This window comes from Theropithecus gelada, chromosome 1, assembly GCF_003255815.1.
Source record: "Theropithecus gelada isolate Dixy chromosome 1, Tgel_1.0, whole genome shotgun sequence".
NCBI classification, from domain to species: Eukaryota; Metazoa; Chordata; class Mammalia; order Primates; family Cercopithecidae; genus Theropithecus; species Theropithecus gelada.
Window position 1 is genome coordinate 53,958,233 of NC_037668.1, and position 70,159 is coordinate 54,028,391.

At 51.1% G+C, this 70,159-nt stretch overlaps 1 protein-coding gene across 5 annotated transcripts; it reads left to right on the forward strand.

Moving 5' to 3' along the window:
* The first annotated feature begins 583 nt into the window (after positions 1-583).
* RPS6KA1 (ribosomal protein S6 kinase A1) lies at positions 584-46,544 on the forward strand. 5 transcript variants are annotated; one of them, XM_025395310.1, is made up of 23 exons: positions 584-816; positions 8,054-8,098; positions 18,065-18,181; positions 18,387-18,468; positions 22,670-22,750; positions 22,917-22,996; positions 24,857-24,963; positions 25,680-25,717; positions 26,061-26,203; positions 26,617-26,687; positions 26,995-27,083; positions 28,111-28,175; positions 28,450-28,552; positions 30,530-30,660; positions 32,464-32,589; positions 32,784-32,873; positions 33,229-33,387; positions 42,556-42,717; positions 42,955-43,031; positions 43,271-43,388; positions 44,304-44,441; positions 45,594-45,712; positions 45,892-46,544. In XM_025395310.1, the coding sequence occupies exons 1-23, from the start codon at positions 754-756 to the stop codon at positions 46,049-46,051; spliced, it is 2,364 nt and encodes a 787-aa protein (XP_025251095.1). In that variant the 5' UTR covers positions 584-753; the 3' UTR covers positions 46,052-46,544. The 5 variants fall into 5 exon arrangements, with proteins under 5 accessions (XP_025251095.1, XP_025251112.1, XP_025251129.1 ...); XM_025395327.1 differs by having other exon boundaries at positions 45,594-46,544; XM_025395344.1 differs by lacking the exons at positions 584-816; positions 18,065-18,181 and adding an exon at positions 2,161-2,269 and having other exon boundaries at positions 45,594-46,544.
* Positions 46,545-70,159: the final 23,615 nt, after the last annotated feature.

The following is a 70,159-nucleotide window of genomic DNA, read 5'->3' on the forward strand; positions in this document are numbered from 1 at the left end:
AAATCAGTCGATCAAACAATCAATCACTCTATGGTGGCGCTGTGGGTCCTGATTGTGGTAACAACTGCTGATGCCTATCTGGGCCTGGGGCACTGAGATCGCCCGGAGATCCCAGTGTTAGCTTCAGTGCGGGATAGAAATTAGTAGAGGACAGGGGATCTCTAGGGCCTGGTGAGTTGAGGGCCTAAGGCGAGCAGGTCCCAGGCTCCTTCCAAGCCTCAGCCCAGATCAGGCCCAGGAACCCAGTGTGAATGTGTGTGCGGGGGGTGGGGACAGGGTGCTTCCCTCCCCTTGGAAGGAGAAGGAACATCTGGGCTGGGATTCCAAATGAGCTGAGCGGGGGAGAACGGTGGCCCTGGTGTGGTGTGTCCAGGGGAACACCGCTGCGAGGGAAGAAGCCAGCAGGGCCTCTCGGGCTGAGCCAAGAGCGGGCCGGGGGCTTGCGGCGGGGACCCGGCCGGCCCTCGGGGCGCGGCGGGGGCGGGGGTCCGCGCTGGGAATGCCGCGCCGCGGGGGCTGGGGCGGGGCTTCTCCGGCTCCGCCCCCGCGCAGGTAGCCAATGGGCGCGGCGGCGCCGGGTGACGGAGGGAGCCGAAGTGCTAGTGCCGCGGCGGCGGCTGCGGACGGCCCAGCCGGAGCGCGAGGGGCTCGGGGGGGCGCGGCGGTTCGGGTCGCAGAGCCAGGGACCCCTGGACCCGGGAGGCGGCGCAGCCGGCGCCGCCGGAGGAGCGCGGGTGGCCCGGCGGCGGCGCGATGCCGCTCGCCCAGCTCAAGGAGCCCTGGCCGCTCATGGAGCTAGTGCCGCTGGACCCGGAGGTGAGTGAGCTGGGCGGGGGACGGGCGCCCGCGGCCGGCGAGCCCGGATCCTCACAGGGGCGGGGCGGCCCGAAGCGCCGCTGTAGCCCGGCAGGCGCCCGCGAGGGCGCGAGTGCCCTCCGATCTCTTGCCCACTGTCCGGCTCCACCCCCCTATGCCCCGGGTGTTCGTGTGCGAGGGACAGTTCCGCCAAGCGCCGACTACCTCCCCGCCATAGCCAGGAGAGGGGATCCTATGGGGCGCTGAGATCTGGCCGCCTTCACCCCACATCTAGGACCCGTCCCGGCATCTGTCCAGAGCTGTCGGAGCTTCCTCCATTAGTGCAAACGGGGAGATCTTCAGTGCCAGATGTCTGGGATTCTATCAGAGACAGGGGTTATGGGACCCCCCACTTCTCCCAGGGCCTTCCGCCAAGAGCCCTGCATCTGGCTTCATCGCCGCTGAGCCTAGAAGGATTTCCCCTCTTGACCCCTGGCGGTTGTGGAGTGTGGGATGGCACCACCCTTCTGGGACTGGAACTCCTGATTTTCTTTGCCCTGAGGCTAGGGCCAGAGGACACCTGTGTTCCCTACCCTGGGCTGTGGAGAAGAGAGTGGGGAAGAGCCCTTAGACCTTGTGAAGATGATTCCTGGCAGGGCGTGGGGGGACCTTGGTGCCTGCCTCTCTTCTTATGCCCCTTCCGGTAGGAAGGGCTGGGCCCTTGGGGAGTTTGGCTTCTGCCAGCCCAGATTCCCCAGACAACTCAGCTCCTTCTCTCCCAGAAGCAGCTCCTGTCCTCCCTTGAGGACTCTGTAGCTCCAGTCCCTAAGCGTGCAGAAGGCCACCTCTTCCTGTGCCTTTTGACCCCAGGGTCAAGGTCAAGCTCCCGAACGAGCTGGTGGAAAACTTCCTCCTTAACCTCTTGCTGGGAAGGAAGCAGGTGATACTGTCCTTCCCAGGTGATTGTTGCGGGTATGCAGGGAGGGAATGGAGGCCTCATTTGAGCCCAGGATCTGAGATGACTTTCTTCCAGGTTGGGCCTGGAGACCCTGCCTCAGTCCCCTCCTCTGCCCTCTCTTACCTAGGGCAGCCACCAAGTGTCCTGCCTCTCAGGACCACAGCCTAAGATCAGGGTGAGCACCCAGGGTCCCCAGCCCCCAGGGTGTGCTGCCCCTTTAAAGGGATGGCCGACACTGGCTATTGGAGGGTGGGCGCGGCAGGATTAGGTAACCAACCTGAAGGCGCAATTTGGAGTAAATTGCTCTGGGATTCCTGCCATGGGGATTTTACAGGCACTGCTAGGCTGCTCAGAGGTTCTCTCGCTGACTCACCCTCTGAGGTGAGGAACACTGCCCTCTGCAGCCCCTGTACTGCCACCCCCTGCTAGGACTGGGGCACAAGGTCCTGGGGGTGGTGCTCAGAGGTGGATTCCTTTGCCCAGGCACGCCCCGGGACCAGGCCTCCAAAGGGGAAGGTAGGGCTGGGAAAGGCTGGGGAGAGACTATGCTGATAGGGAGGGTGGACACCCAGGAGCTCGATCCTCGGTCTGGGGCACCACTTCCTGCTCCTCTTTAGGGAATCCTGAGGCAGGGGCCAGCTTCCCAAGGGGCCAGATTTAACTGGGAAACTATCTCAGTTTTGAGTTCTGTAACACCTGAGGTCTGTGAGAGGCGAAGACCAGCGGACTTCCTGAGATTCGTAGGACAGGGGGACGCGATTTCCTCAGGAGTTTCGCTCCAGAAACGCTGTGTGATCCTCAGTCAGTCCTCAGCCTGTCTGGGCCTCTGCTTCTCCAGTGGCAAGTGCTAGGTTCTAGCCTCCACTTCCTGGGCCTGAGAGGGTGCAGAGTGTTGAGTACTGTTGTCTGGTCCCCCCTCCCCCACTCCTGGAGGTGCCAGGCGACTGGGTGTTATTGTTTGGGTAACAGGAGCCACAGGGCAGCCACGGTGCAGGTTGGGCTGTTCTCACTGGAGAACAGGGCCTCGCTGTTCTTAGCCCAGGTGACTTGTAAGCGATACAGCCGCCTGACCTGCAGGTACAGGCACCACCGCTGCTGGCAGCTCCTAGCCAGGAAGGAGGCAAGTGAGGGGCTGGTGGGGGGCTTTTCACAGGGACCTAGGATCTGGACTGCTCTGCCCTCCCACAGTGCTGCTGAAAATGGGCTGCTGGGAGGCAGGGCCTGGCCCAGGGTGCAGCCCAGGTGGAGTAATCTATGGGAAGTGTGGGTGAGGATTCTGCCTGAGCTTCGCTTAGCCTTGTTGAAAGCAGTAGTAGCCTTGTCCCCGGGCCCAGTTCTGCCACGTACAGAGCTTTACTATGTGCCACTCATTCTGCCTTACGAATGTCACCCCACTTTAATTCTCACAACAGCTTCTCAAGGTAGGGATTATTACCCCCATTTTCAGATGGGGCAACTGAACTCAGGCTTATGCGTTAATATCAGAGCCAGGATTGCAACCAAGATCTCTCTCTCTTTCACCAAGTGGGAGAGAGGCTCAGGGATGGGGAAGGGCTGGAGCCACACTAGCCCAGGGGGAAGGTGCTCCAAGAGAGGCTCCGGATGTTGGCAGACTCTCCTTATCCTGCAGGGCCCTTGTCCAGTCTTTGCCGAGGGCTGGCAGTGCCAGCCAGCCCTGGCACCTGGCCCCCAGCCTCCAGCAGTGAGCAGGGCTGCCAATGCTGGGCTCAGAACCCAGCTCCTGGGGCTGCTTCCTGCCTGTGGGGCACGTGCTGTCCTTCTCCATCTGCTGCCCAGCTTCTCCAGACGCTGTCCTGGGCCCCTCTTTCCAAGACAGAGCTGCTTGGGTGGGAAGGAAGGATGCCGGTTGGAACCCACTTCTGACATCTTGGAACTGGGGGCAGTGGTCTGGGGCCCTGGGCATCTGCCCTCATGAGCAGTGCTCTCTGAGGAAGAGGGCGGAGGGTAGGTCTCCAACCTCTAAGAGGCCAAAGGACTCCTGAGACAAGGTCCTTCATTCAGTACTCTGCAAGATCAGCACCATTGTCCCCATTCAGTCATTTATTTAGCACTTAGGTGATAAGTACTATTTCAAACAACAAAGTGCAGATGTCAGCAAGGTACACCTGCCCTCATGATACAGATAAGGAAACTGAGACTTTATTTATTTATTTATTTTTTGAGGTAGAGTCTTGCTCCGTTGCCAGGCTGGAGTGCAGTGGTGCGATCTCGGTTCACTGCAACCTCCACCTCCCGGGTTCAAGCGATTCTCCTGCCTCAGCCTCCTGAGTACCTGGGACTACAGGCCCGCGTCACTACACCCAGCTAATTTTTGTATTTTTAGTAGAGTCAGGGTTTCACCATGTTGGCCAGGATGGTCTCCATCTCCTGACCTCGTGATCCGCCTGCCTCAGCCTCCCAAAGTGCTGGAATTGCAGGCATAAGCCAGTGCGCACAGCCGAAACTGAGACTTTAGAAAGTGATATGAGGCCACGCGTGGTAGCTCACGCCTGTAATTCTAGCACTTTGGGAGTCTGAGGCAGGTGGATCACCTGAGGTCAGGAGTTTGAGACCAGCTGGGCCAACATGGCAAAACCCTGCCTCTACTAAAAATACAAAAATTAGCCATGCGTGGTGGTACGGCCTATAATCCCAGCTACTTGGGAGGCTGAGGCAGGAGAATTGCTTGAATCCGAGGGGGTGGAGGTTGCAGTGAGCTGAGATTGCACCACTGCACTCCAGCCTGGGCAAAAGAGCAAAACTGTCTCTAAAAATGAAATAAAAATAAAAAGTGATATGACAGACCCAAGGACGGAATAAGTGGCTGGCAGAGCTAGGATTAGTGGCTGTATCTTTGTGGCTGCATAGCTGTGTTCTTTCAAGGATCCTATGCAGCAGTCAGGCCAGAGGGGCAGATGACCCAGGACCCGGGCTCTGAGTGGGAAGCTGGCACCCCGCAACTCCCCTGACCCCCCTACCAGTCTGTTCCCCAGGGCTGCCTGTTTCCCTACTCTTACAGGTTTGGCGTTTCGTAAGAATGACACCCAAGCCAGAGATATAGGGAGTGGAGGCAGCCAGACTGCCTTGGGGGGGTCCCTAAATCATCCAGGCCACTGCTCAAGAAGCCCATACCTCTGGGTACACCTACCCCTTCGTCCCCTCCCTCAGTAGACTTGCAGACACATGACTTTGGGTTATGGTCACGTGTCTCCCACCTGCCTGCTGAGGGACCTCGGGTGAGTCCCTTAACTCTCTGAGCCTTATCTGAAAAATAGGAGTAATAGGACCTGCTCTGGCCTCCTTGCTCTCTTTGCTGGGTTGAACTTTCATTGGATAAACCACATGCTGGACTCTGGCTGGGTGCCAAGGAGTTGATGATGGACAAGCCATGGCCCCTTCCTGAGTTAACCTGCAGCGTGCTTGGTGCTATGGGGGTAGAGAGGAGGGAGGAAAGAACATGAGGCTGTGTGGACAGGGGTGACATTTGAATTCAGTCCTGATAAAAGACCAGGAGTTTGCCAAAGTGACAAGGCAAGAAAGACTTTCTTGGTAGAGGCAGCCACCACACAAATGCTGGGGATATAAAATAGACTGTTTTCAGGGTCTCCAGTTGTTCAGTTTAGCTCAAAAATACGGCCCAATGATAAGAATGGCTGTTGTTTGTAGGCCAGTTACATGCCAGGTATATATATTTATAGGCATTATTTCATTTACTTCTTGTAGCCACCAATGAAGTATGTTACTTTGATCCTCATTTCACAGATGGGGAAACTGAAGCCCCCATAAATGAACTAACCTTCTAGGGGTCATGCAGGTGGTAGAAGCCAGAATTTGAACCCATAAGGTCAGGTTGCAAAACCTACATTCCTAGTGATTGTGCTGGGCAGTTGAAGATGATGGCCTCGAATTCTTTTTTTTTTTTTTTTTTTTTTTTTTTGAGGCGGAGTCTCACTCTGTAGCCCAGGCTGAAGTGCAGTGGCCGGATCTCAGCTCACTGCAAGCTCCGCCTCCCGGGTTCACGCCATTCTCCGGCCTCAGCCTCCCGAGTAGCTGGGACTACAGGCGCCCGCCACCTCGCCCGGCTATTTTTTTGTATTTCTTAGTAGAGACGGGGTTTCACCGTGTTAGCCAGGATGGTCTCGATCTCCTGACCTCGTGATCCGCCCATCTCGGCCTCCCAAAGTGCTGGGATTACAGGCTTGAGCCACCGCGCCCGGCCGATGGCCTCGAATTCTATGCTAAGGAGCTGGGACTTGAATCTACAGTCCGTGGAGGCCATGGAGGGGTTTGGGGCCTGGTACGTAGCAGATTCTCAGCAAATCTTGACTGAGTGAGTTGAGTGCAGTAGTTGCACTTAATTTTAGGAATAATGAAGGTTTGGAGTGGGGAAGGCCATGGGGCAGGGAGCTGGTGGGTAGGCTGTTCTGATCATCTGCAGGAATTATGTCAAGAGTCTAGAATGCCGGGTGAAGTGGGGCTCAGTCTACAAAAGCATCCCTACCCCAGCCCAGCCTCTGGGCCCTGGCCAACCCATCCCTTCTCCCCAGGCTGCTGAGAGATGACAGTGTGTGTATGGATGTGTGTGTGGAGGGGCCTCTAGAACATTTGGCCCCTGGGGAGAGATTAGGGGCATTAAAGGGGCTCAGGGGGCAGGATGTCCTGGGAGTGGCAATGGGGAGCTCTTCCAGGGGCAGGGAGATTATGTAATGGGTAGAGCACAGCTGTGCCTGCTACTGCCAAGCAGGGCTACAGCTGCCCCATGGAACCAGCTCCTGGCTCCAAAGTCCAGATCCAGAGCTGTTCTAGAGCGGGCCTTCCTAGCCGTTGGGAACCTCCTGTCTGCCTCACCACACTCTCCCTGTTCCAGGAGGGGTGGGGCGATTTCTTCAAGCTTCCAAATACCTAGATAGGATAGGTTACTCACCTCACATCACACAGGAAACAGATGGGCTGGGTTTGACACACCCTAGCGTATTTAATAACCACCTGAGAGTGAAGTCTGGGGGCTGGAAAAGGCAAGACTGACCAGAGAGGGGCTCTGGGCTCTGGGCTGTCATTCAGCTGACCTTTTTTGAGCACCTCCTGGATTTGGGACCAGATTTTTAATCCCCACTCACGAGTTGTGTGACCGTAGGCATCATCACTAGGTACCTTCAGAGCCTCAGTTTCCTTCTCTGCCAAATGGGGCCAGGGCCTCCTTCCCAGGGCTGTCGTGAGGATTAAATGGTGCCACAGGACCCAGGTGCAGTGGCTCATGCCTGTAATCCCAGCACTTTGGGAGGCTGAGGCGGGCGGATCACCTGAGGTCAGGAGTTTGAGACCAGCCTGGACAACATGGTGAAACCCCGTCTTTACTAAAAAAAAATACAAAAATTGTATTTTTAAAGCCAGGCATGGTGGCACATGCCTGTAATCCCAGCTACTTGGGAGGCTGAGGCAGGAGGATCACTTGAACCTGGAGGCAGAGGTTGCAGTGAGCTGAGATTGCACCACTGCACTCCAACCTGAGCAACAGAGCAAAACTGTGTCTAAAAAAAAAAAAAAAAAGAAAATGATGCCACAGGTGCGAGGCACTGAGCCCACTGCCTGCCATGTGGCAGAGGCTTGGAAGAGAGCAGCTGTTAGCACCAAGCCCTCATCTCTGCCCTCCCGGGACTCCCCGTCTATTAGGAAGGGCAGGCCTGTGTGTAAATAGTCTCTGCAGTGTGACAAGTGCTACAGTGAAGGCTGAAGTGGAGGCAGCAGTCATTCTGCCTGGCAAGGTCAGGGGAGGGGTCCTAGAGTGGGGCAGGGCAAGGATAGTAGCCGTCATCTCTTGGTTGCACACTTTCCCAGACTTTGTCTCCTTCTACCCTTGCAGCAACTCTGGGAAGTCAGTGTAACTACCCCACCCCATGTTACAGATGGGGAAACTGAGTCCTCTCACAGTTGACTAGTTTGTACAAAGTTTGTATCTGGTAGAGCTGGAAGCCACACATGACCCTTCCTTTCTCCCTGGGAGGAGGTGACATTTGAACTAAGTCTTCAGAGATGAAGTGTTTGCCAGGCAGACAGCATGAGGGTGAGAATGCTGGCCCCTGGGAATGTTCTGCCTGAGTCATGAGGGGCCATTGCCACAATCCTTGGTCTCTGTGCCCTCACCGTGAAAGTGGAGGTGGAGGGACCCACCCAGGACTCCTGCCCCACCACCATGGCCTCCATGGCTATTGGGAGCAGCTAAGGGTGGGGTGCCCCATGGAGTCTTTCTCCCAAGCGTGTAAGTTCTGACAGTGCTCCCCCAATCTCCTTTCTCTTTTCCAGAATGGACAGACCTCAGGGGAAGAAGCTGGACTTCAGCCATCCAAGGTGAGGACCAGGGCCAGCACCCTGGGCGAGGGGCTGTGGAGGGTCCTGTTTGCATGGCCTTGGAGGAGGTTGAGGGCCCCAGCCTCTAGCCCCTTTGCCCAGCTCAGCTGTCCTTCTCAGGGCCCACCGAATCCTTGTGGCAACCTTGGGCATAGAAATCACTTGTTCCAACCTTCCTATTTTGTAGGTGAGGCAACTGTGGCCCAGAAAGGGTCAGGAGCAGAATCCAGGTCAGGGCTCTGGTTACCTGTTACCCAGGCCAGGATGTACCTGTGGTTTATGTACTCGTGGAATTCATGCTGGCTCTAAGGAGTGATGGGAGGGGCTCAGGCCAGCTGTGCTGCTCCTTGTGGTGGAGCTGTGCTTGTCAAAAGCCTAGAAGTGAGCATCTGGGCACGTGAGCTGAAAAGGGGGTGCTGGTGGCTTCTCAAGGCTAACCAGGCCCATTGTCTGGCATGTGGCACTCATGGCATTTCTTAGGGCTTCCACTTCCAGTCTGGGGCTCATTCCCTCACCCCTGCTATCTCTGCTTCCTCTGGGCCCCTTCCTATAGCTCCCTACCCCCTGTTGCAGGTTTTGTGTGTTGCCAAAAGCACCAGGGACTAGGTGACAGTGTGTGACCTTGGGGAGGTTCCTTGTACACTCTGGGCCTTGGCTTTCTCATCTCTATATTGGAAAAGACCACATCCCCTTCCCAGGGTGGCCGTGAGGTCACAGGAGATGCTGGCTGTGGAGGGTCTTTGGAAGCTGCCTAGGCAGGGACAGAGCATGGACTCTGGTGTTAGAGCAAATCTGGGTTCCAGTCCTGGCTCCATCCCCACCATTTAACCAGAAGCTCTTCTCCCTTCTGAGTCTCAGTTTCCTGAGCTGTAAGTTGGGGAAATAGTGCCTATCTCACAGGAGCAATGTGAAGGACAATGAGGTAGTAACTGCCTGGCACATGGCAGCTTTGGTGCCAGCACCGAAAATGTCCTTGTATATTGCTCAGCTCAGCTTCCTGCCAGTGGCCCCACCTTCCAGACCTAGGTTGTCTTGAGCACCAGACCTGCCATAAGCTTGACCTTTGAGATGGATTCAGAATTAGTCCTGATGTTTACCTTGACTTAGCTTCCTAAGATGAGGTGACTGAGCTGGGTAGGGTAGGGCAGGTGAGGGAAGCAGGCTCCCACCCTCTTCTCTGTGGGTTGCTGTGGCAACCTTGGACCAGCAGAGGCCAGTAAATAGTGTGGACTGGGCCCCTTGGTTTATCTCAGCCCATGTCTGCAGAATCTCCTCCCACAAAGTAGCTACCTCTCGTTGCCTAGTAACAAAATGAAGAAGCTGTAGGTTCCCAGTGAAGAAACAGGGTGTTCAGATCTCAGGGCTGAGGTTCTGGGGGTTGCAGAGGAGCTTGCAGCATTTAGGGACCTGTGCTGAGTACAGCTTCTCACCTCAAGAACTGGAGGGGCTGACTGGGAGACGGTAGGAGCTTGCCCAGGCAGGTAATGTTTTGCTCCCAAGCCTATGACTCTTGCTCTAGAGCAGAAGATCGTGGAGTGGGAAGAGAGACAGGGCTGGAGATGGTTGGGACAGGGAGTCTCGAATGCCACTTAAGGAAGAGAAAGAGTTTAACCTATGCCTAGCATCATACCAGGCGCTTTGCATTTAGTTCTCACTACATCCTTGGAGGTAGACTGTTACTATCCCCATTTTACAGATGAGAAAATTGAGGTTCAACATCACAGCTGGTGGGCAATGAAGACAAGTCTTGTTTGGCTTCAAGGTCATTCCTCATAGTCCAGAGAACCCTGAGTGCTGAAGAGGAGGAGCATTGACTTTCTGTGATCCCAAGTGGGACCAGTCCTGGGCACCTGCTCATCCATCTGTTGCCCCAGCCACCAGTGTCCCTAATGCCCACTTCTGGGCTTAATACACCAGGGGGCGCTCAAACTGTGGTCTGGACCTCATCACTTTGTGCGGTGAAATGAGCTGGCAATGGGACACTTTATCCTAATGAAACATTCGGTGCACCCTGTTGTACACAGGAGGGCCTAAAATGAAGTCAACATCCCCCACCCTCTGGGAGCTCCCAATCTTTGGGCAGAGGGTGGAGACAGGAAAGCCGTGTGGTTTAGGCGCTATGATGGGGCGAGAGCGCAGCTGTGGGCACATAGAACCTCCGCTCTGTGCCAGGCCCCATGTTGGACAGAGACGTATACCACCACCTTCCAGGTGCCCACATTTCTCTCCATAGCATGATGAGATGAGCATGTCCCCGGGAACCCAGCTGATGGCATCTGAGTTCGGGGCTGAGTGTGAACCAGAGACATGGTCATTGCTGTGCATGGCCGAGGAAGAAGAGTTGGGGTGGGCTGTAGGGCACAGGCCATGTTCCCTGCGGAAATGGCATTTGGTTGGGGCTCGAAAGGCAGGATTTGGGCAGCTAGAGAAAGAATTGGGTCTTCCAGGTGGCAAAGAGGCAGGGAAGGGAGTCAGGGATTCTAAGTTCAGAATCCTGCACCTATTTTTTATTTGCCTTGTAACCTTGGGCAAGTCACTTGCCCTGCTGAGGCTCGGGTTCTCTCCTGAAAAATAAAAGGAGAATAAAGCCTATTTCTCAGGGCCACCTGGAAAAGAGAATGTGGTGCATATAAATTAAAGTATCTAACAGGGCTTGTGGCACAATGTTGCTGTTTAATGCTTGTTTATTTTATTCATTTCAGGCAGAAAGCGGGATTCGGGATTTGGGTTTTAGCAGCAATACTGTGGATAGCCATCAGGGTGAGAACTCTGTGGATCCCCTCAGCACCTAGATGCATCTGGTACCCTCAGGCACACCAGAGCTCCATTTGTCCTCCCTCCCTTCCTGGGAGTGGACTGGGCATCCCAGGCCCCCTCCCCCAGCTATCTCCGGAGCTGGACCCCTTTGAAGCGCCTGCAGGTCTATTTTGAGAGCTGAGCGTCTCCCCTCCCCTCCTCTCTTCCTGTTTATGAAACCCTGATCCCTCCCGGATCCCTCCTGCTCCCCTGGCCAGAGCTTAGGCAGGATGTGACTGTGGACTTCAGGGAGGCTTGGGCAGCCTCAGGTGTTGGGAGGAACTTCCCTGGGCCTGGCCAGAGAAGGCCAGCCACTGTCCTAGTACCTGTGTCTGGGCTCTGTCCCTTCAGCCTGCCCAAGGGAGACCCCACAGCAGTAAGACTAAGTAAACCTGGGAGAAGTTTTGTTTCCAACATCCCCTTGTCTCTGTGGCCCCTTTTGCTTCTAGAAACAATCTGAGAGTGGAGCATATTGTTCCAACCTTCATTTTACAGAGGAGGAAACCAAGGTTCATACAGGGAAACAGATTTGCCGGGAGCACTCAGCTAGTGAGTGGCCAGCTCTTCCTGACATCCCACCCTGCCTGCCCCCCTGGCCTTAAGCCCCTTGCTCACACAGGTCTTTCTCTACCTGAAGTGTCTTTTTTTTCCTCCTTTCTGCCTGGCCAACACTTGTTCATCCTCAGGACCCAGCTGGGCTGCCCCTCTGGAAGGTCTTTCTTGACTTCACCCATTGGCAGATAGTCACCACCTTTGGGCACCCACAGCACCTTGATTATGGCTGTCTCAGGATAGTTGTGGTTTTTTGGTTTTGTTTTTGTTTTGAGGCAGGGCCTCCCTGTGTTGCCCAGGCTGGAGTGCAGTAGTGCAACTACAGCTCACTGTAGCCTTGACCGCCTAGGCTCAAGTGATCCTCCTACCTTAGCTACCAGAGTATCTGGGACTACACACGCACGCCACTATGCCCAGCCAGGAGTTCAACACAAGCCTGGGCAATACAGGGAGACCCATCCTCTACAAAAAAAATTTATTTTTTTTTTTGAGACGGAGTTTTGCTTTTGTTGCCCAGGCTGGAGTGCAATGGCACGATCTTGGCTCACTGCAACCTCTGCCTTCCAGGTTCAAGCGATTCTCCTGCCTCAGCCTCCCCAGTAGCTGGGATTACAGGCATGTGCCACCATACCTGGCTAATTTTGTATTTTTAGTAGAGATGGGGTTTCTCCATGTTGGTCAGGCTGGTCTCGAACTCCTGACCTCAGTTGATCCGCCTGCCTCAGTCCCCCAAAGTGCTGGGATTACAGGCATAAGCCACTGCGCCTGGCCCTCTACAAAATATTTTTAAAAAATTAACCAGATGTGGTGGTGCGCACTTGTCCTCCCAGCTTACTCCAGAGGCTAAGGTGGGAGCCTGAGAGGCTGCAGTGAACCATGATTACGCCACTGCACTCCAGCCTGGGCAACAGAGTGAGACTCTGTCTCAAAAAAAAAAAAAAAGATGCTGGACACAGTGGCTCACACCTGTAATCCCAACACTTTGGGAGGCCAAGGCAGGCAGATCGCCTGAGCTTAGGAGTTCGAGACCACCCTGGGCAACATGAAACCCTGTCTCTACTAAAATACAAAAAATGAGCCAGGCATTGTGGAGTGTGCCTGTAGTCCCAGCTACTCGGGAGGCTGAGGCATGAGAATCACTTTGAGCCCAGGAGACGGAGGTTGCAGTGAGCTGAGATCTCACCACGGCACTCCAGCCTGGGCAGCAGAGTGAGACCCCCTCAAAAAAAAAAAAAAAAAAAAAAAGAAAGGCTGCATGTGTAACTGCTCCATCAGTAGGAGGCACACTTATCATCTCTCCATGCCAGGCCTGACCTAGTGTTGGAGGCCAGCTCCCCTTCAAGGCTGCCAGGGAGCTGTGGACCCCTCCTCACCTGCCTGGTGGCATGCTGGGAGATGTGTCTGAGGACATCTGTCCCACCTGAGGGAGGGGGTAGTGCCTGGGAGGGCCCTGCAAATGCTGCCAGCTGGGGAAGGGGCTGTTGGTGTCCGTTAGGGACAGGATTGGCAGGTGGGCTTGGCTACAGCTGGTAGGGTGGGGACCCTGGAGACCAGGAATCAGGCCCGGGGGCTCTGGGCTTCTCTTCCAGCTGCCCTGTAGGAGGAAGTAAATAAAGAGGAAGTCCCTATGCGGGGGATGGGGCAGGGACCAAGGGATGTGGGCTGGTGGCTGTCCTCCCCCCGCCCGCCACCAGAGGCCTCAGGGCCCACACAGCCTTCAGCAAAGGCAGTTCTGAGACTGTTTCCTTCCTGTTGCCCCTTCTGGTACCCTGCTGGCCACAGAGGCTAGTGTGGACTGGGCCCCTTGGTTTATCTCAGTCTGTGTCTGGAGACTGTCCTCCCACAAAGTAGCTACGTCTCTACCTTCTTTCTTTGCATCTGAGAGACCAGGGGTTGGTAGGGAGGGTGAGCTTTGGGGCTCCGAGAACTGCCCCAGCCTCCAAACTGGTCTGAGGAAGGTGGAGAGCAATGAGAGGCTTGGCTGAGGGAGGCGTCTTTCACAATCTCCCAGCAGCCATCCACCCGCAGACTCTGCAAGGACAGGGAAGGGAAGTCTGTGTGTGCGTGGGGGCGTGTGTTTCTGCATAGGGGTTGTCTGTGGACAGCGTTTCCGATCACTGGCCTGAGTGTGTGTGTGTGTGTGTGTGTGTGTGTTCCTGTGCTGTACTGGTGTGAGTGATGAAGTGAGACCACGTAGAAAGGGGCTGGGCCTGGCCAACCCCTGCCCCATAGCTGCCTGCTCCTCCTCTCAGACCTCTGTGAGGTCCTTGGTTGGGCTTTCTGCCCACCTTACCCATCCTGGGGCTTGGGACTGGCAACCATCTTCGGGGCAGCTGAGCAGGGCAGGACCGGGGCCACTGGTGCCTGCTTTCTGGGCTGCCATTGTGGGTGGGCCTAGCCATGGGAAGGGTGCTATGGGGGGTGGGACACAGTATCTAAGCTCTGGGCTGGACAGTCAGACAGTGGCCTTTGCTGACTTTTGCCCCACATTCTTTCAGGTCCCCCCCCTCACGTGGATGTTTGCGGGTGCTGATATGCCCACTGTGTCACCGCCTTATCGCCTTGTGACTTCTGTCTCTGCTCTTGTCTGTCCTCCTTAGAGTCAGAGGACATAGGGAGAAGTGTGCCCCTGGGCCTTCCCTGGGGTCATGGGCTTGGGGTCTGCAGTGTCCCCTCCTCTGCAGAGGAGCCTGACCCATCTTCTGCCCCTCCTCCCTGCAGAGGGGGAAGTGAGAAGGAGGGGGGCCAGAGACCCTGCCTTCTGGGCCAGGAAGGCTAAAAAAAAGCAGAAGTAAGAAGAGTAACGGGGCCCTCTGGCCACCGGCCTGAGCCCCACCATGCAGACCCCGGCAGATTTCCCCAGAGTTGAGAGAGACTTGGTTCCCTGTCCCAGAAAGGTGAGCGGAAGAGTCGCCTGCCTCCAGCAGTGTCTGTCACCGTGACTGGGCAAGGAATGGGTTTGGGGGTGGCTCTGCCCCTGGGGTTTCTGGGTGATTTCCTGCTTCTGTCCCCAGGGAGTGCTCTCAGTCAGAGGCAGACAGATGAGGTAGAGGCTCAGATCTCAGGGTGGGGTGTGCAGGTATTGCTGTGTGTCCTTGGCCCCCCCTCAGTCCCTCTTTGCGCCAGGCTTTCTGCCTGTCCCGCCAGGAGGTTACACTCGGGTCTGATTTGACTGTGGCTTTCTGGTGTTTTTGTGGGGCTGTTCCACCCACTCCTCCATCTGTCAGGGAGGGTTAGGTATCTTCCCCTGAAGACAAGATTGTGTCTCCGAGGGCCAGGACCTATAGTGGGAGGTCCCAGGTGGACTCTGGTACTGAAGGAGAAGGGGGTTTGGGTAGACGGATGGGCAGGACGTGGCTCTGGCTGATTTACCTGCCCACCCTTTCCTGGCATTTGATGCCTGCTGACCCCAGGCCAGGCAGTAAGCAGGGAGGCACCTGGGTCCAAGCTAGCTCTGCCACTGTTTGCTTTGAGCCTCGGTGAGTCACTGTCTTCTGAGCCTCAGCTCCCTGTTCCTGGAATGAGGATACCAGTTTTTAGGATATGATCAGAGTCAAAGACATCAGATTGCACTCAGGAGATAGTCCTCTCAGCCACTATCTGGGCCCTCCTCAGGTCCTGGCATAGGAGGAAAATCCTAGGGAAATGGAAAACCTCAGAGGTGGGTCTGTAAGAAATACCAGAGTCCTCTCCTGAATGGTGAGAGTTTGCAGATTGTATCCCCTAATCTCTTTCCCCACCCCAGGTACAGCAGCAAGAACCCACAGTTCCGCCCTTAACCCCTTCCTGGGGATCCCTGCCCTGCTGCCTGCCTGTGTATCTGCCAGGTGTCAGACCTATCTGCCCTAGGTATTGTCAGTCTGCTTGGGGCTCGTTGACTCTCCTGCTGTCTCTCTTTGCTGCCTTCCTGTGTCTGTGGTTGGGTTCCAGTCTCTCTCTCCACTTGATAAGTGCCTGACTTCACCTGTTGGGCACATGTCACATGTTAGGTGCCTGTTGTTCATGTCCCCTTCTGTCTCTGCCTGTTGGGTTTATGTCTTCATCTGTCTCTGCCTATTGGATACATGTCCCCTTCTGTCTCTGCCTATTGGATACCTGTCCCCTTCTGTCTCTGCCTGTTGGGTTTATGTCCCCTTCTGTCATTGCCTGTTGGGTTCGTGTCACCATCTGTCTCTGCCTGTTGGATACATGTCCCCCTCTGTCATTGCCTGTTGAGGTTTGTTTTTTTTTTTTTCCCAAGGCAGTCTCGCTCTGTTGCCCAGGCTGGAGTGCACTGACGCGATCTTGGCTCACTGCAACCTCTGCCTCCCGGGTTCACGCCATTCTCCAGCCTCATCCTCCCAAGTAGCTGAGACTACAGGCGCCTGCCACCACGCCTAGCTAATTTTTGTATTTTTAGTAGAGACAGGGTTTCACCATGTAGGCCAGGATGATCTCGATCTCCTGACCTCGTGATCCACCTGCCTCGGCCTCCCAAAGTGCTGGGATTACAGGCGTGAGCCACCGTGCCCAGCCTGCCTGTTGGGTTTATGTCCCCTTCTGTCATTGCCTGTTGGGTTGGAATTCTCTTCTGTCCTTGCCTATTGGAGATGTGTTCCTTCTGCCTTTGCCTGTTGGGTTCATGTCCTCATCTGTCTTTACCTATTGGGTACATGTCCCCTTCTGTCTCTGCCTGTTGGGCTTGTGCCCCATCTGTCTCTGCCTGTTGGGTTTGTATCCTTATCTGCCTACACACATTGGGGATGAGTCTCTGTCCACCTCTGTCTGTTAGATATGAGTCCCCTCCTGCTTCCCCTTATTGGGTACACATCTCCATCTGTTTTCTATTGGATATGAATTCCTCCTGCCTCTGCCTGTTGGGTGCGTGTCCTTATCCATCCCTGCCTGTTGGGTATGTGTTCTCTCCTGCTCCTGCCTGTTGGATGCCATTCTTCTTTTTTTTTTTTTTGAGACAGAGTCTCACTCTGTTGCCCAGGCTGGAGTGCGGTGGCGTGATCTCGGCTCACTGCAAGCTCCACCTCCCGGGTTCACACCATTCTCCTGCCTCCGCCTCCTGAGTAGCTGGGACTACAGGCGCCCGCCACCACACCCAGCTAATTTTTTGTATTTTTAGTAGAGACGGGGTTTCATTGTGTTAGCCAGGATGGTCTCGATCTCCTGACCTCATGATCCGCCTGCCTCGGCCTCCCAGAGTGCTAGGATTACAGACATGATGGATGCCATTCTTATCTGTTTCCACCTGTTGGGTGTCTGCTTCTGCCTGTTGAGTGTCTCTCTTCGTCTGCCTCCACATATGAGGCACCTGTCTTTGCCTGTTGGTTACCTGTTTGCTGTTGGGTACCTCTCTGCTGTTGGGTACCTGTCTGCTCAGCAGCTGCACTGGCAGAGGGCTTTCCCTTTGCAGACCCACAGGGAGGATGGGGGAATGGCCAGAGGGCAGCCCTCAGGCACTGAGGAGTGGGGGAGAGAGAGGAAGGGAACGTGGTGAGGGTGTAGGCCTGGTGCTGGGAAACCACAGGCCCTGAGTGATTGGCTCCCCTGGGCCGGGCCCAGCCCCCGCCCTCACCCTGCACATCCGCCTTGGTCCCGGCCACCACCGCGGCAGCCCCGGACTCTGCCTGCTCCTGCCATGGTGCCGTGGCCCTGCTGGGCGGATGGAGCAGGATCCCAAGCCGCCCCGTCTGCGGCTCTGGGCCCTGCTCCCCTGGCTGCCCAGGAAGCAGCGGCCCAGGATCAGCCAGACCTCTCTGCCTGTCCCTGGCCCTGGCTGTGGCCCCCAGCGGGACTCGGTGAGTGTACCCAGATGTCTGGTCCTGGCCTGGCTGTGTCCCTCGCAGCAGGTGCCTGGGAAGCCAGCTTAGTGTAATCTGGCTTTGGGCTGTCCTGGCCCAGGCCTGGCCCTGCGGGGTGACTGGACCCTGCCCAGACTTGCTTCCTGGGTAAGTGAGGAGGTACTTCAGGGCTTCAAGGCAATGGCAGCAGATTAGAGGGAGGGTAGAGTCCTGGAATGGCTAGGACGTGGCAAGGGGCTTCTAGTAGGTTTGTATGAAGGAAGTTTGGGAAGATGAGCCATGCAGTCTCTGGCCTTAATTCTGACCTGCCCCAGGCCAGCACTTACCAAGTTGATGGGGGAGTTTGGGTGACTCTTGGGTCTTTGTGCACGTCAGCCCTGTCCTACTGACCAGAGGGATCCCCTCATCCCATCCTGACCAGGAACGAAGGCCCAGCTCTACCTCCCCATATGAGAACAAACCTACTTCCTATTGTGGCAACCCTAAAGCAGCAGGGGGAGGGAAGCCCCACAGGCAGACCTGGGGCAGGTCTCTGGGTCTCAACCAGAGCCTGAGGTTGACTCAGCCTGGCCATGCCTGGGCATCCCTTTGGGCCTAATCAGGCCAGAGCATCGGGAGCAATAGGAGTGGTGCCTCTTCTGTTTGACCTCCCCAGCCTTTGAGGCCCTTTTGAAATCAATGACCTTGGAGGCTGGCCCTTCAGGGAAGTTGTCTGTTGGGCCTTTAGGTCTCATCTGCTGAGGTCTGGTGGGAATGGCCTTGGGCAGGGGAACTCCTGCTGCCCGGATGGGGCCCACCATGCCCACCAGCTCTGTCCCCCCATCAGGATGAGGGCGTCCTCAAGGAGATCTCCATCACGCACCACGTCAAGGCTGGCTCTGAGAAGGCTGATCCATCCCATTTCGAGCTCCTCAAGGTTCTGGGCCAGGGATCGTTTGGCAAAGTGAGTCATGAGCCCGTGGCTGTGAAGGCAACGCTCGTCATGTTAGAGGTGGGGGTCAAGGGTCACCTAGGGGCCCAAAGGATCAGAGGTCACCTTGGTACCCAGGGAGAACAAAAAGACCAGCTTGGGGCTCAGAGAAGATGGAGGTCAGCCTGGGCGCAGACCTCTCCCATCTTCTGCCCTGCTTCCCTCTCTGCCTTCTCAGGTCTTCCTGGTACGGAAAGTCACCCGGCCTGACAGTGGGCACCTGTATGCTATGAAGGTGCTGAAGAAGGCGACGCTGAAAGGTGAGTAGGGACACCTTCCTGTGCAGAACCCAGGCTGGGCTGAGGGAGGCAGCCCAGACTTCAGGGGCCTTGGGTCTGGCAAGGGAGACAGCTCTGTCTTCAGGAGCACCTAGTTCAAAGGTGGAGAAACAGGCCTATTTCTCAGCCATCTCTCCCCACCCAGTCCCCCTCCCCCTAAGCCAAGTGCCAATGACTGGCTGTGAAGGTCTGGAAGGTGGTAATAGGGTAAATGTAATATGTTTGTCAGGGGGCAGGGCCCTCAGCTACTTAGCTGGTCAAGCAGAGGCGTTCTGACTGTTGATGCTAGCAGAGTCTGAGGGAGACCTCTGTGGCCCCTAACTCAGGGGCCTGAGAGAAGGGCGTGAGTAAAGAGGCAGGGAGCCCAGGGAGGCAGCTGGGCCAGGCGAGAGAGGGTGAGTCCAGGCAGGGCCACAGAGCTGGATGGCAGAGAGGTTCAGAAGGGAACCCTGGGCCAAGGTTAGAGTTCTGGGGACTTACAAAGGATATGAGGATGGTTGGTAGTGGGCTTTGGGTTGAACACTGACCCCGTGGCCTGGGAGCCCGTGTGACCACTGACCTGGCGGAGTTGCAGCCGGGTGCCCTTCCTTGACCAAGTCTCCCTTTAAATAAAAGTCACGGCCGGGCGCGGCGGTTCACACCTGTAATCCCAGCACTGTGGGAGGCCAAGGCGGGTGGATCATTTGAGGTCAGTAGTTCAAGACCTGGCCAACATGTTGATACCCTGTCTCTACTAAAAGTACAAAGAAATGAGCTGGGTGTGGTGGTGCACCCCTGTAATCCCAGTCAGAGCCAAGTCCTAGCTGGGGAGGTCGTGGGGGCAGTAGGAGGCGTCAGCCTTAAGGATGTTATGGGTGGCTTTGGTCTCCTAAGGCCAGCCTGGTGGGGGTGGGAGTCATCCCCCAGGAGGTATGATGGCAGCTTCAGAGGGAGGAGAAAGATGAAAAGCCTGGGTTCCTGCTGTGAAGGGCTTGCAGGCTGGGCGGGAGAGGCTAAGCATACCCGACAGTGCGGTGCAGCCGGTGCTGAGACTGGTGTGCGTGGATATCCGACGGGCTGGGGAGCTGGGAGTGGTGGTGCAGCCTTGCAGAGGGTGAGACCAGAGGCCAAGGGGACACCTAAGAAGCAGTAAGCCTTGAAGGACGAGTGGATTTCTCCAGACCAAAAATGGTCGAGGAAGAGACCCTGGGAAGGAGAAACTGTTTGCCTGACCTAAAGTACAGAGGTGGTTTGAAAATGTAAGGTAGGCTGGGCGCCATGGCTCATACCTGTAATCCTAGCACTTTGGAAGGCTGAGGCGAGTGGATCACTTGAGGTCAGGAGTTTGAGACCAGTCTGGCCAACATGGGAAAACCCCATCTCTACTAAAATACAAAAATTAGCTGGGTTTGCTGGTTTGCACCTATAGTCCCAGCTACTCAGGAGGTTGAGGCACAAGAATCGCTTGAACCCAGGAGGTGGAGGTTGCAGCGAGTAAAGATCGCAGCACCATACTCCAGCCTAGGCGATGAGAGCAAAACTCCATCTCAAAAAAAAAAAAAAAAAAACAAAACAAAGGAAAAAGAAAATGTAAGGTGACCAAAATACTTAACTCTGGTATGGTCCCTGTCGTGTCTAGTGAGGAAAATACAAAAATTAAAATAGAGGAAGGGGCCCACTGATGTGAAAAGTGCTCTGAAGGGAACCAGCTCTGTAGCCCTGTGTGCTGACACAGAAGGCATGTTGGAAGGCAGCTGCAGCTTCTACTTGTAGCAAGGGCCGAGGATTGTGTCCCGAACAAGACTCTGGAAAGACGTGCAGGAGGAGCACATTGGCCAGATCTCCTAAGATAAGCAACTGTGAGCATCAATTCTAGAATGGCAGTGACGATTGAATAGAATTCATACTAGATGGATGGACTAGTGAAGGCTTTGGGACTATGAGGCTGGAGAGGAAACTGCCGATCCAGTACATGGACCAAAAAAGCCTTTAGTTTTGCACTGTGTGTATTGCTCAGACATTTTGTCTGGTCTTAGTAAGCATTCCTTAGCCTTCCACCTCTCCTTTTAATAGAAGTCAAGGCCGGGTGTGGTGGCTCACGCCTGCAATCCCAGCACTTTGGGAGGCCAAGGTGGGTGGATCATTTGAGGTCAGGAGTTCAAGACCAGCCTGGCCAACATGGTGAAACCCTGTCTCTACTAAAAATACAAAAAAAAAATGAGCCGGGTGTGGTGCGCCTGTAATCCCAGCTACTCGGGAGGCTGAGGCACAAGAATTACTTGAATCTGGGAGGCAGAGGTTGCAGTGAGCCAAGATCACACCACTGCACTCCAGCTTGAGTGACAGAGTGAGACCCTGTCTCATAAAAAACAAACAAAAAAACAAAGGCCACATGAGAGGTCTCAGTCAAGGGATAATCAATATTGTAATAAACTTAAGTTGAAACACAGTGCCCAAAATGAACCTAAGCAGCCAAGTCCAAAAGCCTGTTTTTTTTTTTTTTCTTTCCCAAGACAGAGTCTTGGCACATGCCACCAGGCTGGCTACTTTTTTGTATTTTTTACTAGAGATAGGGTTTCACCACGTTGGCCAGGATGGTCTCGACCTCCTGACCTCATAATCCGCCTGCCTTGGCCTCCCAAAGTGCTGGGATTACAGGCGTGAGCCACCACACCTGGCCCTAAAATTTGTATTTTTTTTTTTTTTTTTGAGACGGAATCTCACTCTGTCGCCCAGGCTAGAGTGCAGTGGCGCGATCTCGGCTCACTGCAACCTCCGCCTCCCAGGTTCAAGCCATTCTCCTGCCTCAGCCTCCCGAGTAGCTGGGACTATAGGTGCCACCACCACGCCCGGCTAATTTTTTTTGTATTTTTAGTAGAGACGGGGTTTTACCGTGTTAGCCAGGATGGTCTCGATCTCCTGACCTCGTGATCCGCCCGCCTCGGCCTCCCAAAGTGCTGGGATTACAGGCGTGAAAAATTTGTATTTTTAATGCAGACAGGGTTTCACCATGTTGGCCAGACTAGTCTTGAACTCCTGACCCCAAGTGATCCACCTGCCTTGGCCTCCCAAAGTGCTGGGATTACAGGTATGAGCCACCCCCGGCCCAGAAGCCTGTTCTAATCACACTAGAAAAATCAATAGGCCGGGCGTGGTGGCTCAAGCCTGTAATCCCAGCACTTTGGGAGGCCGAGACGGGCGGATCACGAGGTCAGGAGATCAAGACCATCCTGGCTAACGTGGTGAAACCCCGTCTCTACTAAAAAAAAAATACAAAAAACTAGCCGGGCGAGGTGGCGGTCGCCTGTAGTCCCAGCTACTCGGAAGGCTGAGACAGGAGAATGGCATAAACCCGGGAGGTGGAGCTTGCAGTGAGCTGAGATCCGGCCACTGCACTCCAGCCTGGGTGACAGAGCGAGAGCAAGACTCTGTCTCAAAAAAAAAAAAAAAGAAAAATCAATAAAACATGATACTTGGTGGGCTTCAATAAATTTAGAAGGCAACCTGAAAAAGAGAAGAGTGCTCTGAAGGAGAAGCACTATAGGAATCCAGAAGGCCCTAACTGAGCTTGGCAAATTAAGGAGTGCTTCCTAGAGGAGGTGAGGCCTAAGCTGAGCCAAAGAACCTGCTGAGAATCAGAACTGCCCGACAACTTTTATTCTTTAAAAAAAAAAAAAAACATATATGAAGGGTGCCCGCCTAGACCCATGGATCGGGATTTTAGGCCCAGGGAATCTGCCTCTCTAGCTCCCCAGGTAGCCGTTCTTACCAGCCCCGACTGGAATTTGGGAATTTTTATGCCAGATGGAAAGCAGGGCTGGTGAAGGCGTGCCAGGGGGAGGTGCAGAGGCAAAGTCTGAGGATGTGACAAAACAGAGCACCTGGGGAGCAGGTTGCTCAGACTGGCTGGTTAACAGGCCTTGATGGGGCGTGGTGGGAGAAGGGACCAGAGAGAAGGGCAGGGTGCCAAGGCCCCAGCTGTGGGCACTGCTATGAGGGGTGGGTGCAAGGAGCCAGCCAAGGAGCCAGAAACAGACTGGGAAGGAAGAAACCTGAGGATTGAGTGTCCCCAAAGCCCTGGGTGAGGGGGCCTTGGGAGCTCAGGCCTGGAGGAACAAGTGGAAAAGAGATCCCTTAGCGGGGGCTTGGGAGTGACTGTGTTGAGTGTCTAGACTACTGGTGACTTCCTTTCTCGTCTGGCCAGTACGTGACCGTGTCCGGACCAAGATGGAGAGAGACATCCTGGCTGATGTAAACCACCCATTCGTGGTGAAGCTGCACTATGGTAAAGCTGCAGGCCCTATCTGAGCTCCTACCCTACCCATCTTTCACCCTTGCCTGTGGTCTGTACACTCTCCCACCGCCTGCCTGGTAGGCCAAGGGAGCCAGGGCTGAAGGGGCAGGTCGTAAGGCCCGGGTGACTCTACCATTGCCTTTCTTCCTCTCCCCAGCCTTCCAGACCGAGGGCAAGCTGTATCTCATTCTGGACTTCCTGCGTGGTGGGGACCTCTTCACACGGCTCTCAAAAGAGGTGAGCTGACATCTACTGCCAGAGGGCCCCGGGATGGAGCTGGGGGACAACAAGGTCTCCCATCCCAGGGCCCTGTACAGAATGTGTTTAGATGGCTTGAATCTGGAACCATCCAGGCCTGCCTAGCAGCCCCTGGCCCAGGAAATACCATTCACCCTCGGATGGAGGCCATACGCTGGCAAGGTCTCTGAGAGTTTCTCCCAAGGAAACTCTGGGGAGCTAAGGGTTCCTCTCACCTCCGCACCTGCATTCTTCCAGGGCTGCTCTGAGCAGAGGTGTGAAGATAGGGGAGAAGCCCAAAGTCACCCAGAGAGCCAGGCACTTCAGCAGTCATCTCCCATATGTCATCCAACAGGATTTTGAACCAATATAAAAGGATTTGAGGCTGGGCGCAGTGGCTCACACCTGTAATCCCAGCACTTTGGGAGGCCGAGGCGGGCGGATCAGGAGGTTAGGAGATCGAGACCATCCTGGCCAACATGGTGAAACCCCGTCTCTACTAAAAATACAAAAATTAGCTGGGTATGGTGGAGTGTGCCTGTAATCCCAGCTACTCAGGAAGCAGAGGCACCAGAATCGCTTGAACCCGGGAGGCAGAGGTTACAGTGAACCAAGATCGTGCCACTGCACTCCAGCCTGGCGACAGAGCGAGACTCCGTCTCAAAAAATAAAAAAAAAAAAGATTTGAGCTAGAAAATGGGGTCATTCATACAATTCAGACTTTAAAGAGAATCTAGCCTTTTTTGTTTTTTTTTAATTGTAATTTTTTTTTTTTTTTTTTTTTTTTGAGATGGAGTTTTGCTCTTGTCACCCAAGCTGGAGTGCAATGGCAGGGTCTCAGCTCACTGCAACCTCCGCCTCCCGGATTCAAGCGATTCTCCCGCCTCAGCCTCCCGAGTAGCTGGGATGACAGGTGCATGCCACCATGCCTGGTTAATTTTTGTATTTTTAGTGGAGATGGGGTTTCGCCATGTTGGCCAGGCTGGCCTCGAACTCCTGACCTCAGGTGATCTGCCTGCCTCAGCCTCCCAAAGTGCTGGCTGGGATTATAGGTGTGAGCCACGGCACCCGGCTTAAATTGTTATTTTCCCGAGTAGCTGGGATGACAGGTTCATGCCACCATGCCTGGTTAATTTTTGTATTTTTAGTGGAGATGGGGTTTCTCCATGTTGGCCAGGCTGGTCTCGAACTCCTGACCTCAGGTGATCCGCCTGCCTCAGCCTCCCAAAGTGCTGGCTGGGATTATAGGCATGAGCCACCGTGCTTGGCTTAAATTGTTATTTTAATGTTTGAATAGGAAATACATTTACATGATTCAAAAGAAAAATATTCACGAAGAAGTCTTACTCCCGCCCCAGCCCCCTCTATCCCCACCCATAAACGTTATTATTGCTTTCTTGTTTAACTTTCCCATGTTTCTTTTGCAAACAAATCTGATATATGTTCATTCCTACCCCCACTTCCTTATGTAAAAAGTACTATTCTGTATACACTGTTCTGTACCTTGCTTTTTTCAAGATAGTACATCTTGGAGCTCACTCCATCTTAGAACATGGAGAAACTCCATGTTCTAGTTTATAGCTGCAAAGCACTCCATTATGCAGGGGATACAACTGATTCCAGCCTTCTACTCTTGGACCCTAGGCCTGTTTCCAACCCCTTCTATTTCCGAACGATGCCACAATGAGTGGTTTGCATATTAGTCATTTCATACTTTGTATGACAAGAAGGCTATATGGCCTGGGGTCTCCAAGGGTCCTCCCAGGGTGGCCCTTCAGGACCAGGAAGCTGCTGACTGCCCAGTGCCCCAGCTCTTAAGGAAGAGGAGGGCCTGCTGAAGACCCCTCCTGTGTTTTGCAGGTGATGTTCACGGAGGAGGATGTGAAGTTTTACCTGGCCGAGCTAGCTCTGGGCCTGGATCACCTGCACAGCCTGGGTATCATTTACAGAGACCTCAAGCCTGAGAAGTGAGTGAAGCCTCCAGCCCCACCCCTGCCTCCCCAGGGGAGGCCTCTTCTAGGACAGGGCCATCCTAAGGTGGGTGGGCATGGCTTTCTCCAGGAACGTCCTCCTGTCTTGGGCAATCTGAGGAATGGGTGAGTGGGGTGGGTGGTAGTGCCAGCTGCCCAGTCACTAATGCTACCGCTCCCAAGGGCCAGGTACCTTCCATGCAGGTAATGTTGCCCATCTTTTTTTTCTAATCTAGTGTGACATTGGAGATGCTACCTTTAGAGGTCTTTCCTTGATACAGCCCTGTAGAATTTTCCCTAATATCTAACTACCCTCAAATGATAACTAAGGAGCCAGGGGCAGGTGGTGAGTTGGAATAAGATCTGGGTTTAGCGTTAGGTAGCCTTGTATTCAAATCCTGTCTCCACCTACTAGCTAGACCTACTAGCTTGATGACTGTAGAGCTACTTAACTGCCCTAAGCCTTAGTTTCCCCATTAGCAAAATGGGGCCCTAATAGTACCTGCCTCACACAGTTGCTTCAAGGATTAGCAAAAAAGATAGGCAACATCCCTGCATGGCACTGCTACCACCCTGCAACGCCCACCCTGTCATCAGAGATAACTGGGTGGAGCACCTCCTCTGGGCTGAGCCCAACTCCCACAGCCCTGTGGTGACACCACCACCCCCACGGCCACAGCTGAGGAGCCCTGACCCCTATTCCTCTATTACAGCATCCTTCTGGATGAGGAGGGCCACATCAAACTCACTGGTGAGTGGAGGCCGCCTGCCCCCTTGGGCCCCAGGGGAGGGCAGGGCAAGGTCCTAATAGGTCTCGCTGAGTGCTGGGGCCTCATTCTTCCTGAGAAGCTGTGCCTGTTACTTGGAAGTGTTCGAAAACTCAGGCCTCAGACTTGGAACACCCTCAGTTGGAATCCCAGCCCCTCATTGTGTAACGCAGGGCAGGTCACCTGACCTCTCTGGGCCTTAACTTCCTCCTGAGTGTCATGGGGGTGATGGCTTCTGGCCTCTGGGCATGGGGGTTGGGTGTGCAAAGGGTGGCAGCAAGGAAGGCAGGGTTCCTGAGGTGTGCCCTCCTGCCCTCCTTGCTGTAGACTTTGGCCTGAGCAAGGAGGCCATTGACCACGAGAAGAAGGCCTACTCCTTCTGTGGGACAGTGGAGTACATGGCCCCCGAGGTCGTCAACCGCCAGGGCCACTCCCACAGTGCGGATTGGTGGTCCTATGGGGTGTTGATGGTGAGTGCCCAGACAGGGGTAAAGGATCCAGCCCAAGCCTCTGGCCTCAGTCTCCCCATCTGTACAGTGAGGGGGTTGATCATCTCTAGGGCTCTCCCCGTCTCCTCTCACAGCCAAGCTGGCCTCACTCTATATTCAGCTGTGGTTTTCTTCCTTGGAAGGATCCCAGGCTTGACCCCACCTGGGACACACCTAACCCAGTGCTGGCCTTCTCCCCAGCCTCGCGCCCCCACTGCTGCGCCTGGTGGTCTGGGTTGGCAGAGGCAAGAGGGACGGACGTAATTCTTGCTCCAGGAAGACTTGGATGTATCAGCAAGAATCCTGGGACTAGGGCAGAGGGGCCTGGATGGGAGGAGGCGGGAGGTGTGTGGGAGACAGGGATCAGAGCCTGAATAGACCCTTGTCCTCTGCAGTTTGAGATGCTGACAGGCTCCCTGCCCTTCCAGGGGAAGGACCGGAAGGAAACCATGACATTGATTCTGAAGTAAGCCCCAGCCCTGCCCTGATAACAATGGACTCCTCCAAGCCCCAGCCCCAGTTTGGGGGTCAGAATATTATTACCCTGTCCCTGCCTCAGATTCCCTTTCTAATGAGACGCTCCTCTGGGTTAAACATTATACCTTCCTTTTTCATCCATAGGGGCCTGTGGGTGGGAACCCTGAAGTCTTTGGGAAGTGAATTAGTGGATGGCTTGTCTAGACCGAGCTGAGAACTAAACCTGGACAGGGGCCGGAGGAGATGGGGCCTCTGGGGCGGGGCTCGGCCTTGATGAGTCCCGGGGGCTGTTTCAGGGCGAAGCTAGGCATGCCCCAGTTTCTGAGCACCGAAGCCCAGAGCCTCTTGCGGGCCCTGTTCAAGCGGAATCCTGCCAACCGGCTCGGTAAGCAGCCCCAGCTCAGGGGAGGGGATGTGGCGATGGGGAGCCGGGTACAGCTGCAGCCTAGGCCACAGGGCCACATCTGGGCTGAAAGGGGCCGTTGTGCTTTGTGTGGGCAGACAATGCCGCGGGCCACCCTGCCTTCTGGCTCCATGTGTGGTGTTGTGGAGGGGGGAGCTGACCTGTGTGTAGGGGGAAGGCAGGAACTGAGTCATCCCTACTCCCTCTGGGGACAAGGACAGAGGCCCCTACACAGCTTCTCCGCCAAGGCTGTTGGCACAAGAGAAAGAGCATGAGCTCAGGAGTCAGAAGGCACAGGTCCCAATCCCGGCTCTGTGTCAGGTCCCCACTGCCTGGCACGAAACAGTCCCTGTATAAATATTTGCTAAACGAATGAGGCCACTTATGAACTAAGTAACCCCGGGCAGGTGACTTCACCTCTCTACACCCAAGTTCCTCGTCTCAATGGGAGATGATGATCCCAAGCTTGCTTCAGGGCTCTGTTGATGAAATGAGGTTGCGTGAACATGCCGGCATGTAGTAGGTGTCCAGTGTGTGCTGGCTTCCCTGGCTCCTGGGTTCATCTGGTCCATGACCAGCTGTGTAAGGTCCAGTCCAGGCCCCTGGGGTTGAATGGAGTGACAACCTGTTCTATGGTTGAAAATGTCAATAGGATAAGAGGAACAGAGATGAGGCTTGCATTGGAATGAGGTGGGGCTCTCTGTAGGTCTCAGAGCAAGCTCAGCTTCTGTTCTGACTGTGTGGCCTTGGAGAAGTTGCCTAAAGTCTCTGGGCCTTCCTCCTCCCACTAGTACATTGGAACTTCTTCATCAGAAGCTCCAGAAAGTGGAAAATGCTGAGTAGGTGACAGGCCTTAGGGTGATGGCTGGGTAGATTTGAGGCAGAGTGAGCCCATTTTCCCCTCTGCTCCAGCAGCTGGTCCCAGAGCCCTGTGAGGCTGCTTGGCGGGCAGGGTGGTGTCTGGGGGTTGCGCCACCCAGGCTCAGACCCTTCATTTGGGCTCTTTCAGGCTCTGGCCCTGATGGGGCAGAGGAAATCAAGCGGCATGTCTTCTACTCCACCATTGACTGGAATGTGAGTGTGTCCACCCACGCCAGGGCTCCGGCCATCCTGGCCACAGGAAGGGTGGTGGGAGGGGAGCCTCTGCTAGCAAGGGCCCCAGACGCAGGAGCAGAGGGTCACAGCCTGCCCTTGAGGACAAGGGCTGGCCTCCTGAGGGCAAGCAATTATGCTGTTGTCTGCTGGGCAACATGGCCTATGTTCCAAGCCCAGCACCTCCTCCTGCATGGGGCTCCTGGTGGGCTGTTGAGGGTGCTGTGGTGACCAGGGTGCCCATCCCACTGTGCAGAAGCTATACCGTCGTGAGATCAAGCCACCCTTCAAGCCAGCAGTGGCTCAGCCTGATGACACCTTCTACTTTGACACTGAGTTCACGTCCCGCACACCCAAGGGTGCGTCTCTTATCTGTTTTGTCTGTCTTGGGCTGGTACAGGAGAGAAGCCGGGAGTCGGTGGCAGCTTGCGGGGCAGAGATAGTCAGGGACACTGACAGGCCGAGGTGTGTGGATGGGCAGGCGGGTGAGTTTCTGGCTCCGTGGGACTCTGACTTTCGCCCTGTCTCACTCTGCCTGACTCTCTCACTCTGGGGTTCTGTGGGTCTCTTTGTGTCTGGTGAGAGAGTAGGAGTCGGGGTGTGTGGGTGGTGAAGGCCACAGTAGAAAAGTCGGGACCCCTGCCAGGGGCACCTTCCAGCCCACTGGGAAGACCAAACACATCAGGCTTACCATCACGTCAGGGAGAAGGAATCTGACCCAGCCACACTGTGTGGTGGCTGAGCAGAGGTGACAGTGCCCATAGATCAGGGACAGGCATGGTAATCAGCTTTGGCTGCCCTGACTACCGGGCCTCCGTGTACTTACCTGGAACAAGGGCACAGCCACAAACCCACTCATTTCCTGGGGTTGCTGCAAAGAGCCAGTGAAGGAGCTTCTGGGAAGGAGCTGGGTGAATCCTAACTTTCTGGCCAGATATTGACAGCGGGTGTGGGGTGGAATGTTCTGGGAGGCCTCCTATAAGGGCATGTTTTAGGAGAGGGAGTACTTTTCTTTTTTTTCTTTTCTTTTCTTTTTCCTTTTCTTTTGTTTCTTTTCGAGATGGAGTCTCGCTCTGTTGCCCAGGCTGGAGTGCAGTGGCGCCATATCGGCTCATTGCAACCTCCGCCTCCTGGGTTCAAGCGATTCCCCTGCCTCAGCCTCCTGAGTAGCTGGGATTACAGGCATGTGCCAGCACGCCTGGCTAATTTTTGTTTGTTTGTTTGTTTGTTTGTTTGTTTGAGACGAAGTCTCACTCTGCCGCCCAGGCTGAAGTGCAGTGGCCGGATCTCAGCTCACTGCAAGCTCCGCCTCCTGGGTTTACGCCATTCTCCTGCCTCAGCCTCCCTGGTAGCTGGGACTACAGGCGCCCGCCACCTCGCCCGGCTAGTTTTTTGTATTTTTTTTTTTTAGTAGAGACGGGGTTTCACCGTGTTAGCCAGGATGGTCTCGATCTCCTGACCTCGTGATCCGCCCTTCTTGGCCTCCCAAAGTGCTAGGATTACAGGCTTGAGGCACCGCGCCTGGCCAATTTTTGTATTTTTAGTAGAGACGGGGTTTCACCATGTTGGCCAAGCTGGTCTGGAACTCCTAACCTCAAGTGATCCACGATGGGGTGCTTTTCTCACTGTACTTGCACACCTCTGATGACAGGGACAGCAGTTCTCTAAGCAGTCCGCTGGGCAGTATGACAGGTGCAGCTTTGTAGGAGTCAGGGGCCAGAGAAGCAGCATGAGGCAAGGCTTCTCAGAGGAGGGAGCGAGTGAGCTGAGTCTTGAAGGATAGGCAAGCAATGGATTATCTAGTTAAAGGGAACAGTGTGTGCAAGGGCTCAGAGACCCCTTTAAGGATCTGGGAAGTCCAACGTGGCTCAGCTGTGGTGTGGAGAGAGAGAAGAGGAGGATCACAAGGCCCTCCATTGCCAGACTCAGAAGCTGGGCTTACTCCTGAAGGCAGAGGGGCACCTTTGAAAGGTGCGGGCAGGGTGGCAGATTTGTGGTTGGAACCTTCCCTTTGGCTACTGTGCAGAGATGGACCTGAAGGGGCTGATGTAAGACGGAGAAGCTGGGGAGGGAGCATCCAGGAAGGGATGAACTGTCTTGGCCTGGGATGGAAGTGGATGTGAGAGTCTTTAATGTTCCTCATGCATCAGGACTGGACTGGTCTAAACACATATGAGCAGTCAGGCTAAGGCCTGGGATGGACAGGCCCTCTGCAGGCTCCCGCCATGGCCAGCCCCTGAGGCAGGTCTGAGGCCCTGTGCTCCCCCTTTGCTGGGCTACCTCAGGGTCGAGGGGACCTCCTGAGGTACCCTCACATTCCCCTCCCGCCCCTACAGATTCCCCAGGCATCCCCCCTAGCGCTGGGGCCCATCAGCTGTTCCGGGGCTTCAGCTTCGTGGCCACTGGCCTGATGGAGGACGACGGCAAGCCTCGCGCCCCGCAGGCACCCCTGCACTCAGTGGTACAGGTGAGGGGGGCAGGGGGCTGCTGCTCCGTTATCCTTTTCTAAAGAATGGCTGTGAATACAGGCTCTGAGTTGGACAGAACCGGGTTCATACCCTCGTGCCACTGTGGGACCCGTAGGGTCTCCAACATAAAACAGGGACAGTAAGGCCCACCTCACACTGTGGCCCTGATAATTGGATGATGATATGGCTATACATTTCCCAGCACAGAGCAGGGTCTGGGTACGTGCCAGGGGGTGCCCAGGGTGGTGGTGCAGAGTGACTGTCGTGTCTCTGGCATAAGGGTAGCGAAGAACTTGTATCTCTTCACACTTGTTCCCCATTTGTACACTTCCACTGCCTCATGAAAGTTTCAGGTTGAGAGGCAAGAATGTAGACTGTGGAGCTCATTGCATGGGTTCCAGATTCACAAGATAATGGACGTTGGGGTTTTTTTTGTTTGTTTTTGAGACGTAGTCTTGCTCTGTTGCCCAGGCTGGAGTGCAGTGGCACAATCTCAGCTCATTGCAGCCTCCACCTCCCAGGTTCAAGCAGTTCTCCTGCCTCAGCCTCCCGAATAGCTGGGACTACAGATGTACACCACCACACCCAGCTAATTTTGTTGTTGTTGTATTTTTAGTAGAGACGGGATTTTACCATGTTGGCTAGGTGTCAAACTCCTGACGTCAAGTGATCCACCCACCTCAGCCTCCCAAAGTGCTGAGATTACAGACATGAGCACTCGACCAGATAATGGACTTTAGATGAGATACTTCCCTTCCTGGTGCCTCAGTTTCCTTATCTGTAAATGGGGAAATGATAGAATCTTCCTCCATAGAGCTATTATGAGGATTATTAGAGTTAATACATGTAAAGTTAAAGTGGGCTGGGCACGGTGGCTCATGCCTGTAATCCCAGCACTTTGGGAGGTCGAGGAGGGTGGATTGCTTGAGGCAGGAATTTAAACAGACCCGTCTGGCCAACATGGTGAAACCCCATCTCTAAAACTACAAAAATCTGACGGGCATGTTGGCATGTGCCTATAGTCCCAGCTACTTGGGAGGCTGAGACACGAGAATTGCTTGAACCCGGGAGGCAGAGGTTGCAGTGAGCCGAGAATGCACCACTGCACTCCAGCCTAGCAACAGCGCAAGACTCTATCTCAAAAAATAAATAAATAAAAAATAAAGTTAAGGTGACTATGTAATTTATTTTCCAAACTGGGACATCTTTATCCAGGACAAATATTAAATCAGACTGGATGCAAGGACCGCAGGCGCAAGCCAGGGCTGGCTGCGGGGCATGTAGTCACCTGATGAAAGTGCTTAGAATACTGCCTGGCACGCAGCACATACTAAGCACCATTCAGCATTGCTATGGCTAATGTCCCAGAACCTTGAGACACCCCCTGAGTTGAGCTGTGACACCCCAGAAAGGGGAGGCAAGTCACTCAAAGCCATACTTAGTGGCACAGCTGGAACTCAGCTCAGGGCTCCTGTGTCCCTTCCAGGCCTGCCCAGGCTTTTCAGAACTAAAGTCCTCTCCATGTGTGTTGTGACCCTCTTGCCCACTCCCTACGCTGCCCTCTGACCACAGGCTGCAGTCCAGGCAGGCTGGGAGCCAGCGAGTATGCCCAACATATAGAGTAGAAAACTGAGGCCCAGAGAGGGGCAGGCTGTCACCTGCAGTCACATGGCCAACACTCTACCCCAAGTCTCCTGGCCCTTCCCCGGTGCTGTCTCTACTGAGCCAAGACCTTGAATGCTGGGAGATGACCCTTAGCACTCTGGAGCCAGGGGTCAGCCACAATTTTTGGTCTCCTACAGCAACTCCATGGGAAGAACCTGGTTTTTAGCGACGGCTACGTGGTAAAGGAGACGATTGGTGTGGGCTCCTACTCTGTGTGCAAGCGCTGTGTCCACAAGGCCACCAACATGGAGTATGCTGTCAAGGTGGGCCTCCTGACCACGTCTCAGCCAAGGCTGCCGGGCCGGGGGCAGGTCCCTGTCTGGTGGGGAGGGGTGGTGCCTGAGCTCTGCAGATGTATGAAAGATTGTGTGGCCGAGACCTCCAGGCCTGCTCCATGGCAGGGAAGGACCCTGGAGCCTGTCACCCTGACACTGCCACATGCACCCACTTTCTTCAGGTCATTGATAAGAGCAAGCGGGATCCTTCAGAAGAGATTGAGATTCTTCTGCGGTACGGCCAGCACCCCAACATCATTACTCTGAAAGATGTGAGTGGGGTGGGGACCAGGAACTCGACTCTCCAGGATTTGTCTCAGGGTTGCCATTCCTTTGACTTCTCATCCTCTTTCCGGTGGTCATGTGGAGGGGAAAGAGGTCCCTTGGTCCCTCCAGTCTGCCCATACCCCAAGGGCCCTCCTTCAGACTCAGGCATTTTCTGAGGACGTTCTTGCCTATCAGGGGACCAGTGTCAGCATCCTCCTTTTGGGGAAGGCGGGGCCACTGAAGAGCGAGCAGAATACCTGCCTAAGGCTCATGTCATTCTTCCCTGCTCTGGGGCGCTGCTGACCAGGGGGCCCAGGCCTGGCACTGGGGAGAAGAGCCTGATGGTGAGGTCTTCGGCAGGTGTACGATGATGGCAAACACGTGTACCTGGTGACAGAGCTGATGCGGGGTGGGGAGCTGCTGGACAAGATCCTGCGGCAGAAGTTCTTCTCGGAGCGGGAGGCCAGCTTCGTCCTGCACACCATCGGCAAAACTGTGGAGTATCTGCACTCACAGGGGGTGAGTCTGGATTCAGGGAGGCGGTAGGGGGATGCCAAGGGTCATACCATCAGCAGAGCACATGAACCACATGCTGGCCCAGGAATGGCAACCTCCAGCTAGCCAAATTGAGGGAAGACTAGGCTGGGTCGGGGGATGCGTGTAAAGGAGGGAGGGAGAGATGTGGTCAATCGTGAAAGGGAAGGTATGGAAAGTTATTCAGTATCTACTGTGTGCCAGTCACCATGGTAAGGTTTAGCATAAGATGAAGTTTCCAGGCCAGGCGCAGTGGCTCATGCCTGTAATCCCAGCACCTTGGGAGGCCAACGCAGGTGGATCACTTGAGGTCAGGAGTTTGACACCAGCCTGGCCAACATGGTGAAACCCGGTCTCTACTAAAATACAAAAAAATTAGCCGGGTTTGGTGGCGGGCGCCTGTAATCTCAGCTACTTGGGAGGCTGAGGCAGGAGAATGACTTGAACCTGGGAGGTGGAGGTTGCAGTGAGCCAAGATCACACCATCGCACTCCAGCCTGGGCAATAGAGCGAAACTCCATCTAATAAATAAATAAATAAATACATAAATAAGATAAAGTTTCCTTACATTATCTCAATTGGTTTTCACAACAACTCTGAGATAGATGCTGTTACTGGTCCCACTTCACAGGTAAGAAGACCAGAGCTCAGAGATGAAAGTTCATTTGCTCAAGATTACATAGCCAGGGAAGAATGGAAGAATTTCAGACTGAAGAATTTAGGTGGGGAGTGGGTTTTGAGTTAGGAAGCAGCAGGGTCACCATGGGGGAGGTGCAAGGCTTCAGGGAGGTGAATTCGACTATGGGTTCAGTTGCTAAGGCAGAGGAAATGGATGCAGGAGGAAATTCTGCTGGAAACGTAGCAGGGAACTATAGAAGAGGTGTAGGTCCAAATGGCAGAGTTTGGCCTTTATTACTGCACAAGGCAAGTGAGCACTAGATGATGGTGAGGTAGGAAAGTTCATTACAGTGGATTAAAGCCCAAAACAGTAGCATTACTTTTTCTCTGCATGAGGTGATGTTTTAGGGTACATCTGATCAGACAACATGGGGGTTAAGAATGTAGGCTCTGGGCCAGGCGCGGTGGCTCACGCCTGTAATCTCAGCACTTTGGGAGGCTGAGGCGGGCGGATCACGAGGTCAGGAGATCAAGACCATCCTGACTAACACGGTGAAACCCCGTCTCTACTAAAAATACAAAAAAATTAGCTGGGCGTGGTGGCGGGCGCCTGTGGTCCCAGCTACTCGGGAGACTGAGGCAGGAGAATGGCGTGAACCTGGGAGGCGGAGCTTGCAGTGAGCCAAGATCGCGCCACTGCACTCCAGCCTGGGCGATAGAGCGATCTCTCGAGAAAAAAAAAAAAAAAGAATGCAGGCTCTGAATCCACCTGGCTGAGTCCAGGTCTTGGTGTATGAGGTTATTAACTTGTTTTCACATAGTACCCAGTCCATAGACACATTTCCCGTATTGTCCTGTTTTTTTTTTGTTTTGTTTTTGTTTTTAATTGTTGGAGATGAAGTCTCGCTCTTGTCACCCAGGCTGAAATGCAATGGCATGATCTTGGTTCACTGCAATATCTGCCTCCCAGGTTCAAGTGACTCTCCTGCCTCAGCCTCCCGAGTAGTTAGGATTACAGATGCCTGTCAGAATGCCTGGCTAATTTTTTGTATTTTTAGTAGAAACGGGGTTTCACCATGTTGGCCAGGCTGGTCTCAAACTCCTGACCTCAGGTGGTCCGCCCACCTCGGCCTCCCAAAGTGCTGGGATTACAGGTGTGAGCCACCATGCCTGGCTCCCTATTGTCCTTTCAAAAATGTCTTTTTTGACTGGTTTATTGAAATTAGAATACCTGTAAGTTCCACACATTTCATTCAGTTGGTAAATCTCTCCCCTTTTTTTTTGAGACAGGGTCTCACTCTGTTGCCTAGGCTGGAATGCAGTGACACAATCACAGTTCACTGCAGCCTTGACCTCCTTGGGCTCAAGCGATCCTCCCACTTCAGCCTCCCAAATAGCGGGGACCACAGGCACGCACCACCACACCTGGCTAATTTTGTATTTTTTGTAGAGATGGGGTTTTGCTTTGTTGCCCAGGCTGGTCTTGAACTCCTGAGCTCAAGTGATTTGCCCACCTTGGCCTCTCAAAGTGCTGGGATTACAGGCGTAAGCCACCTTACCCAGCCTCTTTTCTTTTTTTTAAACTGGAGGAAAATTTGCATACAGTAGATTTCAAGGGTACATTTTGATGAATTTTGTTAAATGTGTACACCCATGTCGCCTCCACAGTTAGACCTCCCTTTTTTATGCCACCGACATGTTGAATATGAGTTCTGTGGAATGTCTCGTGTTCTGAATTTGTCTGTCAGCTGCCTTCTGGATCATTTACATTATTTCTCCATTGTTTATATTTCCTGTAAACTGCAAGTTGCTCTAACATCATTATTAGCTTCGGCTTTTTTGGGGGGATGGGAATGAGGTCCAGATGGTAAGGTTGGGCCGAGCATGGTGGCTCCTGCCTGTAATCCCAGCGCTTTGGGAGGCCAAGGTGGGCAGATCACTTGAGGCCAGGAGTTTAAGACCACTCTGGCCAATATGGTGAAACCCCATCTCTACCAAAAATATGGAAATTAGCCGGGCATGGTGGCACATGCCTGTAATCCCAGCTACTCTGGTGACTGAGGCACGAGAATCGCTTGAACCTGGGAGGCAGAGGTTGCAGTGAGCTGAAATCACACCACTGCACTCCAGTCTGGATGACAGAGCAAAACCTTGTCTCAAATAAAAAATAAAAATAAAAATAAAAGAAGGCTGAGGTCATCCAATCTATGGAGGTACACTTCAGTGCATCACATCCACGAGCACAGTGTCACGCTGCCCGCCTTTAACCATGGCAGGTGGTAACTGTCCCATCTCCTTATTGTAAAGATCCTCATCGAATGGTTTCATCCTTTCAGAATCTTGCCTGAGTCGAGTATTTCATTAGGGTTGCGAAAGTGGCGATGCCTGATTATGTCTAATGTTTTAGGGGAAATTCCGTAAAAAAGAATTTCACCTCTTAACCAAAGCTCCAATTTGGTTACCCCCTGTGCTTTTAATGGTCATGTTTGAAGTGGCTTTGGTTTTTGAAATGCCAGTGCAATAGACTAATATTTAAACATGTCAAGTCAGAGAGCGTGTTTCCTTTTTCTGTTTTGTTCTTAAGTGAGTACTCATTAAACTTAAGAAGGTTTAGAAGACAGGCAAGCCAGTGTACCCATGGGTCACCTGAAGCTCAAAGTAAGGAAGAACTTTCTGAAGAGGGGAGCTGCCTCCAGAGACAGTAAGCCCCTTCTGCCAAGTATAGATAACCACTTGGTGAGGATGTTGTTGGAGGAAGTTGTCTCCTTCCCGAAGCTGGGAGTGTGTGTGTGTCTCCAAAGTTTCTGGCTCTTTGCTAATACCGGGGCAGGTGATGAGGAATGGGAAGCTCTTCTTGTAGACATATTTGGAGGGGATGCTCTGGGTTGCTTTGTTGACAGCAGTAGCTGCGGTCTGCAAGCTGGGAATCCCACAGGAGCTGAGGGATGGGAAGGGGATGACCAGACAGCAGGGTCCACCGGGACCCCTGTTTGTTTGAATATTGTCTTTGTATTGAAGCATGGCGTAAACACTGAGAAGTGCACAAATCATGACGGACAAGTCAATAAATTTTCAAAAAGTGAATACACCTGTGTAACCAGTACCCAGATCAATAAACAAAGCATTTCCAGTTCCCTTAGAGGCCCCCACCTGAGGATAACCATCCTAAGCTAAATTCTAATAGGTTCATTTTGCCCATTTTTTAATTTATTTTATTTTTTATTTTTATTTATTTATTTATTTTTGCTCTTCTTGCCCAGGCTGGAGTGCAATGGCATGGTCTTGGCTCACTGCAACCTCTGCCTCCCAGGTTAAAGCAATTCTCCTGTCTCAGCCTCCCAAGTAGCTGGGATTATAGGTGCCTGCCACCACAACCAGCTAATTTTGTTTGTTTGTTTGTTTTGAGACAGAGTCTCGCTCGCCCAGGCTGGAGTACAGTGGCGTGATCTCAGCTCACTAAAAGCTCCACCTCCCGAGTTCACGGCACGCCATTCTCCTGCCTCAGCCTCCCGAATAGGTGGAGCTACAGGCGCCCGCCACCATGCCCGGCTAATTTTTTGTATTTTTAGTAGAGATGGGGTTTCACCATGTTAGCCAGGATGGTCTCAATCTCCTGACCTCGTGATCCACCCGCCTGGGACTCCCGAGGTGCTGGGATTGTAGGCGGTGAACCACCGTACCCAGCTCATTGTAGTTTTAATTTGCATTTTTCTGATGATTAATGAAGTTGAGGACCTCTTCAAATGTTTATTGCCATTCGGACAACCTCTTTTATGAAATGCCTCTTCAAGTCTTTTGTCCATTTTTAAAAATTGGTTGTCTTTCCTTTGCATCTTACGTGGCAGGAGTTCATAATTGAATACATGGAGTCTTCGTAAGTCGCCAGTCTCCCTCTATGTTGTTTCTATAAGGTTGTGGACTCTATAATAGAGAGGGTTTCTCCCTTTAACCAGATGATTCACTTAGAACAACTTCGCCTCTTGTTTGGCCGGTCACAGGTGCCTAAATGCACATCTTCTCACGCTGCTCCTGAAGATGTTGCTGCCACTGCTGCTGGTGGTAGCTAATGCCACGTGCCACTTTCCACGGGTCAGGCAGGGTTCTGTGCACTTTACATATTAACTCTTGTTTTTTTTTTTTTTTTTTGAGACAGCGTCTCACTCTGTCACCCCAGCTGGAGTACAGTGGCGTGATCATGGCTCACTGCAGCCTTGACCTCCCAGGCTCAAGTGATCCTCCCTCCTCAGCAACCTGCAGCCCGCATATTTGGGACTACAGGTGTGCCACCACACCTGGCTAATTTTTAAATTTTTTTTTGTAGAGATGGGGTCTCACCATGTTGCCCAGGTTGGCCTCAAACTCCTGGGCTCAAGCAATTCTCCCACCTCAGCCTCCCAAACTGCTGAGATTACAGGTGTGAGCCACTGCACCCAGCCCAGAGCCTATGCTGCTTTGGACAGCATCTGGTCTCTAGGTTTTGTTTGTTTGTTTTTGAGATGAGTCTCGCTCTGTTGCCCAGGTTGGAATGCAATGGCACAGTCTCAGCTCACTGCAACCTCCACCTCCCAGGTTCAGGTGATTGTCCTGCCTCGGCCTCCTGACTAGCTGGGGACTACAGGCGCGTGCCACCACACCCGGCTAACTTTTGTATTTTTTGGTAGAGACGGGGTTTCTCCATGTTGTCAGGCTGGTCTTAAACTCCCAACCTCGTGATCTGCTGCCTCGGCCTCCCAAAGTGCTGGGATTACAGGCGTGAGCCATGGTACCCGGCCTGGTCTCTAGTGCTTCTTCACAAGCAGTCACTCTGTCTTAACATCCAGCATGGTAGAGGGGTTCAGTCCAAGGCAGTTCTGGGGTTACTGTGATGTCTGTCATTTCCCAAGCCCCTTGCTAAATATTCCTGTCCTTCCCTATAAGCCTGGGGTTGAATACTATTATCAGCCCCATTTTACAAGTGAGGAAACTGAGGGCTAAAGATGTTAAATGTCGTGCCCAAAACCACACAGCCATGAGTGGATGGTAAAGCCAGGATTCACACCCTGGCCTGCCCGACTCCTTCCTGTGACTGGAATCCCAACTCTCCTGGAGGTCACGGCCTATCGCTCCAGTGCCTGCATTCAGCCTACACATATATTTTGTTTGGCCTGCAAGATAAGGAGTGTTTTTTGATTTGAGGTGTGGTTTAGTCAGGCTTTGGTAATTTGGCTGCTTCTAAAAACACTGGGTCCGAGTTGCTGTGTAGCGACTGTCAGCTGCAGAGCCAGGTAGCCACTGCCCTCTGCGAACTGCTTGGAGGTTCCCGCTCTGCCTGGCTTCACTCATTACTTGCCCAACCCGTTGATTTTCTGTGCAGTGAGATGTGAGACTATACTTTTCCTCCTGCCACATACACTCCTGAGGGTCAGGTATCAGAATCACCTGTGGGGCTTTTTAAAGCTGTGCTTCCCCTCCCCTACTCACCATCCCTACTATTCTACCACAGGCAGTGGTGAGACAGTTTCCTATAGGAATTTGTAGTTTCTCTATGTTGTATTAGGGTAGGAAAAAAGATCAACAACTTGAGCCGGGCGTGGTAGCTCAAACCTGTAATCCCAGCACTTTGGGAGGCTGAGGTAGGTGGATTGCCTGAGGTCAGGAGTTCGAGACCAGCCTGGCCAACATGATGAAACCCCGTCTCTACTAAAAATACAAAGAATTAGCTGGGCATGGTAGCAGATGCCTGTAATCCCAGCTCCTCGGGAGGCTGAGGCAGGAGAATTGCTTGAGCCTGGGAAGCAGAGGTTACACTGAGCTGAGATCACGCCATTGCACTCCAGCCTGGGCAACAAAAGCGAAACTCCATCTCAAAAAAATTAATTAAAAAAAAGGTCAACTTCCATATCCCTGTGTCCCAGTAGTGTCATGTGTGCCACACTAAACTGGAAAGACTATGGAATTAAGGTCAGAACTGGGTTCTGGTCTTGCCTCTGCCTCTAACTTACATGCAAGTCAGTTGTCCTCTCAGGCCGGATGTAGTAGCTCACACCTGTAATCCCAGCACTTTAGGAGGCCATGGTGGGAAGATCACTTGAGGCCAGAGTTTAAAACCAGCCTAACCAACGGGGTGAAACCCTGTCTCTATAATACAAAAATTAGCCAGGCATGGTGGTGCACACCTGTAATTCCAGCTACCTGGGAAGCTGAGACATGAGAATTGCTTGAACCCAGGAGATGGAGGTTGCAGTGAGTCAAGATTATGCCGCTGGCGAGACTCCATCTCAAAAAGAAAAAGAAAATTGTCCTCTCAGAGCCTTGGTTTTCTCCTCTGTAAAATGGAGCTAGTAATTCCTGTCCACCCACCGAGGTGCAGTGGGTGGCTCCAGTGAGATCATGACTGGTAACGTTCTTTGTAAACTGGGAGTTTACTTGCGTAGCTGGTGTCCTCAGCCAAGCTGAGCATCCCTGACCTCTAGGAAGAGTCCACATTCCTGGGGGCCTGGCCTTGTGCTGTGGGCCATATGATCGTGTTTGAAGGAGAGAGCCCACGGGACTTTCTCCGAGGCTTGGATACAGTGCATTGCTGGGGCCACCCTAACAGTGTGGCCCTTTCCCCCTCATCTACCTGGCACTCTTCTCCCTATGGAGGTGGACTGTACTGGGCCATATCTACCTTCTCCATGGGCTCCACAGGCACTGCTGGAGGGCTTGGGGATCAACTGAGACTATGAAAGGACTATCTGAATAAAACCAACTAGCCTGCAAAACTCTACTAATCTAACCTTCAAGGTGTCTGTCTCTGTGTTTCAGAGGTGTGATTTGTTCATTCATTGCACAAAATTCACTTAGCATTTGCTCTGTGCTAGGCCGTGCACTGGGTGCTGAAGGTGAACGGGCATTCCACAGACGTAGGGTTATGATCGTTACCGAAGGAGCCCCTGGTGGCCTGAACTCAGGGGACCTGAGGGATGCAGTGGACAGTGAGGCTGGTACAGATGATGGCTGTGCCTCCCATGTCAGGGTAGGGACTTTGGACTTTATGTTGCAGGTAGGGAGCCTTCAACGGTTTTTTGACAACGCCCAGGGAGGTTTCTGGGCATTAGCTTAGGGGAGGAGGAGCAGGAAGATGAGAACATGAGGAGTTTAGTGTGTGATGTGTTTGAGTTTGAGGCTCTGTGGAACATCCAGTGGTTGCCGTGTGGTAGGCAGCTGGATTTATGAGCCAAAACTCAGGAAAGTTCTGGACTAGGGTTAGAGATCTGAGAAGTATTGGTAATTGATAGAGGATTGACTATGAATGGAACTGTACAGGCCAGGCACAGTTACTCACACCTGTAATCCCAGCACTTTGAGAGGCCCAGGCAGGAGGATCACTTGAGCCCAGGTGTTCAAGAACAGCCTGGGCAACATAGCGAGACCCTGTCTCTGCAAAAAGTGTTTTAAAAATTAGCTGAGTGTGGTGGCACACGCCTCTAGTCCCAGCTACTCGGGAGGTTGAGGTGGGAGGATCACTTGAGCTCAGAGGTTGAGGCTGCAGTGAGCCATGAATCATGCTGCTGTACTCCAGCCTGGGCAACACAGACCCTGTCTCACAACAAAACATAACAAAACAAAACAAAACAAAGCCTTACAGAGTGGGAGGAGGAGAAGAATGAACTGTGGGGTGGTTCAGCCCCCTCAAGTTACAGATGAGCAAATGGCCCCAGAAGATAGCCGTTTGCTTATGGCCTCAGCAGTGTCATTCATCCATTCATTCAACAGATATTTATTGAATACCTGACATGTACTAGGAGCTAGTTTGAGTGCTGGGATACAGCAGTGAGCAAAACACTCATGGAGCTTACATTCTAGTGGGCAGACTCAGAAAGCAAATTAAATATTATGTTAAGTAGGGAAATGCTACAGATAAAAGTAAAGCAGTGTATCCTTAGATTCTAAAGATAAGGAAAATAGGGCCGGGCATGGTGGCTCACACCTGTAATCCTAGCACTTTGGGAGGCTGAGGCGGGCAGATCACTTGAGGTCAGGAGTTTGAGACCAGCCTGGCCAACATGGTGAAACCCCATCTCTACTAAAAATACAAAAATCAGCCAGGTATGGCAGTGGGTGCCTGTAATCCCAGCTACTTGAGAGGCTGAGGCAGGAGAATTGCTTGAGCTTGGGAGGCAGAGGCTGCGGTGAGCTGGGATCGTGCCACTGCACTCCAGCCTGCGCGATAGAGGGAGACTGTCTCAAAAAAAAAAAAAAAAAAAAGACTTTTAAGATTTTGACCTAAGTAGTAGGAAGGATGGAGTTGCCACAAGGTAAGATAATGTGATGAGTAGGTTTTAGGGGAGAACTGGGAGTTCAGTTTTGGACAGGTTAACTTAGAGCTACCTGTGGACACCTACACAGACTCAGTAGCAGCAGCAATAAGACCCTCATTTCAGCCCCTCCCCTTCTCTTGGATGCCAGGTCTGTGCACTCGTCCTGTCTGGGTAACTTTCTCATCCCTGGCAGCTGACCTGGGCCACTGGCCACCTCCCCACACTGAGAACTGACCCCAGCTCCTGCCCGTAGGTTGTGCACAGGGACCTGAAGCCCAGCAACATCCTGTATGTGGACGAGTCCGGGAATCCCGAGTGCCTGCGCATCTGTGACTTTGGTTTTGCCAAACAGCTGCGGGCTGAGAATGGGCTCCTCATGACACCTTGCTACACAGCCAACTTCGTGGCGCCGGAGGTGAGTGGCGCGGCCTCCTCAGCTGTAAGAGTGAGGGGGAACTGGAGGCCTTGTGCCCCCTCCTAGAGGCCCCACATTGGCCAGGACTCGAGTCTCTGTGACCTTGGCCCAGCTGGCAAGGGGAGATCTAGCCTGTGCCTGGGACCCTTGTCCTGCCCTTGAGGGGAGTAGCAGGAAACATCTGTGGTGACTTTCTACTGCCCTCCAGACTGACCACCTCCCCTGCCCTGTTGCCAGGTGCTGAAGCGCCAGGGTTATGATGAAGGCTGTGACATCTGGAGCCTGGGCATTCTGCTCTACACCATGCTGGCGGGGTGAGTGCCCCTGGCCTGGACCCTTCCCCACTCCTGTAGCCCTAGCGTTTGGGCTGGGCGGTGCTTGTCTGATAGGAATGGCTCAGCCAGCTCTGACTCAGGATGGTCTGGAAATAGAGACTTGCTCCTGCCTCTGGGAGCTCTACCTTGGGAGTACCCCATCTGAGGGGGAGACAGTCTCCCCCAGCTCCAGGATGGAGGCCAGAGTCTGTACCCAGTCCGTGGGGGCTTTTCTGCAGGTACACTCCATTTGCCAATGGTCCCAGTGACACACCAGAGGAAATCCTAACTCGGATCGGCAGTGGGAAGTTTACCCTCAGTGGGGGAAACTGGAACACAGTTTCAGAGACAGCCAAGGTGAGTCTGTACCACTTGTGTGGGCTTATTTGGAGGAGGGAGGCAGGGTCCCATCCCAGGGCTTTTCAGCAGTTCATGAACAGCCTCATTTCTCCAAGTGGATGTTCCACAAATCCCTGGTGCTGTATTTCTCCAAGTGGAAGATTCCCAGGCAGACCACCACCATCCCCGCACCTTGTTGGGGTAACTTGGTGATCATTTATTGGCCCTTCTCATTCTGGGCCCAGGGCTGCATCATCGGTCCGGGCCTTGTGGAAGCCTAGTGTAGTGAGGGATGCTACCTAGTTTGCACACAAGGAGCAAAGATGCCTGGAGGCACAGATAGGCCGACCCTCTTGGCCAAGGGTGTGGACCGTGGAGACACAGAGCAGAGCAATTGGCCATGCCACGCAGAGCCTCCTTGGAGGAAGTAGCATGTGAGCTTTCAGTATTAGCAACAGTGTTTGGTTATTGGGAACCTGTATGCCAGACAGAGTTGAACCCTCTCTGTACGGCCACCTCACATCAACCTGTGAGGCAGGGAGTGGTTATTCCTATTTCTCAGCAGGGAAACTGAGGCTCAGAGAGTTTAAGAAACTTGCCCAAGGCACTCACTTGATGAGTGCAAAAGGCAGGTTTTGAACCTGATCTATCTGAGCCCAAACCTGAGGCTTTTCCCACCTTCCCACATGGCTTTTTGAAGGCAAAGGAGAAATGGAAGGGTGTTCCAGGACAAAGGGCCTAGAGCAGCGAAGGCCCAGAGACAGGAACCTTGACTATGTGCGGGGAGCCCTGGAGCAGAGTGGAGAATGGATCCCAGGGGCTGCTGCAAGGGTTCAGGCGGGAGCTAGCAGAAGATGGTTACCCTCCTGTGTCCCATTAGGGGCCTGCTCCCCTGCAGCCCTCCCACCACCCCCTTGCCCACTGTGTCCCCAGGACCTGGTGTCCAAGATGCTACACGTGGATCCCCACCAGCGCCTCACAGCTAAGCAGGTTCTGCAGCATCCATGGGTCACCCAGAAAGACAAGCTTCCCCAAAGCCAGCTGTCCCACCAGGACCTACAGCTTGTGAAGGTATGGCCACCCTTGGGCTGCTGGGCATCTAGGGGGTCAGCCCAAGGTGGCACGGTCAGGGACTTGTGGCAGAGCCAGGCAATTCCATGTCTGTACGGAGCACCATGAGGTGGAACATAGGAGAAGAAGACACAGCCCTGCTGTCAGGGAGCTTAACACACTACAGTGTCACGGTGCATTCACGGCCCCCAGTCCTCTGGAAGACACAGCTGCTGACCTCTGAACCCTCCAGTCTTAAGGGGGTTGGACCCATGACCATAAAGGACCACTGAGGCTGGATTAACAGTGGGCTAGGCTGGGCGCGGTGGCTCACGCCTGTAATCCCAGCACTTTGGGAGGCCGAGGAGGGTGGATCACGAGGTCAGGAGTTCAAGACCAGCCTGACCAAGATGGTGAAATGCCATCTCTACTAAAAATACAAAAATCAGCCAGGCGTGGTGGCAGGCTCCTGTAATCCCAGCCATTCAGGAGGCTGAGGCAGGAGAATCGCTTGAACCCAGGGGGCGGAGGTTGTAGTGAGCCAAGATTGTGCCACTGCGCTCCACTCTGGGTGACAAAGTGACTCCATCTCAAAAATCAAACAAACAAACAAAAAACAAAACAGTGGGCTATGGGGCTGGGCGCGGTGGCTCACGCCTGTAATCCCAGCATTTTGGGAGGCCAAGGCGGGTGGTTCACTTGAAGTCAGGAGTTCAAGACCAGCCTGGCCAAGATGGTGAAACCCCATCTCTACTAAAAATACAAAAATTAGCCTGGTGCAGTGGCAGGTGCCTGTAACATCCCAGCACTTTGGGAGGCTGAGGCAGGTGGATCACCTGAAGTCAGGAGTTCAAGACCAGCCTGGCCAACATGGTGAAACGCTGTCTCTACTAAAAATACAAAAATTAGCTGGGCGTGGTAGCGGGTACCTGTAATCCCAGCTACTTGGGAGGCTGAGGCAGGAGAATCGCTTGAACCCAGGAGGCGGAAGTTGCGACGAGCCAAGATCGTGCCACTGCACTCCAACCTTGCCTGTCTAAAAACAAAAATAAAACAAAACAAAAAACAGTGGGCTGTGGAACACTGAGCGGGGCTGGCCTACCCTTGGGGCATGCATCCCCTCCCCACTACATCTCCCACCATTATGAACTGACCTCCCCGCTTCTCTTTCAGGGAGCCATGGCTGCCACATACTCGGCACTCAACAGCTCCAAGCCCACCCCCCAGCTGAAGCCCATCGAGTCATCCATCCTGGCCCAGCGGCGAGTGAGGAAGTTGCCATCCACCACCCTGTGAGGCACCAGGGCATTCAGGCCGCAGGGCAGTGCTAGCTTGACGGAGGCAGCATGCTTCCCAGAGGGAGCAGGCCGGAGCCACAGGGCCAGAGGGAGCTGGAACCCGAGGGGCCGGGGAAGCCGCCAGCCCAGAACACCCCTAGTGAGGGTGTGAGAAGTGCCTTCTCCTTCCCCAGGATGGACTCTTCTCGGCTCAGGCTCTGCTGGTGGAAAGCGATTCACTGTACAAACTCTTTTTTTATGGAAAAAATGGCATCAACCACCATGGATTTTTACAAGATCCATTTGCCTTTCTGGGAGCAGAAACAGCCATTGCGGCCCAAGGAGGGGAACTGAGTCACACTGAGGCTCTCTGAGACTCTTTAGAGCAGCTTTGGGATCCCACCCTGGGGACCCCCACGATTGGCCATCTGTAGCCATCTGCACACACCTCCGAGACAGTCCAGTGTCACCTCTCTCAGAGCCTCTGGCTGGTTATTAGAACTCATTCTATCCCCAGTCAGCTCCTTTTCCGTTCTGTTCTGCTGGGAGTTCTAGAACCACTTCCTGCTACAGGAGGGGACTCTTGCCCTGCTGGCTTCCAGCTTCAGGCACCAGCATCCACCTCGGCCCCACCAGTGGATCCCCTGTGGTCAGGCTGGGCAGCCCCAGAGAGAGGATGTGGAAAGCACTTTTTGGCTGACTTCTTTTGGGGTTGGCAACAGGACAGAGTTCACGGGAGGCCAGTGGGTGGGCCATGAGGGACAGGGGCTTTTTTCATTTCTTCCTCTGCTGGTTACTCAGGGTTCATCTGTCCATGGCCTTTCTAATAAACTGTTGAGTTGAAGCATGCTCTCCTCCACTGTTCATCCCTGAATTTACCCTCTCTCTGCTATTGGATGTTGAAGACATTGGCAGTGACAGAAAATGGGCCAGGGCCAATTAGCCCAGCTGCTTGGAACCAGGTCATCTGGGGAGTGTGTGGGAATCCTGCTGGTCTGGCCCACGCGTCCCTGCCAGGGGATTCCATTATGGTATTGATAACAGTGTTACTAGCCACTGGTGACCAAGTGCCAGGTACTATGCCTGGGCCTCACATGAATATCTCATTTAATCTTGACCCTGTGAGGTAGATGCTCTGTATTATCCCTGTTTTTTTTTTTTTTTTTTTTTTTTTTGAGACGGAGTCTCGCTATCGCCCAGGCTGGAGTGCAGTGGCCGGATCTCAGCTCACTGCAAGCTCCGCCTCCTGGGTTTACACCATTCTCCTGCCTCAGCCTCCCGAGTAGCTGGGACTACAGGCGCCCGCCACCTCGCCCGGCTAGTTTTTTGTTTTTTTTAGTAGAGACGGGGTTTCACCGTGTTAGCCAGGATGGTCGCGATCTCCTGACCTCGTGATCCGCCCATCTCAGCCTCCCAAAGTGTATCCCTGTTTTATAGATGGGGAAACAGGCTCAAGTTGGGGAATGACATTTTCTCATGCAGTATTTTCTGAGCACCCATTCTGGCCCTGTACTGGATGCTGATGAACCAGGTACAGAACAAGGCCATTGTGTCCAGGGGTCTTACCTCCCAGTAGGGGAGATGGACACTTAACAAGCCAAGGTCAGCTACTGAGAAGACATGTGCGGAATTAAACTTGGGTGAGAAATTGGGTGGTCAGGGAAGGCCATTCTGGGGAGGTAACCCAGGAGCTGAGATCTGAATGGTGAGAAGGGGTCAGCCAAGACTGGGAGGCAGAGGGCAGGCAGGACAAAGTCCATGAGGGGGAAACAGGCTTGGTGTGCTCAGGGATGAGAGGAGGCTGATGTAGCTGTGACCCCCAGAGCCAGGCGTTCGCCCAAGATGAGGCGGGAGAGGAGGCAGAAACTAGTTGTGCTAGGCATTGTAGGCCAGGATTAAGTGTGTGTTTAATCCTGAGTGAGGTGCAAGCTCCTAAAATAATTTAGGCAGGAAAGTGACATGATTTGATCATGATTTGATTCACATTTTTAAAAGATCCCTCTGGGCCAGATGCGGTGGTTCACACCTGTTATCCCACCACTTTGGGAGGCCGAGGCAGGCAGATCACTTGAGGTCAGGAGCTCAAGACCAGCCTGGCTAGCATGGCGAAACTCTCCCTACTAAAAATACAAAAATTAGCTGGGGGTGGTGGTGCACGCCTGTAGTCCCAGCAACTCGCAAGGCTGTGGCATGAGAATTGCTTGAACCTGGGAGGCAGAGGTTGCAGTGAACCGCGATCACACCACCGGCAACAGAGCGAGACTGTCTCAAAAAAATAAAAGATCATTCCAGCTGCTCTGTAGATAATTTGCAGTGAGGTGGGGAGGCAGGAGGGAAGCAGGGTGACCAGGTTGGTGGCTACTGCAGTAGCCCAGGCAAGAGATGAGGTGGCTTGGACTAGGGTGGTGGAGTGGAGATAGGGATGGAGTGGATGGGGTCAGGATATGCTCTGGAGGTAAAGTAGATAGCACTTGCTGGCAGTTTGCATGTAGAGGATAAGAGAAACAGGAGATTCAAGGATATTTTCTAGATTTTAGGGGAAAGAGTTTTGGGGGAAGCATTGGAGAGGAGTAGATTTGAGGAAAATTTTTAGAGCTCTGTGGAAAGTAACTTTTAAATATCCAAATGGCAGGGCATGGTGGCTCATGCCTGTAATCCCAGCACTTTGGGAGGCTGAGGCAGGTGGATAACCTGAGGTCGAGAGTTTGAGACCAGCCTGACCAACGTGGAGAAACCCCGTCTCTACTAAATAAAAAAAAATACAAAATTAGCCAAGCGTGGTGGCGCATGCCTACTTGGGAGGCTGAGGCAGGAGAATCACTTGAACCCAGGAGGCCGAGGTTGCGGTGAGCTGAGATCGCACCATTGCACTCCAGCCTGGGCAACAAGAGTAAAACTCTGTCTCAAAAAAAAAAAAGGCCGGGCGCGGTGGCTCACGCCTGTAATCCCAGCACTTTGGGAGGCCGAGGCGGGCGGATCACAAGGTCAGGAGATCGAGACCACAGTGAAACCCCGTCTCTACTAAAAATACAAAAAATTAGCCGGGCGCGGTGGTGGGCGCCTGTAGTCCCAGCTACTCAGGAGGCTGAGGCAGGAGAATGGCGTGGACCCGGGAGGCGGAGCTTGCAGTGAGCCGAGATCGCGCCACTGCACTCCAGCCTGGGCGACAGCGCGAGACTCCGTCTCAAAAAAAAAAAAAAAAAAAAAATCCAAATGGAAAATTAGAAGTTGAAGTTCTAGGGAGAGATCTGGACTGGAAAGATAAATTTGGGAGTCATTAGCTTGGAGAAAGTTTGCAAAGCCAAGAGACGGGGCTTCTCAGAGTGTGGTCCATGGACCAGCAGCATCAGCATCATCTGGGAGCTGAGTAGAAGCGCTGAATCTCAGGCCCGTCCCCAGACCTGGTTAATAGAAATCTATGTTATAACAAAGTCTACATGTGATTTCTATGCATATTAAAGCTTGAGAAGTGCTGTTCTAGGGACTGAGCAAAGACGAGGGGGTCAGGGGATGCCTGTGCTGAGCCCTGGAGCACCAGCAAGGGAGACTCAGGGATGACAACCAGACGACCCCCCCACCCCCAGACTGGCAAGATTCCAAGCCTTATGAACCAGGCCTTGGTTTCCATTACTTCTAGCCTCCCCACTTTACAGATTTTAGAAAGCCAGGGCCTTAGAGGTGAATAAGTCCTGTTATGATGGAAGAAGATTCTGATAACAGCAGCTAAGTTTTGGAGCTGGCTTAAGTGTACAGATTCGAAGCCTGGCAGCCTCCCCACAGGAGCAAAGAGGGTGCTGTTGGGGCCCCATGGGCTCAGAAGTCCTCCTGTGCAACCAGTGACACTTATGTGGTACTTAGCCCCAACCCACGTCCTGTGTGTTTCACTTATTGGAGACTTGGTTTCCTTATCTTGGAACCAACATTTCCTGTCCCACCCATCACCCAGGGTTGTCTCCCCTGGACCCCATCACCCAGCTGGAATCCTGAGCATCACCCTGCCTCCTTCCCCCAACTTCTGCATCCTGGCACCATCAATTCTGTTTCCTAAATATTTGGAGGATCCATCCCCGCCTCTCCATCCTCCCTGCCCTTCTCATATTTTTGTTCTTTCAGTAGCCTACTAAATGCAGACTTTTGTGTCCCCAACATCCTCCATTTACAATCACAAATCTGACCCAGCATCTGCCCTGAAGTGACTCCTCACTGTTTACAAGATAGAGCTGAGGCATCCTCACTTGAATTCAGTGTCCTGTGTGATCTGGCCCCACCAAGACCCCAGTGTCAGCTCTGTAACTTGTCCCCAAACTGCTCACAAGACCCAAACCTGCCATGCTTCTGCCTCCGCTGGATTCTGCTGCCACATGTGCCCCACTAATTTCTCATCCTTTAGGAAAATTCAAATGACACCTCCAGGGAGCCAACTAGGACACCCCAAACTGTGGTGACTTTCCTTTGGGGTCCCCAGACCCCCCTCCATGCCCCATTTCTGTGTATACCACACTTTTGGAAACAGCTGATGATGTGTTTTCTCCCCACTAGTCTGTGAACCTGAGGGTGTGGGCTGTGCTTTGTTCATTCCATATCCTGTGCACCTGGCGCACAGTTTTTTGGTCCTCAGCTAGTGTTTGTTGAATGGGTGAGTGAACGAGAGCGGACTTGATGGTGCTGGGGGAAGCACAGAGCTGGAACCTGGAAAGGCATCTGGGGTGGAAGGGAAGCTGGTGCTCTGAGGCATTGAGCAGTTAGTGTCTTGCCCCAGGCACCTGAGGGAAGATTCAAGAACCAGGAAATGGTGGTGGATGGGTGGGTGGCGTGGGAGTCCCTAGGTTTCTCAGCAGCCAAACCCCAAAACCCTAATACTTCACCTCTATGGGCTTCAGTTTCTGCACTTGCTAAATGGGGATAATTCCTGCCCACCTCACAGCCTTACCCGAAGATCAAATGAGTGTGTGAATATGAATGTGTTTAGGAAGGTAAAAAGCTTTGCAATTGGGCTTATGATAGTTTTCACAGGTCGGGACAGTCCCCCAAGAACTCACTGGACTCCAGAAAGGCAGTGCCCAGCCACCAGCACCTCCAGTAGGAACTTTCCTCTCTGAGTGCTGACTGCCTGGACAAAACCCACTAATAGGCCGGGCATGGTGGATCATGCTTATAGTTGCAGCACTTTGGGAGGCCAAAGCAGGAGTATCATTTGAGGCCAGGAGTTCATGACCATTCTGGGCAATGTAGTAAGACCCAAGACCCTGTTTCTATTTAAAGAAAAAAAAAGTAAAAATGTTTTTTAAACCAACTAATGGGAGTGTATATTCAGGGCAACTTGAATCTATGCTCCCTAGGAATAAATATTTTAAATAAGAAAAAAAAAAACACTAATAGCAATAACCCAGCTTGGGAAAACAAATGATCAATCCTCATGTCCCCAAGTTCCACAGTCACTCTTCCTTTTTTTTGAGAGTCTTGTTCTGTCACCCAAGCTTGCTGCAACCTCTGCTTCACGGGTTCCAGTGATCCTCCCACCTCAGCCTAACAAGATGGGACTACAGGTGTGCGCCACCATAGCCAGCTAATTTATTTTCTTTTTTAGAAACAGGGTCTCGCTATGTTGCCCAGGCTGGCCACCCTTCCCTTTAATGCCCAGATAACAACCCCTGAGCACTCACCCTTCAGAATGTCCCCTCCCATAAAATAGTGGCTCCCATCTATCAATCAAATGCTCATGATGGAGTGCTGGGCACCAAGTGCTTTCCTTGCTTTATTTCATTTGATCCTCATTATGAGGGAGATGTGATAATTTCACACACAAGAAAATTGAGGATCGGAAATTAAATGACTTGCTCGAGTACCCAGCTAAGAGGCAGAGCAGGACTCAAATCGAAATCTGTGTTTCTGAAACTCACACTTCACTGGTGTGCTGTCCAGCCTCTCTGCTTCTGAAAATGCCCAAGACCTAGTTCCACGTTCCACAGATCTGTCTGGTGATGACCCTTCCCCTCAGCCAGCCAGGTGATCATAAAGTTCCCATAACATTGGGTTCTGGTGTCAATTAGAGGACACAGTTGGAAAGTTCTATTTCCCAGCTGGCAAGGTGTAGAAAACAAGATGGGGAATTTGGGGAGTTTCCTACAGACATTCTCAGAAGGTAGAGAGTTCCCACCACCTGTGCTGCACACGCAGAGCACTAATGACGTGTTGAGGTCTTACAGGAGATTCCTCTTCCCTTAGGGGACTGTTTAGATGATCTCACATGTCCCCTTTGGGTAGGGGACTCAGATTCTCAGTTGTTGGTACAGACATCAAAATCCCTGAGCATTTTTTGCATTTTACCCACTTATGTATCATGTTTTCCATGATTACTTCAGGCCCCCATAAAGAAAAGGCTGGTTTCCTACATATGTTAAATAATTAAACCAGTTAGCACCTTGGTTAACACATGGATTTAATTCACTCACTCACCCTGTAATGAAAGGCCACAAAGAACACACCCATCAGTGATTGGTCATTTGTTCATTGGCCATGGTAGGCACAAGGTCTTGAGTTCCTTCTTTAACCAGGCAGAGTATACACATCATCCCTAATACACAAAGCAATCTAATGAGGGAGGCACTACAATTTCCATTACTTATTTATTTAGTTATTTATTTTTTGAGATGGAGTCTCACTTGGTCACTCAGGCTGGAGTACAATGGGACAGTCTCGAGTCACTGCAACCTCTGCCTCCCGGGTTCAAATGATTCTCCTACCTCACTCTCCCAAGTAGCTGGGACTATAAGTGCGTACCACCATACCCAGCTAATTTTTGTATTTTTAGTAGAGACAGGGTTTCACTATGTGGGCCAGGCTGGTCTTGGACTCCTGATCTCGTGATCCACCTGCCTCGGCCTCCCAAAGTGCTGGGATTACAGGCGTGAGCCACTGCACCCAGCCTACAATTTCCATTTTATGACAAGGAAACTGAGGCTAAGGGAGGACACTTGCCCACAATCCCCAAGCAAGGAAGTGGCTCAGCCAGGTTTTGAACTGAGGCGTATCTGGCTCCAAGCTCATATGTGTCCTACTATTCAACCCTGGTGCACAGGCTAAATCTCTTCCCACAGTGACTCATAAAATCTCACAGTCAGAAGGGCTCTAAAGGCCTAGACTCAACCCCCACCCACTATAAGAATCTCCCACAGAGGGTTTCCACTTTCTGTTCGAATACCACCAGCGATGGAGAATCCACCACATCACAAGGCAGTCCCCCACACAGTTGGAAAGTTCCTCCACTTTGAACTGACGACTTCTGAGTAGCTTCCACTTCTTGTGGGGGGTTCCCACTAACTCCTGGGGACCCAAGGGAGAAATGATTCAACAGAAGCAGGAGAGAGATCTACATGAGCACCCCACCCCCAGTGGAGGTAGCTGCAGGTGGCAGGCAAAGGAGTGGTACTAAGGCTAAGCCAAGGAGAGGGAAAGACCCAGAGAAGTGAGCAGGAGGCCCTCGTGGGCCATCATCCTCCAGGGCCTTTGCAGTGGCCCCCACCTTTTCCCTCCCACCTCAGCTCCTGCCCCACTCACCTGTGAAGGCAGCAGTGGGTAATGGGAACAGGCAGAGCTAGACAGACCGGAGGTCATACCCCAGCCCTAATGCTGACCTGCTGTGTGACCTTGGGCAAGTTGCTTCACTATTCTTACTTTTCAACTGTCAAACAGGGTGATAGTGAGCATTAAAGGAGAGGGTGTTGGCTGGGCACGGTGGCTCATGCCTGTAATCCCAGCACTTTGGGAGGCTGAAGCTGGCGGATCATTGGAGGCCAGGAGTTCGAGACCAGCCTGGCTAACATGGTGAAACCCCATCTATACTAAACACACACACACACAGACAAATTGGCCAGGCGAGGTGGCAAGTGCCTGTAATCCGAGCTATTCGTGAGGCTGAGACAAGAATCGCTTGAACCTGAGAGGCAGAGACAGCAGTGAGCCAAGATCGCGCCACTGCACTCCAGCCTGGGTGACAGAGTGAGACTCTGAAGTCTCAAAATTTAAAAATAAAATAATAAAATAAAGGGGAGAGCGTGTGAAGTGTGTACAGAGCTGCTCAGTTATAAGCAAACAACACGAGGACGTGGGAAGCAGGCTAGAGTAGTGTGGTTAAGTACAGACCTGGGGTTAGGCTGTCCTGGTTTTGTTATTTAACTTTTTTCTTGAGGGACAAACAGTCCTGGCTTACAATTCAACTTTGACCACTTGCTTGTGGACCTTGGGCGAGCCATTTAATCTCTCTACCTTGATTTACTCATATTATTCCTTTATTTATTTTTTAGAGGCAGGGTCTTATTCTGCCTTGTCACCCAGGCTGGAGTGCAGTGGTATGATCACGGCTCACTGTAACCTCAACCTCCCAGATTCAAGCAATCCTCCCACTTCAGCCTCCTCAGTAGCTTAGACCACAGGCACGGACCAACATGCCTGGCTAATTTTTGTTTTATTTTATTATTTTATTTTTTTGTAGAGATGGGTTCTCGCCATGTTGCCTGGACTGGTCTTGAACTCCTGGGCTCAAGTAATCCTCCTGCTTCGGCCTCCCAAAGTGCTGCGATTACAGGTCTGAGCCAACGCGCCCTGCCTTCCCACCGTTTTAAGTAGAAGGAATCATATCCAGAACCCGGACAGGTCAGCTCATTTAAGCATCCTTGCCCCATGAAAAGAGGGAGCCCTTTCTTGATGACCTTTTCTCTCTTTCCAGAATCTCTCTCTGAGTTATAACTCATGTTTATGACTCAGTCTGAGACTTCTTTTTATAATTTCCTCTGTTTCTCTTCCCTTCGTCTGCTCCCCACCACCCCCGCCCGCTGTGGGCTGAGTTGAGAAACCGAGGGGTGATGACACATGTCGGAGCTGGGCATGAGGCCTGCACTTAGGATGGGCCTGGGGTCACCCATCTGTTGCAGAATCTTCTTACCAGACCTGGACTTGGGCAAAGTCATTCCTGTAGTCATTAGGAAGCATTTCAGCTACTGGGTCCTTTGTGGATTTCTGTGAGTGAGGGTTGGGATCAGAAGACACAAATGAGGTCAAATCTCAACAGCAGACATCACTAACTATGTGATCTTGGGCAAGTCACTTGGCCTAAGTCTTATTTCCCTCATCTGCAGACCATCGTCAGAGAGTTATGGAGGAGATACAAAGAAATAATGAGAATAAAGGCTCTGGCAGGGATCAGATCCAGAAAAAATGATGGCTGAGTTGCCATAATGCTTGATAGAACCTTCAGGCCTAATGAGATGCTCCAGAACCAAGGGATCTTAATTCAGGGTCCATGGCATCCCAGGCATGGGGATATATGTAAAACGACCTGTATATCTTCCTGGGAGGAGAGGGTCCAGGGTTTGTCATCAGATTCTCAAAGGAATTCAAGATCTCCTAAATGTTAAGAAACATTTTATCCAGGGGAGCAGATAACTAACACTTTTACTTTTCTTTTCTTTTTTTTTTTTTTGAGACAGAGTCTGGCTCTGTCACCCAGGCTGGAGTGCAGTGGCCGCATCTCAGCTCACTGCAAGCTCCGCCTCCCGGGTTCCCGCCATTCTCCTGCCTCAGCCTCCAGAGTAGCTGGGACTACAGGCGCCCGTCACCTCGCCCGGCTAGTTTTTTTTTTGTATTTTTAGTAGAGACAGGGTTTCACCGTGTTAGCCAGGATGGTCTCGATCTCCTGACCTCGTGATCCGCCCGTCTCGGCCTCCCAAAGTGCTGGGATTACAGGCTTGAGCCACTGCGCCCGGCACACTTTTACTTTTCAAGCATGTAGAACAGCAGTCCTGCCGCAGCACTGTGCAATAGTTCTTTCAGTAGGCTTAACATTCCAGGCTGGGCAGTAGCTCAGACCTATAACCCCAACACTTTGGGAGGCCGAGGCAGGTGTATGGCTTGAGCCCAGGAGTTTGAGACCAGCCTCGGCAACATGGTGAAACCCCCTTTATACCAAAAATACAAAAAAATTAGTCAGGCATGGTGGGGTGTGACTGTGGTCCCAGCTATTTGGAAAGCTGAGAAAAGCTGAGGTGGGAGGATCCCTGGAGCCAGGGAAGTTGAGGCTGCAGTGAGCCATGATTGCATCACTGCATTCCAGCCTGGGTGATAAACTAGGCATACACACACACACACACACACACACACACACACACACACATATATATATAAAATTTAAAAAACACAAAAATTAAAAACTTATGTTCCAGACATAGAAGATACTAAAATGAGAGCAATTGGCTTCTTGACTTTCTGGAGCATTGAACTTCAGAGAGGTTAAATGATTTAGCCAAGGTCACACAGTGCTAAAGGAAGCCTGATGCTGGAATTGGACCCCCAAGTCTCTGACTGCAAAGTTGGCCACTTTGTGTCTTGATAGAGGGGCCTTCCCAGGGGTCAAAATCCTTCTGGTTGGCTGAGACCAACAAGATCAGCATTCTATAAGGCCTGGGAATGGTCACTGGTTGGGGTCACAATGAGGGCCTCTGCTAGGGAGATGAGTCTGAACTACCAGCTCACCTCCTGGGGGTGCTGATGAGCTGCCTGTAGATTAACTGGGGTTGTTAATCACCCATGATTCAGGGAGAAGGGGTTATCTTGCTAACTGCAGACTGACAGACCATGAGGGAACTCCACGTGTGTATTTATAGCAACAATACTGAGGTTTAATTTATACACAATAAAATGCATAGATTGGCTGGGCGCGGTGGCTCACGCCTGTAATCCCAGCACTTTGGGAGGCCGAGGTGGGCGGATCACCTGAGGGTCAGCCTGACCAACATGGAGAAACCCCGTCTCTACTGAAAATACAAAATTAACCAGGAGTGGTGGTGCATGCCTGTAATCCCAGTTACTAAGGAGGCTGAGGCAGGAGAATCGCTTGAACCCGGAGGTGGAGGTTGTGGTGAGCCAAGATTGTGCCATTGCACTCCAGCCTGGGCAACAAGAGCAAAACTCTGTCTCAAAAAATAATAATAATAAATAAGTAAATTTAAAAATAAAAAATAATAAAAATAATAAAATGCATAGATTTTAAAAGTACAATTGAATGAGTTTGGACAAACTCATACACGTATGAAACCCACACCACTCTCAAGGTATAGAAAGTTTTCATTATGCAGAGAATTCCTTGTGTCCCCTCTCAATTCCTTCGGTGCCAGAGGCAATCACTGTTCTGATTTTTGTCACCATAAGTTAGTTTTGCCTGTTCTAGAACTCAATAAAAATTGAATCGTCCAGTGTATACTTTTTGTGTCTGACTTTTTCCATTCAACATAACATCTGTGAAGATTCATCAATCTTGTTGTATGTCAATAGCTCATTCTCTGTTGTTGCTGAAGTGGTATTCTATTGAATGAAAATGCCACAGTTTAATTCATTCATCTGTTGATGGACATTCTTTTTATCCCCCAGTTTTGGGCTAATATAAACATTTATGTACGAGTCTTTGTGTGGACACATGTTTATATTTCTCTCGGGTAAATAGAAGCAGTATTGCCATGTCACAAGACAGGTGAATGTTTAATTATATAAAAAGTTACTAGGCTGGGTATGGTGGCTCACGCCTATAATCCCAGCACTTTGGGAGGCCAAGGTGGACGGATTGCTTGAGTTCAGGAGTTAAGACCAGCCTTGGCAACATGGTAAAACCCCATCTCTACAAAAAAAAAAAAAAAAACTAGCTGGGCATGGTGACAAACCTGTAGTCCCTACTACTCAGGGGGCTGAGGTGGGAGGATTGCTTGACCCCAGGAGGTTGAGACTGCAGTGAGCCATGATCACGCCACTGCACTCCAGCCTGGCTGACAGAGTGAGATCCTGTCTCGAAAAGAAAAAAAAAATTACTAAATTGTTTTCCAAAGCAGTTGTGCCATTTTACACTCCCACCAGGAATGTATAACAGTTCCTGTTGCTTCAAACCCCTTGCCAGCCTTTGGTATTATTAATCTTTTTTTTTTTTTGAGACAGAGCTTTTGATCTTGTTGCTCAGGCTGGAGTGCACTGGCGCGATCTTGGCTCACTGCAACCTCCGCCTCTCAGGGTCAAGCAATTATCCTGCCCCAGCCTCCTGAGTAGCTGGGATTACAGGTGTGCACCACCACACCCTGCTAATTGTTTTGTATTTTCAGTAAAGATGGGGTTTCACCATGTTGGCCAGGCTGGTCTTGAACTGCTGACCTCAGGTGATCCACCTGCCTCAGCCTCCCAGAGTGCTGGGATTACAAGTGTGAGCCAACATGCCGGTGAGATTTTTTTTTTTTTTTTGAGACAGAGTCTTGCTCTGTCACCCAGGCTGGAGTGCAGTGGCACAATCTTGGCTCACTGCAACCGCCACCTCCCAGGTTCAAGCGATTCTTCTGCCTCAGTCTCCCAAATAGCTGGGATTACAGGCATGCACCACCATGCCCGGCTAATTTTTGTGTTTTGAGTAGAGACGGGGTTTCACCATATTAGCCAGGCTGGTCTCAAACTCCTGACCTCGTGATCCGCCCGCCCGGCCACACCCTGTGATATTATTAATTTTTTTAACTTTAGTCATTCAAGGGGGTATGAAGTGATTTATCTTTGAGGATTTAATTTGCATATCTCTAATGACTAATGACATTAAGCATCTTTTGGTGTGCTTATTGAATATTCCTGTATACTTCTTCATCTATTCAAAATTTTTGAGCCATTTAAAAGATTGTGCTGGGGCCAGGCCCAGCGGCTCATGCCTGTAATCCCAGCACTTTGGGAGGCCAAGGCGGGCAGATCACCTGCAGTCAGGAGTTCGAGACCAGCCTGGCCAACATGGTAAAACCCAGTCTCTATTAAAAAAAAAAAAAAATACAAAATTAGCTGGGTGTGGTGTTGCACACCTGTAATCCCAGCTACTTGAGAGGCTGAGGCAGGAGAATCACTTGAACCTGGGAGGTGGCAGTTGTAGTGAGCCAAGCTCGCACCATTGCACTCCAGCCAGGGCAAAAAGAGCAAAATTCCATCTCAAAAAACAAAACAAAACAAAAAAATTGTGTTGGCTGTGCATGGTGGTGGCTCATGCCTGTAATCCCAGCACTTTGGGAGGCCGAGGCGGGTGGACTACCTGAGGTCAGGAGTTTGAGACCAGCCTGGCCAACATGGTGAAATCCCATCTCTACTGAAAATACAAAAATTAGCCAGGCGCAGTGGCAGTTGCCTGCAATCCCAGCTACTTGAAAGGCTGAGGCAGAAGAATCGCTTGAACCTGGGAGGTGAAGGTTGCAGTGAGCCTAGATCACACCACTGCACTCCAGCCTGGGTGACAGAGCAAGACTCCGTCTCAAATAATAATAATAATAATACAATAAATAAATAAAAATAAAAAGTTGTGTTGTTGGCCACTCATGGTGGCTCATGCCTGTAATCCCAGCAATTTGGGAGGCCAAGGCAGGAGGATCACTTGAGCCCAGTAGTTTGAGAACAGCCTGGGCAACATAGTGAGACTTTGTCACTACAAAAAAATTTTTTTTACTTAGCTGGGCACAGTATCACATGCCTGTGGTCCTAGTTACTTGGGAAGCTGAGCCGAGAGGACTGCTTAGGCCTGGGAGGTCGAAGCTGCAGTGAACTGTGATCATGCCACTGCACTCCAGCATAGACGACTGAGTCTCGGAAAAAAAAAAAAAAGGTTAGAAACCTACAAGAGGAGAGGTTAAATAACTTACTCAAGGACACAGGTAGTAAGAGACAGAGATGGGATTAAATCTAGGTCAGCCTCACCTGGAACTTCCTGCTCCTAATCCTTACTACTTTACTGTCTCTGTAATTTAAGACCCAGGTGATGGTTAGCCTGGAAATTTTTTTTTTTTTTTTTAATTTTTTTGAGATGGAGTCTCACTCTGTCGCCCAGGCTGGAGTGCAGTGGTGTGATCTAGGCTCACTGCAAGCTCCGCCTCCCGGATTCATTTATACCATTCTCCTGCCTCAGTCTCCGGAGTAGCTGGGACTACAGGCGCCCACCACCATGCCCAGCTAAGTTTTTGTATTTTTAGTAGAGATGGGGTTTCACCATGTTAGCCAGGATAGTCTCGATCTCCTGACCTTGTGATCTGCCCGCCTCGGCCTCCCAAAGTGCTGTGATTACAGGTGTGAGCCACCACGCCCGGCCTAGCCTGGAAATTTTAAAGATCTGCAAAGTTTTCTAATAGGATTGCATGAGATCTATTGCTTAACTTGAGGAGAATCTACATCTTAACAATACTGACTCTTCCAATTCATGAAATATCTATTTAGATTTAATTTTTCTCAGCAATGTTTTATAGACTTTAGTGTACAGGATTTATATATCTTTTATTAAATTTGTCCTGAAGTATTTGATATTTTAAACATAATATCGTCAATGGCATTTTTTTTTAAATTTTAGTTTCCAATTTTGTGTTGCTAGTGTATAGTATTATAATTGATTCTTTTTTTTTTTTTGAGATGGAGTCTCCCAGGTTGGAGTGCAGTGGCACCGTCTAAGCTCACCGCAACCTCTGCCTCCTGGGTTCAAGTGATTCTCCTGCCTCAGCCCCCTGAGTAGCTGGGATTACAGGCGTGTGCCACCACACCTGGCTAATTTTTTTAATTTTCAGTAGAGACAGGATTTTCACCATGTTGGCCAGGCTGGTCTTGAACTCCTGACCTCCAGTGATCCACCTGCCTTGGCCTCCCAAAGTGCTGGGATTACAGGCATGAGCCACCATGTCTGGCCAACTTCGTTTTTTTTTTTTTTTTTTTTGAGACAGAGTCTTGCTCTGTCACCCAGTCTGGAGTGCAGTGCTTGAGAATCTCGGCTCACTGCAACCTCTGCCTCCCAGGTTCAAGCGATTCTCCTGTCTCAGCCTCCTGAGTAGCTGAGATTACAGGCACGCACCACTACACCTGGCTAATTTTTGTATTTTTAGTAGAGACAGGGTTTCACCCTGTTGGCCAGGCTGATCTCGAACTCCTGACCTCATGATCTGCCCCCCTCGGCCTCCCAAAGTGCTGGGATTACAGGTGTGAGCCACTGCACCCAGCTTACTTAGTTTTAATAGCTATTTTTAGGTTCCTTAGCATTTTCTACAGAGATAATCTTTTTTTTTTTTTTCTTTTTTGAGATGGGGTCTCACTGTTGCCCAGGCTGGAGTGCAGTGGTGCAATCTCAGCCCACTGCAACCACCGCCTCCTGGGTTCAAGTGATTCTCCTGCCTCAGCTTCCAGAGTAGCTGGGACTACAGGCACATGCCACCATGCCCACTAATTTTGTAGTTTTAGTACAGATGGGGTTTCACTATATTGGTTGGGCTGGTCTTGAACTCCTGACCTCAGATGATCCACCCGCCTCAGCCTCCCAAAGTGCTGGGATTATAGGCATGAGCCACTGTGCCCGGCCAAGATAATCTTGTTCTTTGCAAATAAATATAGTTTTACCCATTCCTTTCAAATCTTTTTTTTTTAATTGCATTTTTAAAAATTCATTACTTATTTATTTATTTTATTTATTTATTTATTTATTTTTTTGAGATGAAGTCTCGGTCTGTCGCCCAGGCTGGAGTGCAGTGGCTGGATCTCAGCTCACTGCAAGCTCCGCCTCCCAGGTTCACGCCATTCTCCTGCCTCAGCCTCCCAAGTAGCTGGGACTACAGGCGCTCACCACCTCGCCTGGCTAGTTTTTTGTATTTTTTAGTAGAGACGGGGTTTCACCATGTTAGCCAGGATGGTCTCGATCTCCTGACCTCGTGATCCACCCGCCTCGGCCTCCCAAAGTGCTGGGATTACAGGCGTGAGCCACCGTGCCTGGCTCCTTTCAAATCTATATGCCTTTTATTTCTTTTTTCTTGCCTTATCGCACTGGCTAGAATTGTTAGTACAATAGTAAACAAAACATCCTTACCTTCTTGATATTAGGAGGAATGCATTCAATCTTTCATCATTAAGTATGATGTTATCTGTATTATTCTAAATACTCTTTATCAGGCTAAAGAAGTTTCCTTCTCTTCCTACTTTGCTGAGAATTTTTACATGAAATTTCTCAAATGCTTTTTTCTTTACGTATTGAGGTGATCGTAAGTTTTGCTTTGTTTTTTAGTTGGTTAATGAGGCGAATTACATAGATTTAAAATGTTAAACCATCATTTCATTCCTGAGATAGATAGCTACTCAGGTTATTTCTTCTTCTTTTTTAAAAATTTTTATTATTATTATTTTTTTGAAACAGGGTCTCACTCTGTCACCAAGGTTGGAGTGCAGTGGTACAATAATGGTTTACCTCTGCCTCAATCTCCTGGAGCCAATCAGTCCTCCTACCTCAGCCTCACAAAGCACCGGGATTACAGGCGTGAGCCACCACACCTGATGTGCAACATGTTTTATTTATTTATTTAATTTTTTTGGAGACAGAGTCTTGCCTTATCCCCTAGGCTGCAGTGCAGTGGCATGATCTCAACTCACTGCAACCTCCGCCTCCTGAGTTCAAGCGATTCTCCTGCCTCAGCCTCCTGAGTAGCTGGGATTACAGGCATGCGCCACCACGCCTGGCTAATTTTGTATTTTTGGTAGAGATAGGGTTTCTTCACGTTGGTCAGGCTGGTCTCAAACTCCTGACCTCATGTGATCTGCCCGCCTCAGCCTCCCAAAGTGCTGGGATTACAGGCATGAGCCACTGCATGTAGCCCGCAACATGTTTTAGAAAGCTAAAATTAGCTGGGCATGGTGGCTTACAACTGTAATCCCAGCACTTTGGGAGGCTAAGGTGGGTGTAGTGCTTTAGCCCAGGAGTTTGAGACCAGCCTGGGCAACATGGCAAAACCCCATCTCTATAAACACTTAAAAAGTTAACTGGGCATGGTGGCATCTGCCTGTAGTCCCAGTTAATTGGAAAGCTGAGGTGGGAGGATTGCTTGAGCCTGGGAGGTTGAGGCTGCAGTGAGCCAAAATCCCACCACCACACTCCAGCCTGGGCAGCAGAGAGAGATCCTGTTTCAAAAAAAAAGAAGGAAAGAACAATGAAATTTACTTAGTAGGGCCGGACACAGCGGCTCACGCCTGTAATCCCAATACTTTGGAAGGCTGAGGTGGGCAGATCACACCTAGCCAAGAGCTTAAGACCAGCCTAGGCCGGGCGCGGTGGCTCACGCCTGTAATCCCAGCACTTTGGGAGGCCGAGACGGGCGGATCATGAGGTCAGGAGATCGAGACCATCCTGGCTAACACGGTGAAACCCCGTCTCTACTAAAAAAATACAAAAAACTAGCCGGGGGAGGTGGCGGCGCCTGTAGTCCCAGCTACTTGGGAGACTGAGGCAGGAGAATGGCGGGAACCCGGGAGGCGGAGGTTGCAGTGAGCGGAGATCCGGCCACTGCCTCCAGCCTGGGTGACAGATCGAGACTCCGTCTCAAAAAAAAAAAAAAAAAAAAAAGACCAGCCTGGCCAACATGGCGAAACTCCGTCTCTACTAAAAATACAAAAAATAGCTGGGCGTGGTGGTGTGTGCCTGTAATCCCAGCTACTCTAGTGGCTGAGGCAGGAGAATTGCTTGAACCTGGGAGGCGCAGGTTGCAGTGAGCCAAGATCACACCACTGCACTCCAGCTTGGACTACAGAGTGAGACTCTGTCTCAAAAAAAGAAAAATAAAATAAGTTTATTTATTATACCACATATTGCAATGATGGCATCTGCTCATTTGTCATTCAACAAACGTTTCTTGAGCGCTCACCTGGCATGTAATTTTTTGGAGGAAAATTTATGACTTTGGTTTGCTATTTGTCAAAAGGCACTCTCTGTTCCTTCCTCCCGTTTACCTTATGCTAAGCAGTTTACTAGAAGCTTTAAATGCTTTGGCTCATTTAATCATCAAAACAACCTAGCTAAGTAGATATTATTATTTCCTTTTATACATGAATAAAATGGAATATCAGATAAATCAAATGGAATCAACTTAAATAAAAAAAACTTTAATCCGTTAATCAATAGTTTACATTTATTGAGTGCTTATCAGGTGCCAAGCACTGTAATAAATGCTTTATAAGTATTATTGCCTCTATTTACTTACGGAGTGAAGGCTTTGAATATACTCATTTTACTAATGAGTATGAGGTTAAATTACCTACTATCCAAGGTCATCCAACCAGCACTGTACTTCACATTAGAAAACCTGTGTTCATACCTTGTTTTTACAGTGTGATCTTGTCATCTTACAGTCACTGAACAGCTCTGAGCTTTAGTTTCGTTTGCTTTTTAGCTTTAAGTTTTTAATGATTATATGATCTCAAAAGATTGTTTTAAAGGCCTGAAAGGAATTCCTATACCTGTAAGCACTGCACATGTATTATTCAAGCAAACATTGGTCACCAATTATGTGAAAAGCATATACTAGGTATTAGAGGATGCATTAAAAATAATTTATTGTTCTTATGTGGTTTATAGAGATGAGATTAGATATAAATATAAATAAAGACTACAGATAAAAAGGAATCCCCTTCTCACAATTAAATTGGGCTATCCTAAATTGGGCTGTGAAATCAGACAGATCCAGATCCAGACAAACCCAGGTTTGAAACCTCAGCTTCACCACCCACTGGCTGTGTGACTTTGAGCAAATTACCCAAACTTTCTTCTTTCTCTTCTTCTTCTCCTTCTCCTTCTTTTCTTCTTCTTATTCCTCTTCCTCCCTCTTCCTCTTCCTCTCTTCTTCTTCTTCTCCTCCTCTGCCTCCTCCTCCTCCTCGTCCTCCTCTTCCTTCTTCTTTTTTGAAACAGGGTCTTGCTTTGTTGCCCAGGCTGGAGTACAGTGGCTCCATCTTGGCTCACTGCAACCTCCACCTCCCGGGTTCAAGCGATTTTTCTGCCTCAGCCTCCCGAGTAGCTGGGATTACAGGCATGCACCACCACTCGTGGCTCATTTTTGTGTTTTTAGTAGAGACGGGGGTTCACCATGTTGGCCAGGCTGGTCTCGAACTCCTGACCTTGTGATCCACCCGCCTTGGCCTCCCAAAGTGCTGGGATTACAGGTGTGAGCCACCACGCCTGGCCCAAGTTTTTGTTTTAAGGTTAATTCAATTTTCTTTTTTGTTCTAAGAAAGCTTTTTCTACCAAAAGGTCTCAAAGATTTTTCTCTTATTTTCTTGCAAAAGTTTTAGCTTTTATGATTAGGTCTATGATTCATTTCAATTTAATTTTTATGGTATATACTGTATGAGTATGATAAAAGCATTGAAATTGTTTTTTCCTTATGGATATCTAATTGTTTCTGCATCATTTTTAGAAAAGACTATCCTTTCTTAACACATTTGCTGAAAACCAACTTACATGTGTGAGTCTGTTCCTGAACTCTCTATTCTGTTATATTGATCTATAGATCTTTCTAATAGCACAGTTTTGATTACCATGCTTTACAGTGCTTATAACTAAGTCTTGAAACTGGGGCCGGGCGCGGTGGCTCAAGCCTGTAATCCCAGCACTTTGGGAGGCCGAGGCGGGCGGATCACGAGGTCAGGAGATCGAGACCATCCTGGCTAACATGGTGAAACCCCGTCTCTACTAAAAATACAAAAAAAACTAGCCGGGCGTGGTGGCGGGCGCCTGTAGTCCCAGCTACTCGGAGGCTGAGGCAGGAGAATGGCCTGAACCTGGGAGGCGGAGCTTGCAGTGAGCCGAGATCGCGCCACTGCACTCCAGCCTGGGTGACACAGCGTGAGACTCCGTCTCAAAAAAAAAAAAAAAAAAAAAAAAAGAAACTGGGTAGCTTAAGTCTTCCTCTCTTGCATCTTTTTTTTGGGGGGATAGAGATGGGGTCTCCCCCTATAGTGCTCAGGCTGGTCTTGAACTCCTAGGCTCAAGCGATTCTCTCACCTTGGCCTCCCAAAGTGCTGGGATTACAGGCATGAGCCATCATGCCCGTGCCCCCTGCTTTTCTTTTTTTTTAAAGAGACAGGGTCTCACTGTGTTATCCAGGCTGGCGTGCAGTGGCTATTCACAGGCACAATTCCACTACTGATCAGCACAGGAGTTTCGACCTGCTCAGTTTCCAACTTGGGCTAGTTCACCACTCCTTGGGCAACCTGGTGGTCCCCCAGCTCCCAGGAGGTCACCATATTGCAGAACTTAGTGCAAACAGACACCTGATGGACATAGCACACTATGGCCCAGAATTCTTGGACTCAAGCCCTCCTCCTGCCTCAGCCTCCCATGTAGCTGGGACAACAGGGTGCGCCACTGCACCTGGCTCTTTTATTTTTAAAAACATTTTTCTCTCTCCCCCTTGATTTTGTGCAGTTTCACTATGATGAGATTCTTCTTCTTTTTATTTTATTTTATTTTATTTTTTTTTGAGATGAAATTTCACTCATTGCCCAGGCTGGAGTTCAATGGCACGATCTCAGTTCACTGCAATCTCTGCCCCCCGAGGTTCAAGCGATTCTCCTGCCTCAACCACCACAGTAGCTGGGATTCCAAGCATGCGCCACTATGCCTGGCTAATTTTTTGTATTTTTAGTAGAGAGGGGGTTTCCCCGTGTTGGCCAGGCTTGTCTCAAACTTCCGACCTCAAGTGATCCACCCGCCTTGGCTTCCCCAAGTGCTGGGATTACAGGCATGAACCACCACGCCCAGCTCTTCTTTTTTTTTTTTTTTTAATAAGGCTAGCTAAGTGGAGCAGTGGGAGTAAAGAAGGAACAAATAAATCTGCAACTGATTGTGATCAATTAGTTGCAAACACCACTGCAGTTGGACCAGCTATCTTTTTTAAATATCAACCTAGGAGCAGAATAATTGGCACAGAAACTATTGTCATAATTAATTTGACTATATGCTGGCTGATTGCTCTCCAGAATGGCTGCACTAATCTATACTCCCATCAGGGTCCCTATATACCTCATTTTGGCTGACACTTAGCATTACTCAGATTTCTAGTTTTTGCCAATCTAACGGCAAATTATGTGATATATCCATGTTGTTTCTTTAAGCAGCTTTACTGAATTGACATACAATAAACTGCAAAGGGTACAATTTGATGAGTTTTGACATTTGCATACACCTGTGAAAACTATCTTTACAATAAAGTTGTATGAGTATGAGTGTATCCGTCATCCCCAAAAGCTTCCTCATGCTCCTTTTTTTTTTTTTTTTTTTGCGGGAGGGGAGTTTGTGTTTTTTTGTTTTTGGTTTTGTTTTGAGACGGAGTTTCGCTCTTGTTGCCCAGGCTGGAGTACAATGGCACGATCTCGGCTCACTGCAACCTCCACCTCCCGGGTTCAAATGATTCTCCTGTCTTAGCCTCCTGAGTAGCTGGCATTACAGGCATGTGCCACCACACCCGGCTAATTTTTGTATTTTTAGTAGAGACAGGATTTCTCCATGTTGGTCAGGCTGGTCTTGAACTCCCAACTTCAGGTGATCCGCCCGCCTCAGTCTCCCAAAGTGTTGGGAACTACAGGCGTGAGCCACTGCTCCTGGCCTGTTTTGGGTTTTGTTTTGTTTTTTTGTTGAGACTGAGTCTTGCTCTGTCGTCATATTGGACTGCAGTAGCGCTGTCTCGGCTTACTACAACCTCTGCCTCCCAGGCTCAAGTGATTCTACTGCCTCTACCTTCTGAGTAGCTGGGATTACAGGCAGCTGCCACTACGCCCAGCTAATTTTTATATTTTTAGTAGACATGGGATTTCACCACGTTGGGCAGGCTGGTCTTGAACTCCTGACCTCAAAGTGATCTGCTTGTCTTGGCCTCCCAAAGTGCTGGGATTACAGGCATGAGCCATCGCCCCCGGACCCTCATGCCCCTTTGAGTCTGAGCTTTTTCATCTCCAAAGTGCAGCTTAGTTGTGAGGATGTATGGTGTTAGCTTAGCGTGGAGCCTGGCACACAGAAAGCACTGGGGAAATGGAGCTTATATTACCGCAAACATACAGCTGGGTAGTTAAGTATACACGCCCTAAAGCCAGACTGCCTGTGTTCAAACCTTATTCATTTCCTTGGGCAAATTTTTCAAAGTCTCTGGGAATCAACTTCTCCATCTGTAAAATGGGAATGATTATATGCTACCTACCTCACAGGGCTGTTAGGATTAAAAGAGTTAATATGTGTGAAAATATTTTTCTTCTTTTTCATAAGTAATTGAATGATTTTTGCTCTATTTTTTGAAATTTTGAAAATACTCATTAGCACCTTCTCTGACATGTAGGGATTTGGAACTCCAACTTGGGAGCCTCTGAATTGAGTGTAGTTTCTCAGTGGTCTCCTTGCAAATTTGGTACTATTAGGTCTCTGATGAAAGCGGTGATGGTAATTCTCAGAGTCACCACAAGAGGGAATAGAAATTTACTCTTGTGGCTTGTGAAGACAATTCAATTATATTTCTGATCTACCCACTTGGAAATAACAATTTGATATCTGAGCATCCAGCCCCTTCTTGGTATGTTACATACGGGACTTATGCAAGTAACTTAGTGTTTTGACTATCCTGAGTCTCTGGTTGAGCACTACAACGCACATATGAACAAAAGGACTCACAGCCTTTGGAGCATAACCTGTTTACAAGTAGCAGTAGAAGTACTAAAATAATAACAATGGCTAACATTTATTAAGTTAACACATGTTTGGCACTATTCTGTTTTCCATTAACCTATCCTATTATGATAGGCATTCTCATTATCTTATTTCCTCACTTTAAAGGTAAGAATATTGGGGTCTAGAGGTGAGGAAACTTGCCAAAGATCACATGGTCATTAGAATGATGTATAGTTAATGAAAGATAATTTCATAGTAGGAGAAAAAAAGACACTATTTTAATGAAATGTTGTTTTTTTTTTTTTTTTTTTTTTTTTGACACAGTCTTACCCTCAAAAGACAATTAAATATATGTACTTTACTCTTAGAGAGTTTGTGTAAATAAACTAGCTTTTGTAAAAAGCACCTGACAAGTTCTGACATATAGTAGGAACTAAGGACACGCTTAGTTGGAGGCCTGGGGAACCTTGGAAGCAGACCCTGAGACAGGATTTCTCAGTAAGAGATGTTTGTTTGTTTGATTGATTGTTTAGAGACAGAGTCTCACTCTGTCACCCAGGCTGGAGTGCAGTAGCACAGTCATGACTCTGTAGCCAGCCTTGACTCCCAGGTCAATTGATCCTCCTGCCTCAGCTTCCCAAGTAGCTGGGACTGTAGGCATGTGCCACCACGCCCAGCTAATTTTCTTAATTTCTGTAGAGATGAAATCTCACTGTGTTGCCCAGGCTGGTCTTGAACTTCTGGGCTCAAGCGATCCTCACCTTGGCCTCTCAAAGTGCTGGGATTACAGGCATGAGCCATCATGCCCAACCTTTTCTTTCTTTCTTTTTGGCGGGGGTGGGGTAGAGACAGGGTCTTAAGGAAATACTCCAAGGAGAAGTCAGTAGGGCACAGGAGAAGTTGAGCTGGGAAGGGAAAAAGCAAAAAGCCAAGCAAAGGTGAGATTTCAAGCAAAGTTCTCGAGAGAGTAGTTTAATCCCTATTAATCACCGAGACAGCTCAAGAGTATAAATTCTACCCAGAGGCAAGAATGCCAGTCTTTCAGACTCCCGCATCTAATCAGTCATTTGCTAGAGACCAGGTAATAGGGAAGGAACAAAAACCATTCTAGTAACTTGAGGATCTTCCTCTTTTGAAGTGTCTCAGGAGCTGGTTACTGGGAGCAAAAACAAACAGAAGCCAAAGGAGGGTCAGGAGGAACTGGTAGGAGATCTGAGAGGATCTGGGCAGATGACAGTATACAGGGTCGTGGTTTTCGCTTCTGAGAAAAACTGGGCTCAAATTCTTGCTTTGCCACTTACCAGCTGTCTGCTGTTTCCCTTTCTTCATCCATAAAGCGGTCACAGTAATTAATACCTGCCCTTACTTCCTCATATGATCAAAAAAGATCAAATGGAACAGTACAGAGAAAGCCCTTTGAAAGTTAAAATGCTAGGCTGGACATGGTGGCTCATGCCTGTAATCCCAGTACTTTGGGAGGCCGAGGCGGGCGAATTGCTTGATCTCAAGCATTCCAGAACAGCCTGGGCAATATGGCAAAACCCCATCTCTACCAAAAATATAAAAATTAGCCGCGTGTGGTGGTGGATGCCTGTAGTTCTAGCTACTCAGGAGGCTGAGGTGGGAGAATTATCTGAGCCCGTGAGGTCAAGGCTGTAGTGAGCTATGATTGTGCCCCTGCACTCCAGCTTGGGTGACAGAGTGAGACTTTGTCTCAAAAATAAGTATATTAATTAAATTTAAATAAACAAACAAAGAAACAACAAAAAAGTTAAAATGCTAAATAAATTCTACATGATTTATTCCACAGACGTTTACTAAGCATTTACTATAAACCAGGCACAGTTCTAGGTGCTGAGATTCACAATCTAGTAGGAAATTCATAAGCTATTAAGGAGCTTTTTATTCTAGTGAGGGAGACAGATAAGGAAATAGAAAATTATATGACCTTGGGATAAGTGATGTCATTAA

Coding starts and splice junctions, on each gene's coding strand:
- RPS6KA1 (XM_025395310.1), top strand. CDS start 754: ATGCCGCTCGCCCAGCTCAAGGAGCCCTGGCCGCTCATGGAGCTAGTG. Junction 22,997..24,856: donor TCACACGGCTCTCAAAAGAG/GTGAGCTGACAT, acceptor TGTGTTTTGCAG/GTGATGTTCACGGAGGAGGA. Junction 32,590..32,783: donor ACATGGAGTATGCTGTCAAG/GTGGGCCTCCTG, acceptor CACTTTCTTCAG/GTCATTGATAAGAGCAAGCG.